General features: G+C 41.7%; 7 protein-coding genes across 7 annotated transcripts; 3 read left to right on the forward strand and 4 right to left on the reverse strand.

Annotated features, from left to right (window-relative positions):
- Nucleotides 1–2333: 2333 nt before the first annotated feature.
- On the forward strand, nucleotides 2334–5270 carry ccnb1ip1 (cyclin B1 interacting protein 1; the record flags this gene model as incomplete). The annotated part of the gene is made up of 4 exons (XM_080450873.1): nucleotides 2334–2636; nucleotides 2873–3019; nucleotides 4527–4695; nucleotides 5101–5270. 4 exons carry the CDS (start codon nucleotides 2334–2336, stop codon nucleotides 5268–5270), a joined length of 789 nt encoding a protein of 262 aa, XP_080306999.1.
- Nucleotides 5271–6507: 1237 nt separating this feature from the next.
- Nucleotides 6508–8172, reverse strand: LOC308101455 (DNA-directed RNA polymerase III subunit RPC3-like; the record flags this gene model as incomplete). The annotated part of the gene is made up of 1 exon (XM_080450874.1): nucleotides 6508–8172. The coding sequence occupies one exon, from the start codon at nucleotides 8170–8172 to the stop codon at nucleotides 6508–6510; it is 1665 nt and encodes a 554-aa protein (XP_080307000.1).
- Nucleotides 8173–9671: 1499 nt separating this feature from the next.
- ttc5 (tetratricopeptide repeat domain 5) lies at nucleotides 9672–16756 on the reverse strand. The gene is made up of 9 exons (XM_080451847.1): nucleotides 16647–16756; nucleotides 15609–15741; nucleotides 15229–15440; nucleotides 14143–14293; nucleotides 13960–14051; nucleotides 13656–13859; nucleotides 12620–12834; nucleotides 12145–12289; nucleotides 9672–11005 (listed from the first exon to the last, which is right to left on the reverse strand). Exons 1-9 carry the CDS (start codon nucleotides 16710–16712, stop codon nucleotides 10886–10888), a joined length of 1338 nt encoding a protein of 445 aa, XP_080307973.1. The 5' UTR covers nucleotides 16713–16756; the 3' UTR covers nucleotides 9672–10885.
- A 1387-nt stretch (nucleotides 16757–18143) lies between these two features.
- On the forward strand, nucleotides 18144–24591 carry mettl3 (methyltransferase like 3). Its single transcript, XM_080451834.1, has 11 exons — nucleotides 18144–18364; nucleotides 18917–19107; nucleotides 19393–19863; nucleotides 20043–20218; nucleotides 21524–21737; nucleotides 22045–22232; nucleotides 22634–22672; nucleotides 22795–22903; nucleotides 23948–24013; nucleotides 24109–24221; nucleotides 24318–24591. Exons 1-11 carry the CDS (start codon nucleotides 18268–18270, stop codon nucleotides 24427–24429), a joined length of 1776 nt encoding a protein of 591 aa, XP_080307960.1. The 5' UTR covers nucleotides 18144–18267; the 3' UTR covers nucleotides 24430–24591.
- Nucleotides 24592–25271: 680 nt separating this feature from the next.
- Nucleotides 25272–32710, reverse strand: LOC308102242 (uncharacterized protein C17orf114). The gene is made up of 3 exons (XM_080451860.1): nucleotides 32434–32710; nucleotides 26458–26555; nucleotides 25272–26087 (listed from the first exon to the last, which is right to left on the reverse strand). Exons 2-3 carry the CDS (start codon nucleotides 26540–26542, stop codon nucleotides 25915–25917), a joined length of 258 nt encoding a protein of 85 aa, XP_080307986.1. The 5' UTR covers nucleotides 26543–26555; nucleotides 32434–32710; the 3' UTR covers nucleotides 25272–25914.
- An 11588-nt stretch (nucleotides 32711–44298) lies between these two features.
- On the reverse strand, nucleotides 44299–53834 carry tm4sf5 (transmembrane 4 L six family member 5; the record flags this gene model as incomplete). Its single annotated transcript, XM_080451856.1, has 5 exons — nucleotides 44299–44699; nucleotides 47560–47752; nucleotides 49891–50033; nucleotides 51391–51471; nucleotides 53661–53834. 5 exons carry the CDS (start codon nucleotides 53832–53834, stop codon nucleotides 44682–44684), a joined length of 609 nt encoding a protein of 202 aa, XP_080307982.1. The 3' UTR covers nucleotides 44299–44681.
- A 5860-nt stretch (nucleotides 53835–59694) lies between these two features.
- LOC308101457 (cytidine deaminase) lies at nucleotides 59695–60862 on the forward strand (the record flags this gene model as incomplete). The annotated part of the gene is made up of 5 exons (XM_080450876.1): nucleotides 59695–59705; nucleotides 59901–60004; nucleotides 60085–60196; nucleotides 60277–60334; nucleotides 60681–60862. 5 exons carry the CDS (start codon nucleotides 59695–59697, stop codon nucleotides 60792–60794), a joined length of 399 nt encoding a protein of 132 aa, XP_080307002.1. The 3' UTR covers nucleotides 60795–60862.
- Nucleotides 60863–62764: the final 1902 nt, after the last annotated feature.

The following is a 62764-nucleotide window of genomic DNA, read 5'->3' on the forward strand; positions in this document are numbered from 1 at the left end:
ACCCGATTCAAGCTTAGGCCTATTAGAGAACGACACCTGGACATATGCTAGGTGTTGATCGGATTCCAGGAAGATTTAGAACACTGGTTTCCAAACACTGGGTCGGGACCCATTTTTATCCCTTATTTTGTTTCCTACATTTTGTTTTTGGGCGGTGAAACCGCCCCTATAAGTGAGATTTGGAAAAATGTACATTTTCCTGCGCTGTGATCTGGGCCCAGGAAATTTGTACAATTATCCTGCGCTGTGATTGGCCAATCACAGTCTATTCAGGACTGTGATTGGCCAGTGTCACATGACACATGTGCATAGCCCTATATAAGAAACCATAACTTGAAAAAAACCAAAAATTTGTTTTTTTCAAGTTATGGTTTCGTCCATCATAAAGAGTGTTTCAATAAATGTATTTATCATTTGTACATGATTGGTTGACTCCATTCAGTATTGTGATTAGCTAGCAAGACACCGCCCACTTCACACAGGGTGTGATTTTTAATTATTATTATTGAAAAACATTTTCTAAAAACATTCCCAAAAATGTATAAAAATGAAATGAATTAAAAACGAATTCAATTATTATTTCAGTAGAAATGATTCTTTTGGGTCTTGAGCTAAAAAGTTTGGGAACACATTTAGAACATTTCCCTTTTGAAAGAGTTTTAAGTGGCAATCTGTTAACTTTAATAGTTTAATAATATGCCATCATCTAGCCATTACAGGGTCCTGTTATTAATGAACCAGTCAGGTTAAAAACCAGACATAGGCTTTTTAATTAGGTCTATAGGCCCTACTACCCAGTGATGGAAGAAGTAGGCCTACTCACATGTTTTACTCAACAGTATAGTAAAAGTGTCAATACCCTATTGTAGAAATAGTCTGTTACAAGTCCTACAGTATTCAACATTAACTTGAGTAAAAGTACAAAAGTACACTTAAATATACTTAAAGTACTCATTGTGCAGAGGTCCCATTTCAGTTTTCAAATGTATAAAAAATTATTTTAAATAGCAAATCTACAAGCTCACAATGCATCCTTGTGAGCTTGTAGATCGGCTATTGCCAAAGTATCTGAAGAAGTGTTTTTTTTTACAAAGTAGCCTAAGTTACTAAAGTTTTCAAATAAGTAAGTAGCCTACAATATTTGCCTGTGAGAGTGGAGTAGAAGTAAAATTATTGAAAATTGGAAGTAGCCTACTCCAGTAAAGTAAAAAAAAAATCTACAAATTGTACTTAAAGTACGTTACTTGAGTAAATGTAGTTACTTTCCACCACTACCTAACACAGCGCGAGCTACAAAATAAAGACTAGGCTACATTGAGCTGTAAAGACCGTGCTAGCAGCAGCAACTGGTTAAGTAGTCTGTAAGTATTTACAAAAACATATCTGATAATTTTATGTCATGATGAAAGGGATAATAATAAGTTAGTAACTTATTATTATCCCAATTTAATGACCAAATATGCGTGTGACGCTGACGTTAAAGTTAGCTGCAGTGCTAACCTTAGCCAAATGATGGCAGCAAAACGTAGGTATAGCCTAAATATGTAAGCTTTTATCAACAACATACAACAAACAACAAGTTTTAATGCCATATAGTTTGATTTCTCACATTATTATTTATAGGGTAAGAATTCATTGAACTTTTGGTGTTTGAAACAAGGAAATACTTATGTTTGCTGTTTTGACTAGGCCTATACATTTAGTTATAAGCACATTATGATTGTTTCCCCCTGCCAGTGAAAAAGTACTAACATTTCTTACTTAAGTAAAAGTATCAATACTGTGATGTAGAAATACTCTGTTACAAGTAAAAGTCTGGAATTCAAAATGTACTTGAGTAAAAGTACAAAAGCATTGTCATCAAAATCTTTTTCAGATCTACAAGCTCACAATGCCTCGCCAGGCATTGTGAGCTTGTAGATCTGCTATTTTCAAATGGCCGAAATGTATATAGGGCTGAAGTGGGTAATGTATGTTTTGTAATAATAATCAAATTCAACAAAGTAACTAGTAACTAAAGTTTAAAAATTATTGCACTGGAGTAAAAGTATAATATTTGCCTCTGAGATGTAGTGGAGTAGAAGCAAAAGTACTGAAATACTCCCATTGGCACAGTTTTGAAATCTTGTCTGAAATGACCAAACCTGCCTACCAATGATGTTACTGATAGGCAGGTTTGTGAACTGTCCACAGCCCTCCTCTGACACAGAGCGAGTAGAGAGAAATGGTGCCATCTTATAATGAGCATGAGGACCAAAGTCATTTAACAACTACAATATAAGGCTTGACATTTATCAGGGCAGTTATTTACTGAAATGTTTCTTTGTGCAGATATGGCCATGGCTCTCTGCGATGACACACTACTCTGCAACTTCCCTAAGTGCCGGGCCAAGTTGTATGGCTTTGCCTGGGTGACAGCGTGCTCCCACGTTTTCTGTGACCAGCACGGATCCGGCGAGCTCAGCCGGTCCCCTGCCATCTGCCCGGCATGTTCCTCCACCCTCTCTGGGAAATTTGACATTGTCAGGACAGAGTTGTCACCCTCTGAAGAGTACAAGGCAATGGTGCTGGCAGGTCTGCGGCCAGAAATCGTTCTGGATATAAGTGCCCGGGCTCTGGCCTTCTGGAGCTATCAGGTCCAATTTGTATTTCCCTGTCTGTTGTGTAATTTGATGTATGTACTAATTCTTCAAGTAATGTTTTCAATTTGAAAGAGATGAATCGGAAATCACACTAAATTCAACAACAAAATAAGAATTAATCCATGTCCTGTACAGCATGTTTTGGTAGCTCTGGTGTAAAGTTATGCTAGTATTTCAGTGAGGTGTTCACTCCCTCAATGTCACACCTGGTTCCTTCCATGAGTATACAGGTCCACCAGGAGCGTATGTATCAAGAGTACAGTCTGTCACGGGCTGAAACTCAGGTGAAGCAAATGGAGAAGGTCTTGACCCAGCAGAACCAGACCAGAGAACTGGAGCTCAATGCCATTAGGGGGGAAGTCGCTTCATTGAAGAAGGTAGACAAATCGTTCTCAGGATCAGTAAATCCCAAGGGGGTTTATTTTAAATATTTGAAGTGAAATAAAACAACCTTTCAAAATCCTTTACAATAGGATAAAGGAATAGTGTTAAGTGGATTAACACCATTTCTTTATCACACACAATCTTGTAGAGATCCTATTGTAAAGAATTTTGACACGTAATCAAAAGCCACTTTTATCCCGCAATGGTGCCATAACGAAGAGCCGTCATTATGCCTACTTGGCTTTTTACACACCAAACAAATCCACCCCCTTGTGTGCTTCTATAAGGCATTCTAGCATTCTGAAATCAGAGACGTGCACAACATTGTCAGCATCTAGTGTTACACTATGCTGTTTGACAGCTGTTGGTAGATTCTATACATTTACAACTATATCTTACACACAAAACTTTATATAACATAATGTAACTCTCTCCCTTTCTCTCACTTCTCTCAATCTCTCTCCCTCTCTCACACACATGCAGCGCACACATAGTCTCGCGTAGCCAGACAACTATTCCACAATCTCCGAATGCTATATAGAGTCTGGAACTACACCTCCCGAAATCCTAGAGAGGAAGCTGGCACATCCGTTCACGAAAATATATTTTAAAATATCTTTACATTTTATTTTTTAATTTCCATTTCTGCTAAGCAGCAAGCTATGTATACTTAGATGATTTTGATTCATATTAGGATAAATTTGCGCGACTTTAAAGACGAAACGGAAGTGGGGAGTAGGCTTCACATCCGCTTTATATTTTGATCATGATCAGAGCTTCCGAGTCCCAGACTGTATGACCGGAAACATTTGCAAATTGTGGGAGGCAACAGTCTGGGCACGCGAGAGTAGCGCACACACAACTTGAGATGACAGCTGTCGGTAGAATTTAAAAATGTTCTACAGTAGCCTACAGATATATTTCACAAAAAAACTTTTATTTTCATTTATTTAGACATGGCCTAAATATTTGGGGCAGTGGTTCTCAAACATTTTCATTTCAAGGAATATGTATTTGGCCGTGGATAATATTTAGTGCCAGGGACCCTGATTTTGTTGTTAATTTTTTTCCCAAATCTTTCATTTCTTTTCGAGATTCTTGTGAAAATAGCAGATCTACAAGCTTACAAATTGTGAGCTTGTAGATTGGCTATTATCAAATAGCCAATGTATATAGGGTTAAAGGGGTTAAACTGCTATATTAACACATTTTGGTAAAAGCCGGTCAATTGTAGTACTTGGCTTGATTACATGTATTCTATTCTATGAAGTGCTTTTTAAGAATTTAAATTGGGTAGTGTTGGGGCCAGTTTCTACTTCGTGGCACAATGGGATTGCTCAAGGGAAACCTGGTATTTTTGTTGAGCGACAATTGTGCAACAAAGTAGAAGTCACGCCATTCTCACATGTTTGACACGTATTACAACATTCTCCTCTGTTGCCATTTGACAAATGCATTTCTTCTTGCTCTGCCTACTTGTGTTTCATCATAACCACTCAGATGATGGAGGAGTACAAGAGGAAGTACAGCGAGGTGTCGGAGAGACTGATGGAGAGAAACCGACAGTACCAGAAACTCCAGGGGCTCTATGACTCTTTGAGACTACGCAGCATGGTTGGGGTGGGGGAAAGAGGGCCACCACCACCTCCAAACGAGCAGTTCAACACTGGTGAGCAGGCAGGGTGCTTTCAAATCTGAGCTTGAACTCTCATACTGGTGTATAGTGTATGAGACTACATTGAGTTATATTTAACATTGGTCACCCATCTTTCCGTTGACAGAACAGATTAGTTATCCTTTCCCAGAAAAATTAATCAGAGGAACGGTATATATACATTTTTGGGATCTATCTACCTACTGAGATTAACATATGGACTGGCACCGACACATTATCAGCAGGAAGTGTGTAAAGAATATCGTAAATAGCACAAAGAATGCCCAAACAGAAGGAATTATCTTTAGAAGTGCCAAGTCACCAGGACAGAATATTGGGAGTAAAGAGCTGACTGTCAATGTACAGTAAGTGAATTCCCCTTGTTGACGGACACCTTTCTAATTCCCATGTCTCTCCCAGGGTTTGTCCAACAGGCGTCTCCCCAGGCAAGCCCCCAGTTCCTGCCCATAGGCCCCCGAGGTGAGAGCAGACTATTTTCTTGCCTGGACCCAGATGCAAACAAGACCTTCTTCCAGTTTAGTTCCCCTCCCAGACACAGAGGACGTCCCCCATTCCTGAAGAAGCAATGAGTGAGGCCGAGATGTCATTGGCTACTAGGCTTTGATAGTGAATATCACACAATATTATAAGTTCATAATATGCAACAGCTGTTTTTGTTTGTAGTGTTGAAACTGTCTAAATTGGGCATACATTTCATGTAAGTAAAAAAGAATAAAAATGTTTTGCAATTAATCGTGAATATTCTCATTCCATAAAGGATGGATAAACAAAAGTCATACTATTACTCAATAACATTTCAAGCAAATACGGTACTACATTTTACTGTGCTATATCTAACACCAACAAACCAAACACTTAATAAAAGGGCAACAGATAATTTTAAATGCTGGAATTCAAATATTGTGAAAAAATAGTACCTGTCAATAAATATGTTATATTAATTATGAAAATCAGTGTTTGAACAGTTAAATCCACCCTGTCCCCAATATTCAGTAATCATGCAGTTTAGTGGTTTTGTGATGTCAGGAGTGGAAGAATTCCATCTTGGTAAACTCATCCAAACTCTGTATGAACAAATACAATCAATAAACATTACTTTAATATTTAACCGTAGAAATGCCATAGCACTGCAAATACAGCTGGTTTTGAATGTTAGACATTTACAATGTAAATGTATAGACCAATATTACACATATTACAAGTACAGTAAATACAGTATGTACAACTAGAAACTTCCTCCACTTGTAATTTTCAGAACTTCTCATCTATCTATAAATTACAGAAATGAGTGTCTGTCTGTCCCAAGCTTAACTTGGGCACTGTCCGACTGATCGCCAAACTTGGCGTGTGTGTCACCAACGACCCGGGGATGGCGTATGGGAATTTGGTCAGACCAGTGATTGTCCAGAACAAAAAAAACACAAATGTCTGTGTATATGTCTGTCTGTGGAGGATGCACTGAATCTCTATGTGTGTGGGAGGCTTCGGCTTCCCCTTACGTTTTGCAGACCCAACCCATAGGCTTGATTGGCCGAGCTTTGCTGCTGCACCAATAGTGTTAGCATGCACAATAGAACTCCATTCTTTAACAGGGAAATGCACAAAATGTCTGTGTCTACTGTAGGCTACACACAAAATAATGACCCAATCAAAAAAACTAAAGAACAAGCCTTTCCAATGCTTCAGTGCTTCAATGCACTTTAACAGGTGTCATATTTAAGTACGGGAATAATAACATCAGTGTGCGGCTGTAGTTGTGTTGTTGTTGTGTTGTCTTCAGCAGGTAGACGGGCTGGGAGTTGAAGACTATGTTTTTCGTGTGATTTGATGTCGTCGCTCAGCTGTAGTTGTAGAGTTGACGTAGGACTCCAGTAGGAAAATGGTTTCATCTACCTGGATTTCTGTTGAATCCAACTTGTTAATGTGATGTCTCAGAGCTTCCAGCTGTTGTTCCTCTGGTACTGTGATCATTTCCTTCACCTCCTGCAACTGTTCATCGTTCGCCCCGCTAGCCTGCAGAGATGCCAGGATGGCCTCAATTCGCTGAGACTTCTCCAGCAGACGCTTGTTCTTTTTGGTTTCAAACAGCCGTCGATCTATGAGGTTGGCCACCGTCTTGTAACAGTGTTGCAGCAGCATCCTGGCAGTAGACAGCTGGTTGACAGTGTACAGGTAGAAGGTTCGAGAGGGGGCGTGGTCTGGCGTCTTGGGAATCTCCTGCAGTTGGACCAGGTTTTCAGACAGCAGCGTGTACAACATGTCTTTGGCCTCCTTCGCCGGAATCATCGCAAAGTCTTCCACCTGCTTCTGCTCCAGGTGACGTTTCCGTAGCAAAAGACGGAAGATTCGCACAGATTCTGTACCAAACCTCTCCTGTACAACTGACTCCAGTGTTGCTCTGGCCAGGTTGGCCAGTGCTCTGTGAAGGTTGACAACGTACATTCCTCCTCCACTGTCACCTGACTTCCCCACAAACTCCATTGGGTCGTCCACCAGCAGCGTGAGATACTGGTCCAGGATGGGTCTGCTGATGCTGCAGTTTGACGGCAGGGAACGGAAGATCTCATTGGCTGAGAGAGCCTGTGTGCCGGCGGCGGTGGGCGGGGTGGTGACCTCACTCATTCTCAACATGGTTCTGACAATTTCACTGCTGGTCTGGTCCAACTTGCTGGCCACAGAGCTGATGATAGCCTGATCTCTGAAGTGAAGATGGAAGCGCTCGAAGTTCACCTGCCAGTAGATTCCCTCATCTCCATGAGTCTCGGTCTCCACCCGGGCCTTCTTCCCGTTCCTCTGCTCATCTCCGTCATCGCTCGACCGCCGCCGTTTACCCCCACTGACAGTGGGCACCTTGTAGCAGTCGGGGAAGCTCTCTGGGGCGGCTGGAGCAGTGCTAGCTGGAGCAGCGGGAGCACCAACGGTGCCCGGGGTGCTGGAGGAGTCACTGGAGGCTGCAGGTTCCTTCTCTGACACCGGAGGGCAGCGCTGCAGGAAATGTGTCTCCACCAGTTTGGAGAAGGCCGTGGTCACCTCGCTGTATTCCATACTCTTCCCCTCCTCCATGTTGAGCGCGAGGCGGTCGGCCACCGTCTTCACGGTGCTGCTCATGGTCATGTGGCCTCTCTGCAGCAGCTCCTCTATGATCAGCTCCCCCGTGTCGCCGTACAGGGTCTTGGCCGTGTAGATGTAGCGGGGGTAGCGCAGTATTCGGAGGATGCGCTCTCCGATGGCATGGTACTCCACCGGACCCCCGGGACCCCTGCGGACCGTGCTGAAGCTGCACGTACCGTGCTGCAAAAGCACGCACAGAGACTTCTTCACCAGGTCAAGAGGGGTTCCGGTCGTCTCATGAACGATGTTCTGGAGGCTCTGTGCTCCGTTCCTCAGCAGGTGAGTGCCCACCTTCTCCACCACCTCCCCAAAGTGCTCCTGGAGGAGCAGGCCACACAGCCACACCTCCTGGGTCGTCATCTTTACGTAGTATCTAATTAATGAATGTTTAACAGCACGTGCGTCTCATCTGCACATAAAAAATCTTTTCAGGGTATTTTAATTGCTGATAAAAAAAAATTCAAACTCTGCATGCGCAGCGGCAACGACTCGAGGGAGTATGGTGTCCGCCGTCGAGTAGTTCGGATTTCCAAATATATATGGGCATATACTGATGACATCAGTTCTCTCCATATATGGGCATAAAAGGGACAAGGACTGACAGATATAGACGTTTCAATGCATGGACACAAAAGAGACACAGACAACGGGTAGTCTTACAACCCCCTGCCACCATGACTTATGTAGGTATAACGTATGTAGGTGTGAGGGCCATGTAGCGGCCCGAAATCTGCTACCTTAAAATGCCAGAAATAGTTGCTTGCAATCCATTTTACTGAAATGTAAACTAGTTAAAACAAGGTATCACAAAGCTACTGTCGTGAAACCTTTGTTACACTGAATGATGGAACCACTCACATAAACATATTTAACAGGCAATTCCTTGGCCAGCTGTAATAAGTAATTACCTTGATCTATAGATTATCCTTACTTTTCCATATCTTTTTTTATAAAATAATCACACTGTGTGGCACTGAATTACATTTTTTTTTTGTTATAGAGTAGGAAATGGTGAAATCATCAAATATTTCAGAGATTTAGTCAACTCAGCACATTCATAGAAGGACTTCAGTAGTCCTCTTTGTTATGACCGATAGTCATATGATTAACATCATGTAATAAGCTTTAAATTAGCTTTTTACCTGTGTTTTAATTTTAGACACATTTCTTATATGTTGTGAGCACTAGTACAATCATGCCATGGGTGTTCATTTATTTTTACGATGGATTTGAACATTTAAAAAATACTTTTGTCATTAAGATTTTTGCAAGGACAGTTGCACTGAATGACATTTTGACACTTTAGAGCTTAATAACAGAATCTAATTAAGGGCGTGGTCCCACCACTCTTTTATTTTACCTATGGGGCGGAATCTGCCAACGCTTTGTCAATGCAAATGCGTGGATTCATGGTCTTGCGCATTTTTCTGGAGAATCCACGCATTTGCATTGACAAAGCACTGGCAGATTCCGTCCCCTAGGTAAAATAAAAGTGCGGCGGGACCGTGACCTAAAGGAGTAGTTCCCCCCCCAAAAATACTTATTTTCTATCAATTACACACCCCATGAAGCCTTGAATTAATGTAGATTTTTTTACTTTTTGTCACATTCCTACATTTGCCAATAATTTGATGGCGGAATCTCCGGTGAGTCTCCCATTGACTGATGACCCTCAAACACAAAACTCAACACAAAAAGACAGGCACAATCAGTGCTAACCAACAAACAGTTTGGTTTCTTCATGCTTCTCACTTGGCTTTCATACCATCCACTCGTATACTAAAATCAAAAGACTGAGGAGAAAACTGAAACAATAGTCAGAGAATAGCACAGCCTGAACGTTTCTTGATCCAGAACTATTTATTATTCATGTCTTAAGTCTTAGTAGTACATTGTTTTTCTTGGAACGGCAGTAGAGTGGCCGTGTGGAGGTGGGATATGCCCATCTCTCAGTGATGAATTTGTTCAGCAGGGCAGCAACTAAATGTTTAAGAAGCGGATAGTTTGACCAACCTTTAACGTTAAACCAACATTTAAGATTATCATCAAGCATCAAAACACAAAACAAAAAGGCTTTATTGCCATAAAGCTCAAATATATAAGGATTAATTGAGGGTGTTGATGTGAAACAAGAAAATGTGTGGTTTTGACAACAAAATATTTAGTTAATAGTTACACATTTGTGATTTTTCTTTTTCTGCCCTGAAAATAGGACATAGGACACTTCCAATGGAATCCGATGTTTTGAGCTGTGCTTTCTTCAATTGACACAGAACTACCTTCATAGCCCCACATCCCCTAATTCCTTCATCCTCGGCTTTGTTTACATCAAATGCGCATCAAATCAATTTTCAATAAATACAACCCGAAATCGGTGTGGTCTTTACTAGTGACGTGTTCTTCTATAAATATGTTATTCTAATATACATGTAACAGCTGTTTTTGTTAGTTTTGAAGCTGAATGAATTGGGCATAATTTCTATGAAATAATTATACTATATATTATATTATATAAAATGTCATTCATTGAAGGATGGATAAAGGAGGGGTGGGGCTTTGTATTTAAGTATGCTTTTGACCAAGGTCATGGAATTACTCAAAAACATGTCAAGAAATAAGGTTCTACATTTTGCTGTGCTATATTTAACAACAAAACAAACACGTTTAACACGTGGATTGCAGATTTTGGAATGATGGAAGATGGAATGTTTCCTAATAGAAGTTTGACCAGTTGATATAGTATCAGGGTACTGTAACTTGTCCTGTAAAATGTACAGTATACTGCATGTCTAACAGTGAATACAAATCCGTTTTAGTTTTTTCATAATATTGGACTCAGTCTGACAAACCAGACAAACCAAAAAAAGAAATCTCCCTCCCTCACACAACAACAGAATACAAAAAGGGAAACGTATTTAAATATATACAGTTTTCGAAACAATTTAACTCAACAGCTGAAGTCTATTTACAAAATCCAACACAAGAAACAGGCACAAACAGTGCTAACCAACAAACGGTTTGGTTTCTTCATGCTTGTCATACACCTCTAATCGGTCGTTCTTCACGCCACTTATTATTCTCTGTGGGGTTTATAGCTGACTGAAACGGCAATCTGGCTCTGGACGTTCTGTCTCTTGCCATTGACTATGAGGAGCAGAGGAGAATCCACTCGTATACTCCTAAAATCAAAAGACTGAGGAGAAAAGGGAAAGAAATGTCAGACAACCTATTTACATTAGAAGTCTCAGAACATTGTTTTTCTTTGAACATCACTTATATTAGAGAAAACACATTTTCTGTATTTAACTAGCCTGACTATCAGCCTGAAGCTGCATGGAGCTTCAGTCTGACATTGACCCCAGGGTAGGCGATTACCAGGGGGAGGGGATTAGAACTGGTTTAGAATTTCCCTAAACCAATCACAAGGGATCCCCTGCCCCACCTCCGACTCTCATTGGGACGGTACTTTTTGTGCCGAATAAATCCTAGGTTCACAAATACGACACCAGACCAAGAGGAGGCAGTCCACTCAGAGAGTGGGCGGGGTCTATGGTCTGGAGCCAGGCTAGCATTTAACTGCATTTGACATTAGCTTAGTTTCGGTCCCCACTAGCTTAGTGTGCCTGTGTGGAGGTGGGCTATGGATCATCAAACTGTCTGTATAGACATTAAGTGGTGAAAAGTAGAACACACACTTTGAAGTAAACAGCAGATGCTGTATAGAAGAAGAAGAAAAACAATTAGTTGCACAGATAGTTAGATCATTAGATATAGTCTGTGGCGTCTGTTCAGAGCTAATCTTGCAAACCACTGCACTCATTTCTTCCACATTGAAGCCATGCTATTCCCATGTGGATCTTTCTTTTATTTAACCAGGTTTGTCCCAGTGAGATCAAGGACCCCTTTTTACAAGGGACTTGGCTAAGAATAGCACCAACACAAAGCAATGCAGATCAGTTCCCAAAGCATTTAAGACACCCAAACTAAATCATATTTAGATTGCACTGCACTTCCTCAGACAGCAGTCTGCTTGAAACTTTAACTTTCTTTGAGTATCTTAACCACTTAAGCTTAAATTTGCTTGACCGTATAACAAAAATTGCCCATCTACAAGTGCCATTTATCAGCTACTTTTGCTATAAAAATAAATTTGCTCCAAAACGGCAGGGTTAATAAAAGCACCATGGGAGCTGCTCTGCAGTGCAGTCGCTTGAAGGAGTTTCATACAGAAGTTTCAAGATTCAGTTACTGGCTGCTTCCTTTTCAAAAATATGTATGTATTGTAAGTACTGTACATCTATAATGAATAAGAGGTATTTTATAGCCACTGACCTTATCAATATGTGTTACGCTGTGTCGTTTGACCTGGGGTTCAGGAATGACTACCGTGTCTCCTATTACTACACCCCAGCTGTCAGCTGTGTTGTACACCATCACCACTATGCACGTCTCCTCACTGTCCACCATGCCAAATGTGCTGGAATCGGGAAGAGAAATGTCACTTTTAGCACACAATTAGTTGATAGACATATGTACAAGTTTACAACTTTTGTTGTTTACCTTTTGCTTGAGAAAAATAGATTTTCTCAACCATCCTTTACAAAGATTGAAGCAAATTCTAGCAATAATGGCAAACTTAAGCTTAATTAACCCCCCCAATATGTTTGTCGTTTTTCTCATATTATAACATACATAACCCAATTGTACTCATCCACATACAAACACACACATACACATTTGCACTTACAAACATGAGAGAAGTTTATAATGAAAATGACTATTTAATCTTTAAATTAGTTTAACTCACAAGGCCATCCGTCCCTCAGGGACTAGACTGAACACCACCTTGCCTAGGGTGGCTACTCCGGCGTTGTGGCCCGGTGTAAGAGAGGACAGGGTCTGTGGCTCCAGGCTCCCCACGCGACCTGTAGGGGACCGGAACTGAGGAGAGGAGCAGGGTCCCAGGGCCGAAGTGTTGAGGTTTGCGAGCATCGTTCGTAACCGCCGTGCCTTCACCTTCCCCTGGAGAAACGGATGGATGAAAACATTAAAGCTACCTGGGCATGATAGAAGTCTGAATATGGAACAGGAGGTAGTAACCAGGACTGACTTTTTTAAATAATGGCAGAATCTACTTTATCCAACTTCATACATGTGCAAAAAGTGTGATTTTTATCCCAGCTTATTGTCCGTATCATCAGCCCAAAAAGGGTGTCTACTGTCTTCTCTTTTACAATGCGCTAGACACCTGAGAGAAGGATCGCAGGTGTCCGTCTGTCACACAAAATGTGTCCCACCGGACAGCGTCCGACCGTTCGGAGACTTCAGACTCAAACTTGGCGTGTGTTTCATATGACTCATGTGACCAGATGTGCAGAGCCGATTGGCAATTCAGACGGACCAACGGTTTCCGAGAACTGAAAAATCAGGAATATCTGTTGGCCGAGGAAATTCTGAGTGTGTTCGGGAGATTGTATGCAACCCAAACCAAACTGATTGGCCAACCAACCCAAACCGCCGGCTTCACGGACAGGCGGAGCGTCACTCACGTCACATTTGTGCAGCTAAGCCAGTAAAAGTCCCTGATTGGCTATCCTGACCCGTCTGCTTATCTGATTGTCAGAGTATCGCATAATATTTGTGCCGCATAGCAGTATAAATGGAACAAACACGCTTCATTCCCAATATGTATGTACCCAAATAGGCCGGTGCCGTCCTAGTATTTATAAATATCTTTTTTCAGTTTAACTTTGGCTGTCTTTAGTTGGATGGCTTTTGCTAAAATTAAAACCACCTTTATCTGACATAAACATTGTGAGAATGAGCCTGTCCTCCTGTCTTACCTTGTTCTCTATGAGTTCTTTGACCTTCATCAGATACTCGAGCAGTTGCTTTTCTCTTTCTGGAGGCTCGTCCCAGCCAGGATCGAGGGCGGCAGCCCGGCTGTACCCACCCAGCGCCGACCCAAACATCTCTTCATATTGGAACAGATTGGCTCGGTTGAAATGTAGGTCTGAGAAAAACTTGGCGGTCTTGTCCACTTTCTCCTAAGAAGGCAAAGTGTAAATAAATGCATATTTTGCTTTGAAAAGGCATATCAAATGCATGCGTTATATACGCATAGATATTACATTCATGTGTACTCACGGACTGTGCATAAGCGTTTAGGGCTTGCTGGGACATCTGTGCATTCTGTCCACTGGAAAAAAATAGTGACAAGTAGGCATTCCCCAGGATGTCTGTAAGAAAAAGACAAAACAGTTGTAATGACAAAACATAATCTTATACAAATTGCTGAATTCCACATTGACCCTCTGGTCTCCTACTCACACCAGGAGTTCCCATCCATAACATCTAGCTGAACGGCCTGCCGGGCCATGTCCACGCTCTCCATCACACGTTTTCCCTGTTCATCACTGTCCCCTGCTGGCACCTGCCTCAGCAACATAGACAGGCTGCGCAGGGACACCTTGTTCTTACTCTGCAAAACAGGGAGACAAAGACCGGGAGGAAGATTAGATCATATGTGACATCTATCAGCAGAGAAAGACAAGAAAGAAGAGATATTAAGACCTTGAAATTGAGCTACATCAAATTTGATCACAGAGACAGTACCTTTCAGCTGATATACATGGAGTGAGCAGGGAGGGCTTTACTCTTAATAGACACTTAAATAATCCACACTTTTACAAACTCAATGGATGTCACAGGGATTATGGGTGTCAATATTATAATACCCATAGTGGTTTGTCTCACCACTATGCCACTAAATCCACCAGAAATGGACCATTATGTATGAGACCCTGCTTTAGGGCAGCAGTGTTGAATTGGACCATTAAGTAGAGGGACACGAAGGGTACCAGGTGGGTTCAGTCGTGTCAAGGAATAAGGGAAAATCTAGTTTACTCAAATGAAAGTTAGAAATCCTCCATGGCATCTATTGCAATGATTCCCAACCTTTTTAATTCAAGGACCCCCAGTTTGATATTAGGCCACGGACACCCATGTCATATGATTGTTATTTCTGGGACTCAAATCTACGCTGAAAATCCTCAGTGTTAATTTAACTCTGAGAGTGTACAGATGGAACCTCCGAGAGTGAGTGTCGAGTCGACCCATACCTCCTCAAGGATCCCATGTTGAGAGCCAGTGGTCTAATGGTCTATCCAAGTACACACACAACAATCTGCCGGCAGACTGATGCCTCAAATTGGGTGGACAAAATGTCCTGGTGTCCCCCCTATTCCAGCACGCCTGCTTGAGAGTGCATGGGACTGCCATGATCTCATTCCTTAAGAGCTTCATATAGTTTGTTGTGCGCGGTGTCGGAAAGAGCAGATTTACGAGCTTGTAGATCGGCTATCCTCAGTGTGCGACACCGGCGCTCAACTAAGTATAAGTCCGACTTTACCTTACCTTTTGCAGGGCTCCTGTAAAGCAGTTTTTGGCAGCGATCAGGTCTCCTCTTTTCCAGTACTGTTCTCCCAGGGTGTTCCAGCCTTCCACTAGGCCAGGCTCCAGTTTCACTGCCTTGGAAAGGCACTCCTCTGCGGTAGCACTATAGTCTGGAGATACGTTTAAACACCTCCCCTTTTGGAGCAGAAACTCTGCTTTGTTTTTAAAGGACTCTGGAGGAAAAGGGGGCAAACCACATGGAAGGAAATGGATCTGATCAGAAAAATGCATCAGGTGTGTTTGGCAATATTCTATAAGATGGCATGATCAGTTCTGAAAACACTGAAATTAAAAACATGCAAGGCTATATTTGTAGACATTTTTCTTTTTTCATTGCCCACCTTCGCCCTCCTCTAGCTTCTTTAGTGTCCTCTCCATCTCCTCTGCAACATCAGTCTTTTTCTTCCCAGCATCCTCAACACTGTGAGTCTCAAAATAATTATCTCTAAAATTATACAGCTCATCCACCAGCTCCTAAAACAGGAGGAAGGAGAAGGGTAGATGAAGGTATACTGATTGTGAGCAACCGAGATTCATTCATAAGCAGGTCAAAGGCAGGTATAGGCTCAATTAAATGCATTTATTGTCACCAAAATACACGGAAAAAAGAAAAGTATCATCATCATTGAGCAGTACTGTAGTGTACAACACTGAGACAAATACAAACTGATTAACCATCTTAACCTCCAGCTGTGCAGCAGCATGTTCCTGTCATAAAAATAGTGACTTGGCTGCACTGAGGTGGACGTTCACATGAATTATGCATTATTAAGACAAACTGACATTGAGATGACTCAGCAAAGATGCATAACAAAAAGCTAACTGGAAGGAACTCGTTAGCAAAGCATGCATCAGAACATAAAAGCCTCCCATACAGTTACACTGCCACTAAGAATCAGTGGTGTAAAGTAACTCAGTACATTTACTCAAGTAATGTACTTGAGTATTTTGGGGTATTTTGTACTTCTACTCCACTACATCTCAGAAAAGTACAATACGTTTGTACTTTTACTCAAGTACATTTTTGAATTCCAGACTTTTACTTATAACAGAGTATTTCTGCATTGCAGTATTGATACTTTTACTTGAGTAAAAAATGCGAGCACTTCTTCCACCACTGCTAAGGTTGTAGGCACATTTATAGAAACAGAAAACTATGTTGAACCAGATCGACACTAGTTACACAACAACATCTATTTCTGCATGATGGCAAAAGCCTGGTCGATTAATATGACATTAATGTGATATTGCATTGTTGTTGTTATAGCAACCATCACTCTGTCTGGACATGACTATAGCAAGCCATCCAAGTGGCGATGCATAAGAGAGAACAGAGTCAGTCATATATAAGTTCACTGCTTGTGTAATTGATATATTACCGTCAGAATGTGTAATTCATCTTTGTCTTTTTCAGGCTCCTCTGTCTTGTCGACCTGATCCGCCATCTTTCAGCGTTGATAAAGAGCAACACAACCAGTGTTGCCAGATTCTGCAATAGAAATAAGCAACCAGGTCTATGAACGCAAGCCCAAAAGAGGCGACTGCATTAGCCCTAGAATGTCTCTGTGATCTTACATACATTTTGGAATACATGAAATGTATGTAAGATCACAGACATTCTAGGGCTACGACTACATGGGCTACTACTACGGCTATTTGAAAATACCTCAGAGTCAGACCGACGCGTTGTGAGCTGAGCTTGTAGATCTGCTATTTAAAATTTAATAATTTATTTATTTAAAAAAAAATCTTGGGAAAAAAAATGTTATTCTGGAACATTTTTTAAACATTTTAACAACACAAATCTTGTAAAGGGGGGGGGGGGGGCTGGCACATACTATATTCAGATGGGGCGGGGGTGTTCAAATACATATTAATCTGGGGGTCTTTGACATGAAAATGGTTGAGAACCACTGGTTTAAACTACACTTTAGAAACAAGACCCAAAAAAACGCGCAACCCACAACATAACAATATTTACAAGCAGCTTTACAGAAAAACAAGCCCAAAGTCGCTTATAATAAGCGGACATGGCAACACTGAACACGACACCTGCTGGAAAGGAATGAACAACACATTTTCTTTTAATAATAAACCTGGTATGTTTCCAGGCTGTATTCAGACAAGCATTTCTTGCAAATAAAAATACAAATATCAACACAACTGTTAAATTATTACCTACAGTAATATAGTGGGGATGATGATGGATGGCTTGGAAACGGAAGTCGGAAGGAGTCCTTCGATAAAATATATCCCCATCTTGAGCAATGGTTCCTCTCAGTGGTGTAAAAGTAACTACAGTAAGTAGGCTACATTTCCTGTACGTAGCCTAAGTACAATTTTGAGGTTTTTTTTTTTTTACTTTACTGCAGTATTTCCAATTGTCAGTACTTTTACTTCTACTCCACTACATCTCAGAGGCAAATACTGTACCTTTTACTCCACTGCAAATATTTGATAACTTCAGTTACTAGTTACTTTGTAGATTTTGATTATTATTACAAAACATGCAATAACCACTTTAGCCTTATATATACTTCCCGATCTACATGCTACAAGCTCACACAACGCATCGTGATGCCTGATGCGACGTGTTGTGAGCTTGTAGATCTGCTATTTTCAAAAGATTTGTTGAACTTGTGAAATGGGACATCCATCCTGCATAATGAATACTTTCTACTTTTGCTACTTTAAGTACATTTTGATAACAATACCTTTGTACTTTTACTCAAGTACATTTTGAATATAGAACTTGTAATATATTTGTATTTCTAGTATATTTGTATTTCTACATTGCAGTATTGATACTTAGCCCGGAACTATTTTTAACAATCATATTGCTGGCCGGACGGTTTATGTGGGAGGGCCGCGGTATCTTTATTGTTTCTGGCACTGGGCGGGTTGTTGTTGTCGGGGCAACTTCTGCATCCAAGTACAAGTACTGTCCATCATATAAGACGTTCTGTTGGTGTTTATATTTGATGTTCATGCTCACTAGACATGTCGGACACATGGAGCAGCATCCAGAAGCACAAGAAGCAGCTGGATTCTCTGCGAGAGAGACTCCAGCGGCGACGGAAAGACCCCGCTGCCACAGGTAGGAGGAGGGAATGAAACCGATACAAGATGAACGATATGAGAAAAAATATATATCAAAGATTCACATTTTTCACAAAAATATCAACTATAATGCATAATCTGTTACTTATTTACCTTTAATTTATTTGTGTTCTTTCGTGTGATCTTATTAAATTGAGATATTAAAGGAGTAGTCCACGGTCCACCCCAAAAATTACTTATTTTCTATCAATTACACATCCCATGAAGCCTTGAATTCATGGAGATGTTTATGTTTTTGTCGCATTACTTAGCCAATAATTTGATGCCTCAAATTTGGTGTACAAAATGTCCTGGTGTCCCCCCTATTCCAGCACGCCTGTGGCAGAAATGCAGGTCAATTGAGTAATTGATAGAAAAATAAGTAATTGTTTGAGTGAACTACTCCTTTAACGCATGGAGGAGATGCATTGTTTATGTAATTGAGGAAGTTAAGGCGAAACAAGTTGGTAAGAATCGAGTTGATGAATATTGATTGGTCCATAAATACCGTGATGGCACTTTCAAGATGTCGTCTGTCTCTCTCTTTCAGAAGTGGGAAGCAGCGTAGAGGGTGCTGCTGCTGTAAGTGACAGTCCAGCACCACCTCTCCAGAGCACCTCAAAGGAGGAGACGGAACGCCCGCCAGATCCTGTTCTGGAGAAGAGGCTGCTGGGATATCTGTCAGACCTCAGTCTCCCACTGCCAACCGACTCTCTTGCCATTACAGAGGATCTTAATATCGTGAGTCCATTCATTTCTATCCATGCACAGATCTCATATACATTAGTAGTAACATATTTTTCCTCCACGCTGAGGAAGGCTTGATGCCGCGGCCGTGTATGCTGTCTGTGTGTCTATAAATTAAAAGTACCAGAAAGACTTCGGCGTGCTGGCAATTACTTTCTTACTGTGAATCTTCGCGAGCCGTGAACCTGGCAAACTGCATTTTATATATACAGACTGAGAGCGTTCGTTTTTGTTTTCTATCTGTAATTCTTTGCCACATTATTTGTTTGTTGCTTACAGTCTGAACCGGCTGTGACTCATGACTGCATACAGAGTCTGCTGCTCAAGTTTTCTGCTCAGGAATTGATAGAGGTGCGGCAGCCCATACTCGCCTCCTCCACAGCTTCTTCACCTTCCTCGTCCACCCTCGTCATATCGGTGGACCACACAAAACTATGGGCCATTTTCGGGACAGGAGCCGGAGCCCAAAGGACCGGGGTAAAGAGGAAAGCAGAGGACCAAACCCACAAAAGAGCCCCAGGCTCCTCCCCGGCTCTCCAGAGCTCTTCCTCCCCTCCACACACTTCCTCAATTTCTCTGGCACAGGCGTCTTCCTCACAGCTGTCCGGGTCTTCTGATTGGAAGACAGGGGGGCCAGCGGGTGGGGCCGATAAGAAAGGAAGAGCCAGTAAAATTCAATCGTCTCACCTGGACATGGAGATCGAAAGTCTCCTGAACCAACAGTCCACCAAGGAGCAGATGAGCAAGAAGGTAGGACGGAGACGGAGCGAATGAGGAATTAGAGGGACTACATGGCATGGTTTTATGTTGTATTCCCCCCATATTGTTGTTACCAACTCAAATGTCAGCTACTTGAATAGAAGCAGAACCGTTACAGTACTTAAGTATAAGGATATCATAATAATTGATGTATGGTTGTATGTGTGCAGATGAGTAGAGAGATCTTGGAGCTACTCAACACCAGCACCGCCAAGGAACAATCCATCGTGGAAAAGTTCCGCTCTCGTGGCCGGGCTCAGGTCCAAGAATTCTGCGATCACGGAACCAAAGAAGAATGTCTACGTTCTGGGGACACACCTCAGCCGTGCACTAAGTTACATTTCCGGTCAGTGTGACTCCCACTGTCTGTTGCATTTTATTTATTTCGTCCAACATCTGGACTCGTATATCTCAAGGAGCCCAGGGTTGCACATAATTGTGGGTCCGGGAATGTGCTAAATTGAATAAAATGTCTTGAGCATAAAAATGCTACACATTTCACAAGTATTTCAGAGCTCATGTTGTCGGTACAGCTCCGTAGTAGTTCTATTACAGTTTATTACATTTTTATTTTGTAATGCGTATTTTTGGGTGGTGAAACAGCCCCTATATGTGAGGTTTGGACATCGACACCCATTGCACCCCCCCAACCCTGCGCTGTGATTGGCCACCAGTGTACCCCCCTAACCCTGCACCGTGATTGGCCAATCACAGTCTATTCAAGACTGTGATTGGCTAGTGAAACATGACATATGTGCATAGCCCTATAAATAGGACTATGCACTTAAAAAAAACACATTTATGGGTTTTTTTAAGTTAGGGGTGTACAATGGTTGGTCCACAATATTACTTTTCTTTAAGTGAACTTCCATCACTGTGATGACCACTGTGACCACACCGCCCACTTCACACTGGGTGTGATTTTTGGGCGGTGAAACCGCCCCTATATGTGAGGTTTGGACATCGACACCCATTGCACCCCCCCAACCCTGCGCTGTGATTGGCCACCAGTGTACCCCCCTAACCCTGGACCGTGATTGGCCAATCACAGTCTATTCAGGACTGTGATTGGCTAGTGAAACATGACACATGTGCATAGCCCTATAAATAGGACTATGCACTTAAAAAAAACACATTTATGTTTTTTTTTAAGTTAGGTTATGGTTGGTCCACAATATTACTTTTCTTTAAGTGAACTTCCATCACTGTGATGACCACTGTGACCACAACGCCCACTTCACACTGGGTGTGATGATTTTTGTCTCCGCCGGAGGCGGAGAGTATGTTTTCGCTTCGTCCCGCTGTGTGTTCACCTCCCTCCTAGCCAAGCTAACATTGGTCAAGCTCCACGTGACACGTGTCAGTATGTTGACACCAATGCCTTTGATTGGCTAGAGGGACGCATGACGAAATAAAATCCTATAAATAGGTGTGTCACTTCAAAAAAAAAATATTTTTTGAAGTGAGGTAAGACAGGATCAATCAGTCTTGATTGGAACAGTACCTTACAGTACAAATCACCCGTCCGTGCGTGTGTGTGCATTTGATTAAAATAGCACGGGTCTGCTGGCGGAGACCTGTGCTTCGAGGAGCACATTTTCTAGTTTTTTCTCTTTTTGATTTATTTCAAACACTTTCTTTTCTTGCTCAGGCGAATCATCAATAAGCACACAGATGAGAGCCTTGGTGACTGCTCTTTCCTCAACACATGCTTCCACATGGACACCTGTAAGTACGTCCACTATGAGATTGACTGCCTGCCAGAGACAGACGTAGGCCTTCTGGGACCTCAGGCTGCGGGCACAGAGCTCGGCCTGCACCAAGGAGATGCTGACAGCAACGTGGGAAAGCTGTTTCCCTCACAGGTCAGCTATGAAAGACGGATAGAGAGAGTTGTAAAAAGATCACTGCTCTCGCACCAGCAGGTGCATCAACTTTATACCAAATGTCTCTTCAATGGATCACAATTGATTCTTGAGTCATATCGTATTACTTCAGAGAGATTGCGATGGGTAAGCTGATTATCTTAGCTAAAGTTTGACAAAGTTGAGAGTTCTGAAACCCAGAACGAATTACTTCATAGCCTTGACACTTCTTGAGCCTCTATTATTGGTAAAGTTTAAGATACAGTTTTTCTCTATAAATCATCAATTTGTGTGTTTTTGTGTCCAGTGGATCTGCTGTGACATCCGCTTCCTGGACGTGTCCATTCTGGGGAAGTTTGCCGTGGTGATGGCAGACCCTCCCTGGGACATCCACATGGAGCTGCCCTATGGCACACTTACCGACGATGAGATGAGGAAGCTCACCATTCCCATCCTCCAGGATGATGGATTCCTTTTTCTCTGGGTCACCGGAAGGTAGCTTTCAGGAAACAGTGTGACATAATAATATAAGTTTTCCGGGGAGCCTGGTGGTTCAGTCAGTTAGTGCACAGACCAGTGAGCGCGAGGATCTGGGTTTGAATCCGACCCCCATCTTGTGGTTTAGAATCAGACTCCCATCTTGTCTCGCGAATCTCTCTCTCCACTTTGATTTCTGTCTCTCCACACTAACCTATGTGAAATAAAACATAAAATGCCAAAGAATATATATATTTTTTCTTCTTTAATTTTTTTTTTGATAAATAAATAGTGTGATGAATACCTATTCAAATCTCAATAATAACATAACGGTTTCAGATCCAAAGAATAAGTCCCAACTTGTGTTATTCATCCAGTGAACACAGTGTAACATTGTAACCTTTTACCTTTTTTTACAGGGCTATGGAGCTGGGTAGAGAATGTCTCAGTCTATGGGGGTGAGTTCATTACATTTTCTGTTATCCCCCTGTAATCGTGGATTAATCAAATTTTATTAGGATAACATTGTTTGACTGATTGTTTGCACTGCTGCTTTCTCACGTCTTCTGTGGTCTATCAGCTATGATCGTGTGGATGAGATTATTTGGGTGAAGACCAACCAGCTCCAGAGGATCATCCGCACTGGGAGAACAGGACACTGGCTCAACCATGGGAAGGAGCACTGCTTGGTACGTCTGTCTGCATTTTGGGTGTCAGCTTAGAGATGATTGTCTAATGGTGCATCTTTATTTTTCTTCTTTACATCAGTACTATTGTCACTATGTGTGGATGGCTGGCACCATTCTCAGAGTAACTCGAATGCGAAACGGCCTCGATTAACAGTTTAGTACTTCTAAGCTTCTATTTTTATGATGTGGCGCTGCAAGAGGCTAGCCATCGGCCTATAATGTCTGTGTCTGTCTATCTGGAGGTAATCTATTTTCTCACAAACTACTGGAGCAACCTGTGCCAGAGGTTGTATGCAGTAAGCTGCTAGTAAGCCACAAAAGTAACGCCTCTAATTGTGTTTCACGTTTTATAATTTTTGTATATATTTTTGCCAGACCCAAGGGGTCGGCTTACATGAGGTTTTGTACCTGTTTCGTCCATACATGGGCATGGTCACTTTGTCCTCCGGCCCCAGCCAAAAAAAGTCTGTCACTTTGTCCTCCGGCCCCAGCCCAAAAGAAATTCTGTCCCCAAAAAAAGTCTTGTCCATACATGGGCATAGAAGGGACACACGTCGTGCAAAGCACGACGTGTGTCCCAGCCATAAAAGTCTTTCCCCCTTTCGTCCATACATGGGCATAGACACAGGCTGACACGTCATGTGAAGTCTGGGTCTGGCAGAACCAGGTCTCCTGGTCTTGTTTTTAAATATTTAACTTAAATTGTGGAAGGATGGAAGTCTATGGGACTGTGATCGCTCGGAAACCTTGCCCAAAATTTGAGTCATACGTCATAGATGCGTCATAGATGACTGATGTCACAGGCTGATCACATGAAGTCTGAGATCCACATTGGAGCCACGCCATTTCTATGTGGATCCCGAGACCAACATGATTTCCTAGTTTATTTTCTCTTTATCTGCAGTATCTGTCCGTTCATCATGCCTGAAGAGGGGGAGATGTTGATGATGAGCTTGGTCCTAAAAAAGAAAAGCTAGAAATAGAAGAGGACTGGGAGAATTTCAAGCTCAAAGAAAAAATAAGTGTGTGCTTGTGTCTTTTCAGGTGGGCGTAAAAGGTACCCCCCAGGGATTCAACAGGGGATTGGACTGTGATGTCATTGTAGCTGAGGTAAGGACTTTAGCCACAATCATGCTCATTGGCCCCGTACTGTTAACGTTTCTAGTTTTTGTCACAACAATCTCATTTTCCGTACACTCCCCCAGGTGCGCTCCACCAGCCACAAGCCAGATGAGATCTATGGGATGATAGAGAGACTCTCACCTGGCACCAGGAAGATTGAGCTGTTTGGTAGACCACACAATGTCCAGCCCAACTGGTATGAGTTCCTGTGTATTTCTGTTGGCCTTTTTTTTTATTTATTCATTCATCAATTGATTATTCATTCCTTTATCCCTCCCACCGTGTTTTCTAGGGTTACCCTTGGTAACCAGCTGGATGGCATTCACCTGTTGGATCCTGACGTTGTGGCACGCTTCAAGAGGAGCTACCCAGACGGCGTCATCTCCAAACCCAAGAACATGTAATGATGTCATCACCAACTGCCCCCATTTTGGGAACTCTGTTGCCCATGGCAACCAAGGAGATCAAACTTTGGACAGCCTACTTGTCCCTTTGTTCATTTTTGTAGTAAGGACGATCAATGAGGTTTTGTTTTAATAAACATACTTGATAGGATTCATTGTATCACAATAGTTAGAGTGATTAAAATCATTGTGAATGGCTAATGCTCTTCCCAGCTGTGTTTTACAGTTGAAAACAAAGGAAACATTTTAGCACATTATTTACCCTTCATTTTGCGTTGAAGAAACTTCAGATCCGTAAACAATAAAACCATGGAGACATTTTAGTGTACAACTTTTGTGTTATTTTTTGGTTAGTATAGACATTGGTCTTTAACATAGATTTGAGTAGTTTAAGGGCTTGTATACAAAGATTTAAGTTTCTAATTCCATCTGCCCCTTTTCACAGTTATGTAATCTCTTCTTACATTCATGTGGTTCACCTTACTCATCAAAATCCAGACATGCTGCCATATTATCCTATATGTCATTGAAATCTGCTGTAATGGTTTGTAAAAAAGTAAATAATTTGTTTTTATATCAAATGTGTTAAGAAGAAATGCGGAATCAGAAAATTTAAATAAAAATCTGAGGTGAAGGTAAAAAGAGAAGTGGCCGATGTAAATCTATTTCAGCTGTGCCGTTAATATCTCTTAATATGCCTCCACTGATGGCAAAGTAATGAAAGGCAAAAGCGGTGGCTTCACATTCTTATACGTGACCTGCAAATGTTGCAGCCCATGTGCTCATATAGGCCTCCTGTTTGTAAGTGACTTATTTATGAATGCCTTTTATTGAAAATGTGAAAATGTCAAATTTATGCTTGCAAGATATTTTCTCGAAGAAAATGAAAATACATTATTTTCATTGAGCCTTTTATATTTGGTAGTGTCTATTGGGTAACTACTGTATGTACGGTATGTATGTAAGATAATAGTGTTTGTTGCAGTATAGTGTTTATTTACATGGGCAATAATCAAATGATTTGCAGCAACTTAACTGCTTACACAGATACATTCAAACGACAACAGTAGAAAAAAAGGAAATGTCCAAAAGGAAAAGTATGCACCAAAAATAATGCACTTGTTGGTAATGACGCTGTAAACAAAGTTTCCCATTCAACATCCCAACAGTGACCTCCAGTGGAAGCCACAGGTACGTCAGAGCAATGAGAACGGTCTGTTCTCAGCCTCTCCAGGGGTTAGCGTTGAACACCACAGCAGGGGAGCTTTTTTCCCTTTGATACAGAGATTTAACCATCTCAAAAGTCTCAGTCTTTCCCCTGCCAGTTCCGTTTTTAGGGTGACCAATGATAATGAGCAACAGTTTGCTTCAGCGCAGAGTCAACATTTGCGAGTTAGTAGAGGAGTGGCGATCGCGCTTCGATGCATTAGTAGGCTACAGCGCTGTCCCTCCGGTCTGGACCCTGCGTTCCCAGGGTGTCCCTCCTCAGTAGGTGGCGTCCACTGCATTGATGTTGCTGTCCAGCTGGTGTCTGAAGGACAGCCTGGCCTTGGTGGAGAAATAGATCTGGGAGCCCCGGCTCAGGCTCGCTGGTCCCTCGCCGTCACTGGCCCAGGACGCCGTGGACGATAGACGTGGCTTCATCTCCTCTATGGGCACTGCAGGATGGAGGAGTGGAGGGCGAGAAGGAATGTAGACTATGTTGATTGACCATAATGACATTATGTTGATTACATTGAAAAAAAACTACCTCCCAATGTTTAGAGAGGAAAAAACAGATGCCGGATGAGGCTGAGATGTGAATTGGCAGATTAAATAGTCGCAAGTCACATTTATTTATATAGCACATTTCATAAGACATTTCATTGTTTTAGCCCCATGTGGACAAAAAACAAACACACATTTTAGTTTAGTAGTTGTGTTTGTCTCCACACAGAAACAGGTGATCAGTGCCTAATATTCCCCACACATCTGGTTCTTCTGTCTCCATGTAATGGCTTTCTTTTTAAAACCTGTAGTTTCCCTCACCTGCCGCTGGGGGGCACTGTCTGCCCTTGCACCGCTCTTTACAGCGCCTGTAGAATGGGAAGCACTGGAGCACCTTCACACCCATGACAGCGGAGTTTCTGGAAGGAGAAAATGGGATAGGAATCTATTAGATGGCACAGAACAGAAATAAATATGTGATATTTATCTATCTAGGTGCATGGGCTGTTAAAATGGCCCACAATGTGAATGTCAATTGCAAGAAGGTGTCATTTTCTAGCAAAGTCAAACTCCAATAATAAGACTAAGACAAATATTTAGTCATGCACTCAGAACTAATGATACAGAATTATAATTCGGTAGCCTAAATGTGTCATTTTGTCTGTATGTCGTGTGCCTGTGCCCCAGACGCTCAGAGTGTCTGCCTGTGTGTGGTCACTCTTCCAACAGCTCCCGTCTGGCCTGCCTTATCAAAGTGACAGGACTGAGTGTCTATGCCCACTGACAGCTCCTTATCTTTAATCTTGACACAGCGTAATGGAATTACGAACCACGAACCAGTCACTCAGTGACAAGGGACAACTCAGTTCAATGACACGACAGGGCTTATCAAGCCTGACCACATCAACATGGCTCTGAGTCTGCAGCCATGCAGGCCCAGTCAGTAAAGCCTCATTTATACCTCACCGTACGGCTTTGCGGCTTTAAAGGATCTTACTATCAAAGCACTGTTCATTAATTGAGTTTGGCGTTGTTGCCATTTCAAGAACTTGCTTGATCCCAGAGTAAAATCTTGTCCGTCTTTGAACTTATAGGTTAAACATGCACAGCCATGCAATCTGGTTTAAGGGCATATGCAGTACCTGTTCTCATTTTTATGAATCTGTGTCAATCTGACAGCACACACCCATCTGTCTTTTATGTAGGTGTAGGTTAACACCTGTTTATTCTCCTGTGGAACCAGTTCATTTGCCAACCTGTCACACAAACTTGTTGTTTTTCAACGATAATCCCTCTCTACCTGTGGCCCTCTGCATGATAAGATAAGGTCACTGTAGGTTAACGCTGTGTTTGCTTAGAGTTAAAAGTATATGTTCAATCACGTTAGGAAATGGGTCAACTGAAATAGAGTAGTTTGGGTTAATGACTCTTGACAGTTTTTGTGGCATTTGGACTGAGACAAAAGTATAATCAGTGGGCTTTTTTACTTCCCTTCTGCAAATTAGCGGTACATTAACCTATAAGCCCCACACAAACTGGCTAAGAACAACTGCTCTCATACGCCAGTCCACTATATATTCCACTGACCCAATGTCAGCAGTCACAGAAATAGCCTCCTGAAACATGCAGTCCTGCTAACCCCGGGGGTAACAATGCAACACGTGCTATGAAACCCCAGTCTCACACGTGCTTCCCTCACGAGAAGCCTAAATTAGTTTTTGGGTCATTTTAAAAATGGAGAGGTGACACAGTGCTGAATAGTAGGTCAGCAGGAGCAGGGTTCCAATTCCAGTGTCATGCACGATTTTCCACGGCATATTAACCAAATTGTTATCATCGTTTGAAAAGCTATTACAGATGCCATTCCATGTTTTTTTAAATCTTTTTTTAACAAAGGCCCAATCTGGTATTTTTTTTTTATATTTAAGGTTCAAAGTAAGAGTTTCACCCACTCCACCTGTAAGTCTGTGATATGACAGCAAAGTTTAGTTGATTTCAGTTGATATAAATCAATTATATACATACATCTGGGGCAACCCATTTGTAACCCCATTTAGTACCCTACACTGTAATATATGCACTAGGCTAGGGGGATGTATCCACTGAGCTCAGAGTATGTTATGTCAAGTAGCATTGTGATTGCGACATGCAGGCCTGCAGTCAGGAGCTAACATGCTCTGACCGAGTTCTTAGTCACTGTTTGTTACTGGGAGGCTTCTGCTCTGCGGTTGCAGTCTCCCCAACCCACTTGAGTTGATTGTCTGTGCAGCAATTCTGTGCAGACATGACAGGCACGCACGCACGCACGCACGCACGCACACACACACACACACACACACACACACACACACACACACACACACACAACACACACTGTTTTAGCATACTGAGGTCAAGCCAATATCTAAACTTGTATCGAGATACCTCGTTCTCTCTGTATTAGGAGGCAAATCTCTATCAATCTCAATCATTCTCTCCCTCTATGACTGATAGAATATATAAATATACTCTCTCTCTCTCTCTCTGTCTCATCTGTCTCTCGTTCTACCTAGTCCCATTCCCTCCTTCACTCGGGTCTCAGGTGTGGCTGTGAAACTCTATCCCATGTACAGACACAGTGAGTCCATTATGCTGAGGTCACCGTAAAAGTTCAAACAATCCATTGCAGATGAAAGCCCACAGTACTGTAACTGTACGCACGCACGCACGCACGCACGCACGCACGCACGCACGCACGCACGCACGCACGCACGCACGCACGCACGCACGCACGCACGCACGCACGCACGCACGCACGCACGCACACACACACACCAACCTTAACCACATGAAGCCTAGCGTCGCTATTCTGGGGCGAACGTTTGGCGAAAATAGCTGACCTACAAGCGCACAACTCGTAGCTACGTGACACATTATGAGCTCGTAGATGATCTGCTATTTTTACCAGATTTGGTGTGTAGAGGGAAAAAGGTGCGGACCAAGTACAGAACCCTGGGGGACCCCAGTCAACTCGGTATAGGGTTAAACAAAGCAAGTGACCAAGGCAGAAAAAGACAGATGAGACATAAAGAGATCAAACTCCTTTACAATTGGCACCCCTGGCGCCCCCTGAAGGCCACGACCCCCACTTTGAAAACCAGTGGGATGACAAACTTGCAGCTTGTGTACAGAATCAGAGAGCCCATGGTTTTTATAAAGTACTTTCCATTTCCGCGCCGATTAGCAGTCCTTTGTGTATTAATAGCTACGAAACACAGACTCTCACTCACATTTTTGCCCTGACTCACAAAAACACAATACTGCCAAGCACTAATGGATGTGCCAGCATGCACGTACGTGTGTTCACACTCACACACACACACACACACACACACACACACACACACACACACACACAGTATGAAAGCCCTGGTCAGTGGTGTGGAATTTTGGGCCCAGGTCATTATTAGCTGTGGAGGTCTGGCAGCACATGGCATTCTGAGAGCCCAGAGAGAAAAACAACTCAGAGAGCGTACACACACACAAGCGCGCGCACACACGCACATGTGTACACATGCATGTGTGCGAGCGGGCACTCACACACATACACACCAGGCACGCACGCACGCGCGCGCACACACACACACACACACACACACACACACACACACACACACACACACACACACACACACACACACACACACACACACACACACACACACACACACACACACACACACACACACACACACACACACACACACACACACACACACACACACACACACACACACACACACACAGGCTGCAGCACACTCAGTGCCCACATTTACCAGTTACCATATTAAGGAGGATATAGAAAAGAGACAGTGGTAATGGTGTGTTTGTGTGTGTGTGTGTGTGTGTGTGTGTGTGTGTGTGTGTGTGTGTGTGTGTGTGTGTGTGTGTGTGTGTGTGTGTGTGTGTGTGTGTGTGTGTGTGTGTGGTCGGGGATGGGGTGGGGGCTCACTTGGCAGAATTTGGGTCATGACCTTTTATAAGTGCAGGCCCCTACCCAGTAGCAAAGGCTGGGGAGAGAGAAAGCTTACGTGAGGAACGTGCTGCCTGCAGCCCTGAACAATAATGAGGTTTTACTCATTCTCTTTTCACAGTCTGACGGAGACTAGGGATTGTGCAATTCTCAAAACTAACTTTTGTAAAGTGAAGCCAAGGAGCTTTTTTGTGCTAAAAAAATTAATCACATGTCACAGTTCCGGGGTTCTGTTTTTGCATGTGTGTGATGCCTACTTAGACTTGCTGAAAATAGCAGATTTCCAAGGAAATAATGCAACGCAGTATGAATTAAGCTTTAGTGTGTGCGTGCATGCATGCGCACGTGTGCTTGTTTAGAGGATTGGTTCAATTTAATAGAGACCTACACTACCTTACGTTCCAGGTGAAGTTGTGCAACACTTTCTATATCTCGTCATTTTGCACACGATCCAAAGTTTACTCTCAATAGCTGCTGGTCTCAGTTGTTTTACTGTGTATACAATATCACATCAGGCAGTATTATAGGAGCCTGAATCTGATAAGAATCTCCCAACACCCTCTTTAGATTGTTTCCACTGAAACAAACCATTCCAGGTCCCCAGGGCACTATGAATGGTCTTGGGTTCGGTGTGTATAGTATGAAACCTATTGTGCCACAGTCAATCAGTACTAGGCCCTGTACAGTTCTGATACGATCTATGACGCACACAGCGTGCTTGTGTGTGCGTCCAACATTGCAACTTTCTTTTACTCATATTCATATCAATGCATTTGCATCAAGAATTTGAAGGAACAATGTTCCTTCATGTTACAATAGATCACTATCAGTAAGTTGGCAAAAAAAGAAAAGATACAATACTATATACCCTCAGCAGTGCTAGCAAAGAGCAAGTAGGGGAAGGGAGTGCACAGTAAGCATACTAAAAAGTGTCCTTCTTGTTTCCGAGCAATTAGTCTACTACTGAGCAAATCTACACTTAATTTGTGACAACATGATGCTTTAGGAAATTAGGATTGCATTTATAGTATGTTTACTATGCTTTTAGAGGCTATATTGCGCCTGCACATGGGGAAGGTTGAATGAAAAGCTTTTCCAGACAGGCTAATCTGCACTTTCAGTTATAGCCCACTACACTACACTACACTACACATCAACACATCCTATCTCTCCACCCTATCTCTCTCACTCTCACATATGCAAGCATTGTAAACAATAAAGGCTTGCTTATTGCTTGTTTACACCACAGTACAAGATACTATGCTGAGAGGAGGTGCACCACTTGCCTACTATTCAACCTGAAAGTTTAACCATGCATGCACATATTGCACTGTGATTGAAAAGATTCGATCAATACTCTAGAAAGCCGTTGGTTGGTGGTATCTGCAGTCTGCAGGGTTTAATCAACATGTATCACCTGTTGATGGCGTACGTACAGAAACACAGAACAATATAAAAGGGATTAGGTGTGTTGAATAAATTTGACAAACAGCCAAAATCTAATCTACAGTGCGCCTCAGCACCCCTCCCTCCCTCCCACCGCTTGGCTTGACACACCCCTCTACACCAAATAAACAACCACACTAAGCTACACACCATTTCTGACTGAAGTTTGTTTAGTTTAGATAATTGACATTTTCAAATATATTAGGAGGCAATTGGCCTTCAATAGCTGCAGTTAATTTGCATTTTGTTCTCAGCACTAGGCTTCTTTTAATAATCTACAGTGGTGGAAAAAAGTACTCAAATGTTTTACTTAAGAAAAAGTATCAATAGTGCAATGTAGATATAGCCTACTCTGTTACCTGTAAAAGTCCTGTATTCAAAATGTACTTGAGTAAAAGTACAAAAGTATTGGCAACAAAACACACTTTAAGTACCAAAGAAAAGTAGTCATTGTGCAGAATGTCCTGTTTCACAAGTTCAAAATGTATAACAATCTTAATTGCAGATCGATCTACAAGCTCATTGTGAGCTTGTAGATCGGCTATTTTCAAATAGCCGGAATATAGACCTTAAGTGGTTAATGTATGTCTAGTAATACAAATCTAAATCTAAAAAGTGTCTATAGTAACTCAAGTTTTCAAATAATTGTAGTGGAGTAAAAGTACAATATTTTCCTCAGAGATGTGGAGTAGAAGTAAAAGAATTGAAAATTGGAAATACTACACTAAAGTGAAAATACCTCAACATTGTACTTAAGTACAGAACTTGAAGGTACTTAGTTACTTTCCACCACTGATAATCTACTATAGTTTAGTGAATTAAGAGGAATTAGTACATACCTGGGGTGGGTATACAAAATTGGACAATGATGAGAGTCAGAAAATAACAGCAACTAGGCTATAGGCAATGCCACTGTCTTGATGATGTGCAGCAGCGCTATTATAGAGACAGATTTGCCCAAATTCTAAGCAATCCCCGTCGCCTCACTCGTTACAACGTATCGAAAATGTATCGAAGTTGGATTTTGTGGCTGATCCGTCCGTCCTGGTGCGCCCTGAGTCCTGGATGGTACAATGGAAAGGTTTTTCAGTGGCGCGCGGAGCGACAGAACTTTAAATAGCTAATCCCCCCTTACGTGCACGGCCACCAGACACGCCTGCACTTTCTCTCCCTCCCTCTTCTCTTCTCCCTCCACTAGACGTCGTTCATTCTCCTCCTCCCCCTGTCTGATTCTCTCCCCCCTCCTCCTCCTCCTCCCTTTCAGCCCGTGGATGGATGGATAGATGGATGGATCAAGGATGGATGCAGTGGTGGAAAAAGTAGGCTACTCACATTTTTTTTTACTTAACTTAGAGTATCAATACTGCAATGTAGACATACTCTGTTACAAGTATGAGTCCGGAATTCAGAATGTACTTGAGTAAAAGTACTAAGTATTGGTATCAAAATGTGCTTAAACTAAAGTACCAAAAGTTGAAAGTACTCATCATGCAGAATGTCTCGTTTCACAGGTTACAAATGTATAAAATGCATGAAAATCTTTTGAAAATAGCAGATCTACGAGCTCACAACGCGTCATGATGCGACCCTTTGTGAGCTCGTAGAGCCAAAGTTTAAATAGGGTTGAAGTGGTCAATGTATGTTTTGTAATAATAATCCAAATCTAAAAAGTAACTAGTAACTAAAGTTTTTGTAGTGGAGTAAAAGTACAATATTTGCCTCGGAGATAGAGGAGTAGAAGTAAAAGTATTGAAAATTGGAAATACTTCAGTAAAGTAAAAGTACCTCAAAATTGTACGTGTAAGTACAGTACTTGAGTACATGTAGGCTACTTTCCACCACTGGATGGATGGCTGGCTGGATGGATGGATTGATTCTTATGAATATTTGATTAATAAGGCTGGAACTATTTTTTGTGTGTTTTGCATACTGTTGCAAACCTCATTTCACTACCTCGACAAGGTCTTCAGAGAAACAGAAACATCCCCATCTGCTGTGCCTTTATCTAATATATGACCCACTCCACCACAGGTTAGTAATACTTGCCTGCTGCCAGCTTGGTTTATTTTCTCGTGCCCTGTCCCCACATCATGGAATGTTTACCAATTTACCTGGGAGACCAAACATCTAATTGCTCAGCCAACTTGCCTGACTTGACAACACCAAGTTGCCTAGCCAACACCATGGGGTCAACATTAATGTGTAGCACAAGTACATCTACACAGATGTGCTAGTTGTATTGCATTAACAATACAGATTGAATAACGTTTTATTCATTAAAATAATTGCATGCTTTAAATCACCATGGCTAATTTGGCCTCCCATGTGATGCCAGTACATCAGGAACCCCAGGATTTGTCTCTTGAGGAGATGGCATATTATAGAGATGCCCTATATCAGTTTACCCCTTTCATAGTCCTAGATCAACATGCATTCTGTTTTAAGGTGGATGCCCCCTTTCACTGGTGGAGTTGTATAAACATATTCTGCCAGAGCGAGTGAAGGAATGACTCATTGACTGTTAAAACTGGATCTTGTCTTTGTCATCCGGCCATCTAAACAGTAGCAGTAATATGTGCTAACCTTTTATAAACAGGTGTCAGCCTAATCTTTTAAATGCTAGACTAAATACTTTCTGATAACCTTTAATGATGTAACACATACTAGAGATGTGACATGATGGCAGTAGTGCACATTGCACACACACTGTACAGTGTGTGTGTGTGTGCGTGTGTGTGTGTGTGCGCGTGCGTGCGTGTGTGCGTGCCTGCGTGCATGTGACTGACCCATTAGATGGTTTATTGCTGTTCTTTGCCCATGTTCTTGTTGCCCAGGCTTAAGGCTTATTCAGGGCGTCACTCTTGGCATTGCCATGAGGGATTTGGCCTGGTGGAAATATACCCAGTTCTGGGAGAGAGATCGACTAGAATGCTGGACAGCAGTAGCCCAGGCAACAGTCTGGCTAACAGCAGGCCCACTTCTAAAGCCGCTCTCCCACACTGAATAACAGCAAAAGAGGTCTTTGCTTTAGGTCAGTGATTTTCCACATTAAATACCGATATCTAGTAAGACCTGCATGTTCACGATTCAAGAACCAATAGGGTTTATTAGCCACTCACTCATACAGGTACAAGCACCGAAATGTTGGTGTGGCATTGCTGGCAACAACAGCAAAACATTATACACTGATAATGATAGAGATAATACTGGATTGTAAGCAATTAAAAGAACAAGAAAAATAATAATAAATATATAAGAAAACAAAACAAAGCAAGAAGGTTAAAACATACAGGCAAGACACACACTCTAACACCTGTTCAAAAAAACGTAGCAGCAATAGGAATCATTTAGCATCAAATTTATAGAAGGTAACCTACTATACATCTGTACATCACGTACATTTATCGCTGTTTTTATATCAACTGTGGTTAGACATGCAGGTTCTAATTAATGTGGACAGCATCAGCTTACAAACACCTCGCCACATTACACATTTTGAGATAAGCTTTTGATATAGGACTATATACTACTGGAAACACACTTTATTATTATGTTTATGGCTTGTTGATGTATCTTGACAATTATATACGTAGATTTATCCGAAGTACCATGTCTCAAGCAGGCTAATTTGTAGCATGTTACTACAAATTGAAAAGTTATCTTCACCTGTTGCACATTTTACAGCACACTGAAATGTGAAGTGTTCTCAAATTTCTCTCAGCCATTCACTATCACACTGTCACTTACGCATGTGTGCGCACACACACAGCTGTGGATGTGGGTGAAGGTCTTCCGCTGGTTAAGTGGGACACTGTCTGAGATTAAATCAACTCTTTTGTGGATCATTAACAGAACAGTGTCAGTCTTTAGTTACCTGGCCTATAGTCTCGCGTTACCAGACTGTTGCCTGCCACAATTTTCAAATGTTTCCGGCATACAGTCTGGGACTCGGAAGCTCTGATCATGATTAGAATATAAACCGGATGTGGAGCCTCCTCTCCATTTCCGTTTCGTCTTTACAGTCGCGCAAATTTATCCTAATATAAATACAAATCATCTAACATAGCTTGCTGCTTAGCAGAAATGGAAATTAAAAAGTAAAGTGTAAAGATATTTTAAAAGATATTTTCGTGAACGTGCCAGTTTCCTCTCTCGGATTTTGGGAGTTGTAGTTTCCAGACTCTATATAGCATTCAGAGATTGTGGAATAGTTGTCTGGCTACGCGAGACTACCTGGTCTTTAAATAGACAGTTTAATATGCAAATATTGTATTCTGTCAAACTGGAAGAAACAATTGAATCAACCATGACCCAGTCATGTAGTCTATTGCTTTTATGTTCATGAAATAGATTGTCGTTTACTTGTTTACTAGGTAAGAGTATGTACATCCTCTCTTAATTTGGTCCAGATTCTATATTTGCAGAGAAGCTCATTGTTAAATAGCCTGTCAGAGCTTTGTCCCCTCTGTGTCCTCAGACACTCTTGTTCCTGTCCTTGTAAGGTGAAGAGCGTTCCAGCCGGTCTGCTGGGGGCCATAACATGATCAAGAGGCGACCCAGTAGCCGGCTGAGAGTTTATGATGTAAGTCAGATATCAATAACTGAGCCACTCCCTCCCTTCAAACCTGAAGAAGAGGGTTTCCTCGTTCTGCATGTCCATTGGCTCAGGGTGCCATTATGACACCCACCATCCTTTCAGGGGAGCCAATTGGGTGGCTTGCGGAACAGAAAGCTGGCATTAATACGCACTTCATCCCATTCCAATCTTTGCCCCTCTGATTATTTGGCGCCTCAGTGCTACTGCCACCAGCCAAGAGACGAGAATAGCAACATTATAAATGGTTGGCATGGAGCATACAGGGGAGAGAATGATGGGGGGAGTAGTTATGGCATCACCTCTTATTACACAGGCTCATTATATAACAACACTTTAAAGGCTGCATACACATGGACCCCTAAGGGTCCGTTTTTATACTCTCAGTGAAATTTGCACTTTTGATTTTACTGTGTACTCCAACTAATATGGAAAGTCTTTATCACATGTTGTCTCACCAAATGGCAGTTTTATAATCAAAAACCATCACACCACTATAAAAGACACATGAGGGCATAAAGCCTAGAGGTAAAACTAGTGTAGCTAAAAATGCTTTGTTAAAAAGGTAGAGTCTTTAGTCCTCTCTTAAAAGAATCAGCCGACTGTGGTGCTCTCAGGTGGGCAGGGAGGGCATTTCACAGTCGGGGGGCGGCCGAGCAGAAGGCCTGGTCCCCCATGGTACGAAGGTTGGTCATGGGGGTTATGAGGAGGTTAGTGTTTGAAGAGCGGAGGTTGCGAGCCGAGGGTTGTGGGGGAGACTAATTCCTTGAGGTAGGAAGGAGCGTTGCCGTCGATGCACAGATGAGTTAACAGGGATATCTTGTTTTTGGTCCTGGAAGAGACGGGAAGCCAGTGCAGTGAACGGCTTCATCAGGATCCTAGCAGCGCTGTTCTGGATGTACTGGAGATTTTGAAGGCTCTTGCTAAAGATGCCCATGAGAAGTGTGTTACAGTAGTGCAACCTGAGGGAGACGAAGGCGTTTTTCGGAATCTACCAGAGTGAGTATGGGGGTGGAGTTTTGCAATATTTCTGAGGTGGAAGAAGGAGGTTTTGCACAGATGTCCATTTTTACCCCCAGGTTAGTGACAGCCGGTGAGAGGGGAAGGCTGTGTCCAGGGAAGGTGATGCTGGTTATTGGGGATGATTAATCTGGTATGGGGTGCCTACTAGAATCACTTCAGTTTTGGAACTGTTAAGCTGTAAAAAGTTGTTATGCACCCAAAAGCCCCTAATAGACACACAAAGCCTATATAGACATGCAATACGGAGGGATGGTGGAGTGGGCTGCCACATAGAGGTGCCCGGGAGCACGTGTTCGGTGCCTTGCTCAAGCGCACCTCGGCAGTACCCAGGAGGTGAACGTGCACCTCTCCAGCTACCACACATTGTGGTCCGTGCTGGATTTGAACCTGTTCATAAGCAATGTCCCTATAGACTGAGCTACCGTTGGCCCATTTACACATACATTACACTCAAAGGACCACAATGGAAATAAATAAGCTCTCAAGCCTTTTTGTGTTTTATCCTTTTGACACATGTTCATGTATAAGCATGTTTGTCTATAAAAATGTAAATCAATCAATAATAGACAATCAGCATTACAGTGGTGGCGAGTGGCGTACACTTCTTTTGTCACTCTCCAATGAGTAACACATTCCCCCTCTTCTCTTCTCTTTCATGCATTCCTTCTGTTGCCCTCCTCCTCCTCACACAGAAGTCTAGCTGTTCCCACACCCAGGCCACAGTCTTGTTGATGTTGGCATGTATCTGATGTGATGTGATTTGTCAGACTGGGACTGACTGCCTCAAGTCACCCCTGGCCCGTTCCAGTGACATCCTAGTCTGAGGACATGCCACTCTTCTCTCCTTTCCCCCCTCTGCTCTGTCTATAGCTTCTCTCTCTCTCTCTCTCTCTCTCTCTCTCTCTCTCTCTCTCTCTCTCTCTCTCTCTCTCTCTCTCTCTCTCTCTCTCTCTCCCTCTGTCATTAGACACCATTCTAATGCCCATTCCTTCACCTCTCTCTTTTGAAGTGTATATGGGGAATATGATAAGCTTCAGAAATGCAAGGACTTGGGGCGACCTCATGGCTCAATGTTTAGAGTGCATTCCACATGGGTGCAGAATGCCCTCATCAACTTGTCCCTGGTTCAACTCTCGGCTGGCTGGACTGTTTGCTGTGTGTCTTTCCCCTGTTCTCTGTCCGCATTTCCTGTCTCTCTCTTCACTGTATCTATCTTGCGGACATGCCACACCAACATTTCGCTACTTGTACCTGTATGAGTGATTGACAAATAAAACGGAATGTTTATTTTTTTCTCATACCAATCAGCGGATGATTCTAGACGCAGTAAACACCACAGAACCCTGTACTTGGTCATAGACTGTGGCCCTCCCCATGAATCATTTTTTTCTATTTTTAGAAATTAGGCGTAACCAGGTCTTTTTCACTCTACTCCTTAACCAGAGGATAAAGACATGCACACACACACACACACACACACACACACACACACACACACACACACACACACACACACACACACATTCACACACACACACACACACACACACACACACACACACACACACACACACACACACACACACACACACACACACACACACACACACACACACACACACACACACACACACTGTGGGGGGCCCATCACTAAACTCCCCAGAGGTTCACCACTGCGAGTGTCTCTGGGTCAGCCTGTGTGCACGTTACCACTGGGTAGCGGTGTGAAGAAAGATGACTCGATGGCCACTTGTAATGCTCGGTCAGAATGAAGCTTTGGCCCAATTGTGGGTCTTGAGGTTCTAATACATCTCTGGCGCCATTTAATACTGGGCCAGGGCCCACAGGTGTACAGTAGGCTAGCATTGAGATTGGTACCTTGCCAGACACAGCTCGTTTCCGTTGCTCAGTGTGACTCAACTTGAGACCACACTGAGGAGGATATTGCTCTGATGGAGCAGTGGTTCCCAAATGGTGTGCCGAGGCACACTGGGGCTCCGTGAGAACAGATCGTGCCTTGGTGTTTTGTGACAAACAGACATTAGTTTAGTTTAGTTTAGTTTAATCACACAAAACCATAGTAAAAGGAAGAGAATTAAGATAGATCAGTACATTAGAATGATGAAATACAACAACAAAATCTAAATCAAAACATGATTTGCCGGCAAGGCCAAAAAACAAACAAAGTGGTGGCCTACACCAATACACTAAGTTAAGAATTATTTCATAATTTACTATATCATTTTCCAATATATTTTAACCACTTTCTTCCTAGGATTCATATCTTGGTCATTATATGAGAAAATGTTAAATTAATTAATTAATTCATTTATTTCACACATTTTCAAGCTCACCACATGACACATTATGATGTGTTGTGAGCTAGTAAATCTGCTATTTTGCCATTGTAATAGAGTGATAGTAAAAGAAAATAAAGGCATCTTGCCCCCATCTCCCACCAGTTACACTGAAACATGATGCATGCATCTGCATTACATGTTGACACTGTTCTTTCTATTATGTCAGTTTGTTTTTCTCTGCCCACCCTGTGGCTTGGCATGGGTCATGCGTCGTTGCGGTTGACATAATTATTGGGTGGCGAAGTCCGTCGGGATTCGTCTGAGTTCAACATTTGTTTTTTGGCTACGCGAGTCACAGTGTGATTGTTGTTTTTTTAAATGCTGCTGTGGTTGTTGATGCACTGAATGTAGAGTCTTCCCAATTCCTGAGAGGGAAAGAGAGGAGTGAAAGAAGAGCAGAGTAAATCATTTAGAGCAGGGGTTTTCAACTGATTGTGAACCAGGGACCACCACCCTGACTTGTTCAACTTGTTGTGTCTGGTGGGGATGTGGGCTAAGTTTAGTGTTTTTGGTAACACTTGCTATTTTTCCCATGTCTATAATGCATTATAATCAGCTTATAACAGTGTATGATTATAGTTATGAGAACTGAAATATGCATAACCCTTTATTTGTTTCTCAACCAATTGTCCATGGACATATGTTTTTAAATAATGACTGAAATATTATGCTAGTGAACAAAGCGTTTTTGAGTGATTGAGTGTTTTTGAGAATGTCTCTTACTTTGTCCAGCCTTCTATATTAAACTCATGTTAACTGATATACTGATTTGTAACTTATGCATGAGTGAGCAGACACACCCACCACATGGGCACATTTCCTAATAATGATAACTAAGGCAATTCGGTACACTTCCCCTTCTCCTCCTTTTCTGTGGAAGTTCTTGACCTCCTAGTAACTGCTGTCAACATCGACGCGTCATCTTAGGTCACCAGGTCATTGAGTGAACTGTTTCTCATGTCCATGTCTATCTCTTCTTGGCTATAGCGGAGTCTCATGTCTCATGTCATTTTCTGGCTCGAACCTGGCCCTGTGCATATTCTTCAGGTATGCCAGCATGAAAATACTACTGTCACAGAGATAAGTATTTATATTAGGTAAAATACATTTAGCTTTTACTGTAAGCTCTGGGAATTCTACCTGACAGCTCATCCAGAACTTCACAAGGTCCACGGACCACCAGTTGAAAACCCCTGATTTAGAGGGTGCCAACTGCTTAATTGCCGCTCCACCGCTGGCAGCCCGCCGGCAGCCCGCCGGCAGTCACTGCCGGCAGCTGCCGCTCCTCCACCGGCAGTTCCGCGGCAGCTTCCGCTGCCGTAAAATGCACTCGCTCCTTCTGCTTTCTTCCCTACATTTCTCATCCCCATCTGGGACACCATTGTGAGAAGAAACAGTTGCTCACACTGCTCAAAAAGTACTATTTTTGTTGTCCGCTGTCATTCGTCACTATTATAATCAGAACTGTCTCAATGTATATCTTGAATTAAAGGACAACTTCACCCATTTTCAACCTATCTTCATATAATTGGTCCTCACTAATACTCATGATAAAATGGCACAATTTTTTACTACTCGGTCTGTGTCTCATAGGAGGGCTGTGGACAGTCCAGAAACCCGTCTACCAGTGACATCATCGTTGGGCAGGATTTATTTTTTCAACAAGATTTCACATTTTTTATTTAGATTTGTATTGAGACCTGAGGCCGATTCTAAAAACGCCTTCTAAAACCTAACCTAAGTTTTCTGAAAACGTTCAAATTCTTACTAAAAAAATGAATACAAAATGATGTTGCTATATGTATAGCAACAACTAATGAGACACAGAGGTGGCTCCCGGATTCAAAGGTATAACAACGTATAGGTGGCAGCAGGTCTAAATGGGTTAACATGAGAACAATGGCTTCTATTATTGCATTGCAACTTTCCAGGAATAGAAAGCCTGCCGTTTCTATTAACTTGGACTCCCCATCAATGATCTCACTGGTAGACGGGACTCTGAACTGTCCACAGCCCTCCTCTGAGACACAGACTGAGTAGAAAAAAATGGTGCAATTTTATAATGAGCATTAGTGAGGACCAATTATATGAAGATAGGTTGAAAATGGGTGAGGTCGTCCTTTAATCATTAAACCCATTATACTAACCGGGGTACTCCAGTGGTCCGTACCTGGTCCCCTAATTTTTTCCCTCTACACCAAATCTTTTCACATTGTGACGCATTGTGAGCTAGATCTGCAATTTCCGATAAATGTTCTGGACTGTTTGGGAATGTTTGGGATGCTACTAGGGTTCATCTGGTTAATACAGTCATCCAATACCAGCCTGAACCAGTTCTGTTCTAGTTCTTTTCTAGATGGCCTGTGTTCCGTTCCGTTCCGTCTTCTCTTCGCTCTGTTGTTGCCATCTGGGGCGGGACGCAGTGAGGGGTTCTGAATAATGGCCTAACCACAGGGTCTAAATTAGTGCACCAGGCGGATAAAACAGAAGATTTGGCTTCACACTTCAACAGCTATTGCCCTCTATTTGTCTGTTCTCTGCCCCCCCCTCTCCTCCCAACACCCCCACCCATCCATTTCCCTCTCAATGTTTATTTTCTCTTTCCCACCACCCCTTGTTTTTTTCAATGCCTGCCTCTTCTTCTTGCTTGCTTTCCTTTCTATCACATTCTCCTCCTCTTCTCCATTTTGGCGCTGTTTGTCCGTAACACTTTATTGACCTGTTATTTCAGCCTATATGTGACTTGCATGAAAACCAGATGAGTGGGCCCCTTTCCGTTTGGCCTGCTTTGTTCCCCTGGACTCCCAGTCAACTCTCCTCAATCACTCCCCAGCTCCTTCCTTCCTCGCTTTCTTCCCTATGTTATGTAAGAGGGTTACTTGTGAACAGATCAACAATCTGTTTGCTAAAGCCTCATTTAATGCTCCGTTGTGTGTATTTAAATATCAATTAGGCTTTAATCAGATTAGGCGGCCGTCCCTGTTCTGGACATTTAGTTATAGGAGGAGATTTTCTAAATGATCAACATTTTCATCACACACCGTCGTGTGATGTCTAAATAGGGCTTAAGTGGTTAAGTCACAACAACAAGCCTCTCCACAGCTAACTACTTTATAAAGCAACTGCTCCAGTGACTTAAATCAAATAATTCTTGCAATCAGTTATTGATTCTTGCCAAACCAAACACTGTAAAAACGGCATCCTGCTCATTGGGAAGGGTCTGACACCTCAATCATAGGCACACATTGTACAATGTGTGTAATAATTTCTATGGGATTTATTTGATATCAAGTAGCATGAGAGTAAAGTAAAGGCCGTAGGGGTGGACCCTTGAGCAAGACACTTTACCCAAATTGGTGCCTTGAATGTGTGTGTGTGAATGGGTGAATGTAGTCCACTTTGTAAAGTGAGGACCCCCTAGAAAACGAGATGCTGCATCTCAAGGCTTATCCTCCAGGGGGAAAAAAAAACACGTTGGAGTAAGGCGCTATATAAATGAACCATTTACCATTATAGCAATTGTGCTAGTTCTTGGTAGTTATGCAATTATTTGGTGAAAGATTTCTTTCTATTTTTTACAAATTTGCTAGTACATAACCAGGCCATTCTTGTAAATAAGAATTTGTTCTTAAGTGACCAAAATAAAGGAGATAGAGAGACCATTCTCACACGGGATGGGTTGAAGAGTTCCACAGTCAGCTGTTTCAACTGTGGTCACTCACACTGGCTAATATGTACATGTACAACGTTTAGAATCCACAGTAGGGTGGTATGGGCACTGAGAGACGAGACGAGACAAGACATCTACAGTGATGGTTTTGTATGGTGCACTATTCCCTTGTGACTTTCCCTCAGAAACACATTGGTTGCCGGCCTCTCAAGACACAGACAGCGTCTATATTTACCTGGCTGCAGCTCCATGAAGTGTATTTATCTTGGAAGTTAGGTAACAATTACGACGAAGCGGCTCCATAGCAACAAAAGATTATGGGCTTAACCTGGCCCTTTTCTAATAGGCGCCCATCACAGATACCGCGCCGTTAGTGCAGCTGCAGTCCTTACAGGATCCACAGGGGGCTCTGACCTCTGATCCGGTCCTGACGCACAACAATCCTGTTAGATCTGGCTGTCTGTGTCTAAAGGAACTGCTGAGAGCTTTAAACTCAACATGAGATCAGTAATTGACAGAGAACAGCGGAGAGATTCTGCTTAGCTTCACTCAAGTCATTCATGTGGATAATTGGGGTTACTGAGTGAATGATATGGTTAGGACACAGTAATGGGATTTCCACCTTGTTTTTGCAAGTTGTATATTATTCATTATTACTTTATTATTAACTTTATATTTTATTACACTATAAATATTATAACTATGAGTTTATTTTACACTTTGTTTGGGACCAACAACCGAAAATGACACATTTAATTTGTAATGGATTTATTTGTCAGGGGGGGGCCCACAAATATTAAAGCATCAAATATACATACAAACTGGTCAAATAAGTTATTGCTGATAGTCACACAGAAGTAAAATAAGCTGAATACCTTTTAAAACATTAATACCCCTTCCTATCAAAGCCAGTGCCACGTGAGGACAATTCAGATGTATTCAGTCAGATATATTAAATTATTTCCTACGATTTTCCAAATGTTCCATCACATGCCATATGTGTATAAAATGTGCCCATTTGGAAGCCTGGCTCGAGACCATAGACTCCGCCCAAGCTTCTAGCTCAGTCTGATATTCAGGCTACCCATTTGGTACTTTCATAAGGAGAAAACAAGCTATAAGAATATTATTTAATACAAAAATAATAATCAGATCTAGTAATTCAACAAAACACTTTCAGGCAGGCAGTTGAGGCAAAACATTACCAGTGCTAAGACTACAGTAGGATGCATATTTCAACAGAAGTCCAAGAGAAGAGTTCAGATTATGGCACATACATGACACACCTGATTTGGACATCATGTTAAAGAGTATCAAAGGAAAAACACACTGCATAGAAATACATCTTTAAAAAAAATAAAAAATTAAGTACAGTTGCCGTGGCCTTTCTGATGAAAGGTTCCAGCCTGCCGATCAGATCATGAGTGTTCTCTCCACCTTTCACAGGCCTCCCTCCTCCTGCAAAAAGAAATCATGTTTTCATTAGCTGCTTCTGACAGGAAGACACTATCTGTCCATCAGGAGGACTACCTTATTGTTAGTCTCTCAAGCCAGACTGTTCCACAATCTTCGAATACTATGAGAGTTTGTAAGTATGCCCCCTAAAAGTTCCGCACAGGAAGCTATCATTTGTCATTTCCGTTCACAAAAATATACTGTTAAGTTTTGGAATTTCCATTTCTGCTAAGCAGCAAGGTACTAGACACTAGACAGGCATCGTCTATTTGATTTACAGTACGAATTATCTACGCAACTGCGAAACGGACGTACAGACTGTTAGGCAAAAGCGTTTGAATATTGTGTGAGCCAACAGTATTGAGAGACTTCCCCATTGTTAACGGGCGCTGTGTTATCAGGGAGGTGCTTTGATGTGCATTATCATTTCCGGTGGATTTTGTGGGGTGTGTACATATGTGCACTTTGTGATGTAACTCTAAACTAGCAATTTGCAATTGTGTCCCTACGTTTATAATAGATTGTGCGCATGTATACGTATGTACACACAGGCACACGTGTATATTCATTCACGTGTTGGATTTTACATGTGCATATGGGAGTGTACAAAGGAAGACCAACAGAATATGTTCCAGACCTATGTATGATCAACCATGGGCTAAATCCTAGCTTAAACTTCAACCATCACATTGATTTTCCTACTTATTTACCCTGTGCAATATTCTGCTGAGTTAGACCTTAAGTCAGCCTTTCTGCTACGTTGCCCACCTAGTATTTACTTTCCCTGTAATGAGTAATGTCTCAATTTTGTATAACAGTAGGCTACAAGTTATAGTTACAGTAGTGCCTTCCTGTCTACTGTCAAATTTTCTCGAAAGAAAGAGAAATATTTCTCATTTCCATTTATGTTATTTCTAGTCTGGCCAGTCATATATGGATTTACTGAGACAGGTTGTTTCAAATGGAATTCCTTTGTCTCCTATAGACCAGTTCCTCGTTGCTGAAGTCACAGTCTAGAATTCTGATGAGACCAGAAACATAATGATGGAACTACAGGACAGCATACTTTAAGTTGGGGATGGAGTTCCTTTGACAGTAGCGGCTTTTTCCTGTGTTGCATACTTTGCTTTAACCAATACATTTATATTGACTAAGTTCAAGCCGATCGCGCACACGCATGCACGCATGCACGCATGCACGCACGCACGCACGCACGCACACACGCACGCACGCACACACACACTCAAACATATACGTATACTAGTTTCCACAGATCCCAGTAATACCATCAACACACTTAAAAACAGAACTACTGATGCTACTGCATCAAGCTTAATTGGGAATATCCATTGTATTAAGGCCCAGTTTCAGCTTAATTTAACAAGTTTGTAACATCAATGTTAATGGCTTTCCTTTTTTAATTTGGATTCAAATTGGACATGGCAGCATTGAAAATTCTACATGATATTGTGAAAAATAGACTAAGCTTCACATCCAATTCATGGACCAACAGCCAGGGAATGTTTGGTCCCAAAGAGAATGGATTCAGTTTTCCCAAGGTGTAGTGACAGTTTGTTATCGGTAAGCCAAGTACGGATTTTTGAGAGTTCGGAGCTGAGCGCCTCCTCAACTTGCAACTTGTCCTCTCCCGAGATCAGGAGTGCCGAGTCATCAGCGAACAGGAACAATTTGCAGTTACAGGCAGCACTCATGTCGTTAATGTATAGAAGAAACAGTAACGGCCCTAGAATGCTGCCCTGAGGAACCCCACAGCTCACCGGGAGGGATGAGGACATGGTTCCGTTGATGTCAACCACTTGTTCTCTTCCCTCCAGGTAAGATCTCATCCAGTTTAGTGATGTGCAGTCAAAACCAATCGCCCTCAGCTTATCAAGTAAAATTGAATGGTTTACAGTGTCGAACGCTTTTTGGAGGTCCAACATGACCATGCCGCAGTATTTGCCCGCGTCTACCTCACGTTTGATGTAGTCGGTCAGATACAGTAGGCATGTGTCAGTGGAATGGGAGGTTCTGAAGCCCGATTGGAATTCAAACAACAGTTTATGCTCGCTGAGGTAGCTGTTGATTTGTTCTTGAATTAATCGCTCTACAACCTTTGAGATGGAACAAAGGATGGAAACAGGCCTATATTGCCAGGTTCTAATTTGCTTCCTTTTTTATGCAGAGGGATTACTTTTGCCAACTTGAAATCCTGTGGGACGTGACACTGGCTGATGGATAGGTTTGTGATTTGGGCTACTATGGGGGCAATAGCAGTAGCTGCGTCTCTGAGGAATCTGGTGGGGATATTGTCAAGGCCGGTGGCCTTGTTTGGCTGGAGGGCGAGTAGTTTTTTCTGCACATCATATATACATATAGGCAAATTCCTGGCAATACAAATAATTCTGATATGGACATGATATGGTGTGTGTGTGTGTGTGTGTGTGTGTGTGTGTGTGTGTGTGTGTGTGTGTGTGTGTGTGTGTGTGTGTGTGTGTGTGTGTGTGTGTGTGTGTGTGTGTGTGTGTGTCTGTGTGTGTGTGTGTGTGTGTGTGTGTGTGCACGCGCAGTGGTGTAAAATGTAAAAAAAAAATTATTAAGTAAAAGGTAATCCAAATTTAATTGAGTACAAAAGAATTGGCATCAAAATATACTTAAAGTACCAAAAGTAAAAGTACTCATTATGCAGAATGTCCCGTTTCACAAGGTATCGTGCGTGTGTGTGTGTGTGGGGGTGTGTGTGTGTGCGTGTGTGCGCGCGTGTGTGCGTGTGTGCGCACGCGCGCGTGTGTGTGTGTGTGTGTGTGTGTGTGTGTGTGTGTGTGTGAGAGAGACCCTTCTCTCACACCCTTCTTCTGCCTACCTCCTTGCTTTCGCGGCAGTCCCCACAGATACATCCCAGGCAGCCGTTAACCACCTGTATGCCACACAGGACCGTCTGCAGTGCGCCCATGCACAGCAGGATGGCAAATAGACCAATGTGCCACGGCACTATGTTCTCAGGGAATATGCAGTACGCTTTCCACAGAGACTCGTCAGCCAGGTAGCTGCCGTTTCTGCAGGGATACAGACATGAACACAGGTAGTCAGAAAGTTTAAAGTAAAAAATAAACCAAAATATGGACGATTGAATGTGAGCGAAGCTGGTCTTGGGGTATAGGAAGATAAAATGTGTTAACATGACTTGACTTGACTTGTGGTTTGGTGGTCAGAGAGCTGAAATTAGCTGAAATGGAACATCATGTGCCCTATTTAAACCTTGAAGAAAATATTATGTAGAGTCAGAAAATAAAGACAAAATAGGTTATTGCATTGGAGGAAGGGCTGGCTCAAGCTGAATATTGTTTGTTGGGTAAACTGTCAGACTTGCCCCTGTATGCTGCGGTTTCTCTATACAGAACATATGCTCTGCCCAAGCACGTAAAATACCTTGAAGTTGCCAACAGCCTCATACTGAATCTACGGCATTAGTCAACATGAGCTCTCAGAAACTGCATGGACTTTTCACACCTTATGAAAAATAAAATGGATAAACAAGAGGGTGTGTGTGGGTGTGTGTGGGTATGTGGGGGGCACTTACTGTGTCATGCTGGGACACAGAAGCTCGTTTCTTATGCTGAAGTAACGTAATGCAGGCTAATAGTCCATTAATACACTTGGAGCAAGTAATTCATCAGATATTATGGCACCAGTGCCATGTAGTGTAAAGTATCTATTATATAATATTTATTTTCTATTTATTATTTTATTTTCAAGATTTATTTTTTCTTTTTGTCATTTTGCCATAAACAATGAACTACACTAAACAGTCCCTGTCACTGCCAACACCCACTGTTGGCCTGGGCAGGTTACACACAGAGTCACCAGCAGTGGCAGAAGAGCGTAATCAGTGGTGGAAAAAGTAATCAAATGTTTTTAGTAAAAGTATCAATACTGCATGCAATGTATAAGTTATAATGTATATAATGTAGAAGTACTTTGAAAGTAAAAGTCTGGAATAAAAAATGTACTTGAGTAAAAGTACCAAAGTATTGGTATCAAAATGTACTTAAAGTACCAAAAGTAAAAGTACAAACATGTTTGAAAATAGCAGATCTACAACTCACAACACATTGCGATACGACGCATTGTGAGCTTGTAGATCAGCTATTTTCAAATAGCCTACACTGTAGGTATAAAATAAGACTAAAGTGGTTAATGTATGTTTTATAATGTAATCATTTATACCTGCAAAGTAACTAGTTACTCAAGTTTTCAAATAATTGTAGTGGAGTAAAAGTACAATATTTGCCTCCGAGTAGTGGAGCAGAAGTAAAAGTATAGACAATTGGAAATTCTCCAGTAAAGTAAAAGTACCTCAAAATTGTACTTAAGTACAGTACTTGAGTAAATGTACGCAGGGGAACACAACGCCCCCCCAGTAACTCTCCCAGCATAGCCGCTGACAGCTTCACGCACCCCGACCAACCAGTAGGGGCAAAGAACATAATCTCCTGCCAAGATCAACTGTGAACACCGCCAATTGTGTTCACTGAAACACATTTAATTATATAATATATCAATTATTATTATTGAGATATTATGTAAATAATAATAATAGTAATTTGATCATCGGTATAAGAAGGCTCTGTATATTATTTGCTTGAAAGTCTAAACTAAAACCACAAAATAACAACTAAGCACTGGCCTTGTCTGCCCCCTACTGGATGTTGTTTGTGTTACTTTGATCAATACTCATGTATATTAATCTTTTACAGTCATTCCCATAGAGCAAAGGAGCTTACACATATGTACCTTGCGTGTAAAAACAAATCCAACAATCCAGTAAACACCAATGCACCCAATGCATCTGTGTGTATGGATCTGTGTATGAGCACATATTTGTTCCCCGAGATTTTTCCACATTAAAAAAAGCAGCTCTACAAGCTCACAGCGCATTGCGACACATTGTGAGCTTGTAGATTGGCTAGTTTTGAATGGCAGAAGTATGAGTTAGGGTTAAAGTGGTTAAACAAATGTTTGACTCACTTATTGTAAGTCGCTTTGGATAAAAGCGTCTGCTAAATGACTGTAATGTAATGTAATGTAATGACTCATTTTGTTGCTGGACGGCATTTTGATAACTGTTGTAATGTACACTACACTGGGATGTGCATGTTAAGTGGCTAATTACATGAGTAATGATGACACTCACGTGGGGAGGCCTTCGAAGGGGTACTCCCATTTGCCTTCAGGGGTCTCACACTTGGGCCCTTTAGCCAGAGCTGCTGAAGCCACACTGGTGCAATAGATGGCTCCAATCAGGCCAAAGCCAGACGAAAAGACTGAGTTCAGCATCTGTTAGTGTAGTGGACAGAAAGAGGCAGCAACAGTCATCAGTTATGTCCATATTGTGTTTCAGCACATTCCAACCTTCTGTGACTACCAGACTAGTATAAAACAAAAGTTTTAAAAAGTTACGATATTTCAAAAAGTATAACACATGTATGTCTAATATGTTGCACTAGAAATGTGGTGCTGATCAGTCCAGTGGTTTGCAAGATTAGCTGCGGACACACACACACACACACACACACACACACACACACACACACACACACACACACACACACACACACACACACACACACACACACACACACACACACACACACACACACACACACACACACACACACACACACACACACACACACACACACACACACACACACACTTTTTTTGTAAAACTCTTAGTTGCACCAGCGTTGCACTTTTGTTCTTGTATTGTCTGATAAAGATTTCCATTTCCATTTGGCCTAGGTAAATAGACCATCACTACACAAGTCTCACTGCCCAGAAGAAGCTACTGTAGTTGTCAATGCGGGGGCAATACCATCCCGATTTGTCCTTTATATTGTGGCTTCACCAGTGAGCACCACATTTACCACTTTGTTCACAAACTGCTGGCTATAGTTAATTAAAGATTGGACAGGGAGGCAACGCCATTAGATTTGTTTCGTAAATGAGGCTAAACTGAGAAGAACAGGTTTTAATGGGCTTATAATGGCAATTCTAATTGGAACAGATAAACAATGATGCTGATTCGACAGCGTTGTAAAAGAAACATAACAGCGATTTGGATACTATTCTTGTGATTCTTATTGGATGGCCAATTATAATTAGTAACCCAATCCAATCAGAATCACTGCTATTAACCTGTCCAATCAGAATCCAATCATGTACAGAAAAAAGGCACTGGTGGGATTTGATTCAGAATCCAGTAGAGTCACATGTGGTTTGTCAAGCAAGTATGTCAAGCACTATGCCACCAATGGGCACACTATCTTAGGTATTATATTGCCCTAATACTTTTTTTTTTTTTTTTTATATCACTGGTTCTTGAACTTCTTTAATTTCAAGGAGCCCCAGGTGGTATATATTAGGGCCATGGGCGCCCATAACTCTGAGAGTGTACAAATGGAACCAAATGGACCCATAAGGGTTTCCATTTGTACACTCTCAGAGTTACAGACCTGTAAGGGTCCATTTGGTTCATAAGTTTCATAACTATAAATCATTTAGCTGGCACCCCTGGAACCCCCTCAAGGACCCCTGGGGGGTCCCTGGACCACACTTTGAGAACCATTGTTTTATATGACGCGGAAATGCTTTTTTATATGACGCGGAAACGCTTTCACATGGCTTTACTTACCCGACATCGGTTTCCACAGCAACCTGCTCCACAGCAACCTTTGCCCCCTGCCCTGATAGCTGAACAGCTGGGACACAGCATCTGTCAAATCAAACAGAAGGTGTAATTTATTAAGCAAGCTACGTAAAGCGACTTTATTGAGCACATCTCAAACAAACTGCGGCCAGTAGGCCAGATATAGAACTCCTCCTTAAAATGGAGGCCCACTGGATCATGACTTAACTTGACTCCTACATACTTAGTTGACTGAAGTAGTCCCCCAGGGGTCTATACTGGGCCCTCTCCTTTTCCCCCTCAGTCTATCTCTTCGCCAAAAATAGCAAATCTACAATCTACAAGCTCAGAAGTCAGCTTGTAGTTATACTACTTTGATTGAATGTTCACCTCAGAATACGCTAGGGTTTATGCATGTGATTAAGAAACTTGAACCATTTGTTGGAATCTATTGGCCCTAACATAACCACCAAAGCCCCCCCTTCCCAGTGCTGGCTTAATGCAAGGACTTTAAAGGGATATATCACTTTCAAAAAAACTTTTGGTCATTTTATCGTCTACTCAGGCTTTTGTGAGCCCCCCAGACCGTTTTTAAGTTGCTTGATTCAGTATTTAGATATTTGATATTCATTTTATCAGACACGCCCCCTTCCTATACAAACCCATTATAACTTCAAACAAAATTTTTAACATGTTAGATTCATCAAAAACACCCGTCCTTGGTTCGGGTGACTCACCCTGCCCTCCTAATATGCGAGGGGGCCGTGTTTTTTCGATAACTTTTTTCATTTATTTTTAATATTTTTTTTGGAAAATGAAAACAAATAAATACAATAAAAAAATATATAAAATAAATGAAAAAAGTAATAAAAAAAAACACGGCCCCCTCGCATATTAGGAGGGCAGGGTGAGTCACCAGAACCAAGGACGGGTGTTTTTGATGAATCTAACAGGTTAAAAATTGAGTTTGAAGTTATAATGGGTTTGTATAGGAAGGGGGCGTGTCTGATAAAATGATTATCAAATATCTAAATACTAAATCAAGCAACTTAAAAACGTTCTGGGGGGCTCACAAAAGCCTGAGTAGACGATAAAATTACCCAAAGTTTTTTTGAAAGTGAAATATCCCTTTAAGTGCTGCAACACTGGGCACCAACCTTGGGGAGCACCAAACGGCAGGGGAAAAGTGAAAGAAGACTCTACTATCGTGGAAAGACCCCCCCCCCCCCCCCCGCGCCCCCCCTGGGTCCCTCCCCCTTGGTAATTCTGGGAATAAAAAAGGTGGACTGTTTCTGTTGTTGGGTGGGTCACAGACATTTAAGTGTGTAAGTGTATTCTTAAACATGCCTAATGCAGAAATAACTGCAGTCTGATGACTTACTCTGCCCCAACGGAGGAAGTGCAAAAGTCACTGCTGTGTACTATACTAATATTTGTGAATCCTGAATCAATTGTTAGTTTCTCGTTCCAAAGGTTAATGACACATAAATGAGTGTGCAGAGTCATGGAACCAGAGTTACTCAGTATACAGGGCTCTGGTCAGTATCACAGTCTCGATTATGATGCAGTAGTGATAAAGACACACCCTTATAGGCATCAAAGGTCTCCATTTACAACACACATCATTATGATTATGCATTATCTAAGTTCCTTGTTGCTACAGAATTTACAAACCGGTTGGGCCGAATGGAAGATCACCTTAATAGTGAGACGTTTCAAGAACTAAGTGGTCACATAGTGGATACTATTGATCAGTGGTTCATACATTGTTTTCTCACTCAACAGTAAACAAACCAACTGCACGTTTCTAAAGTGTCAATCTAAGGACTTTTTAAACATTTTAAATATGAAAACGTTTTTTTTATTTTTTAAATAACACCATTACTGCATCAAAAGTAATCAACACACTATAATATAAAAAAATATTAAAAATTGAGGCGTTGTGAGCTTGTAGATCAGCTATTTTCACAATATTTATCTGTAGAACCGAGTCAAACAAAGTTTTATGCCTCGACTCAGGGGTCCCCAGTTCAAATATGATTATTTTGGAGGATTGCGGCCTGAAAAGTTGCTATAATATATCACAGAGACACCTATTGCTGAGAAATGAGCAGAACAATTGGGAAGTGTGTGTGCCTATCCAATGTGAGTATGTGTATTGTGAATTTCAGAAATATTTCAAAATAAAGGCCATGACATGTATGTGTCGAATCATTGATTGATTTAATTGTGATTTATTATTATTCATATATAACATGACATAATTCAATACTCACAAAGAGTCCTCCTCCAATGAGTCCCCCCATAAGCCAGACCTCCAAGGAGATCTGACTGTTCTCCAGGCTCTCCAAATTAGGGAAGAAAAGTAGCAGGTTGGCGATCATACAGATGAACGCTGAAGGCAGCAAGATCAGACCCACCAAGCGGGCACACTTTCCTGTACAGCACATCCTTCTATCTGTCTCACTTCGTTGCTATCAACTTCTGTCTCTCTGTGCTTTCTTCTTTGCCTTCACGCAGTCAAAAGGGACCGCAACAAGTCCCCTGAAAAAAGACAAAAACTACAACCACAGCCACCAAAAAACAAAAAGCTAAGTAACTCAAGACTGAAGAGAGGCTCGGGAAGTGAGTGACGCCTCACCAGGGATAGCTCACACACTCATCAGGGTCACAGGGTGGAAGGCAAACACTACACACGCAACAGGACTGAGAACAAAGGCCAAGTGATGGTTTAGCCGCCTGCGAGATCACGTGATCTACAAATCTACAAAACCACAGAAACTGTTGGTGTAACTTATAGAGAATAAATATATATTCTTTCTTTATTCAAAACATATTTTTGTCTTTGCAAATGTTGCAAGGTGTATTGCTCTAAAAACTAATTAATGCAGGGCAATAAGAGCAGTGCAGAAGGGATGGGGGGATGGGAGGGTAGGTCTCTAGACTGCCCTTTGATACCTGTCCATGATGATATCATACACATTAGTTCCATTTATGGTCTGTTGCTCTAACATTAGCTTAGCGTCCCGGGTGGACTTAAAATAAACACCTGTGTTTGTCAACCGAAAGGACATAGACAGAGTGGTGTGGAGTCTAAATGACAGAGCAGTACTGTATTTAGAGTGGGAAATCCAAGACTTAAAAACCAGAATGTTCTACAAAAGCATTGACCTTGTCTATTTGAAAGAGGAAATTGGATCATACAGTATTGGACTATCTTTTTATGGCCATTTGTTCAGTGTTCCTAATGGTGGTGGGTTAATGAGTATCAAACTGCTGACATGACCTGCTGAATGTTATCAGCATTCTTTGTCGCTGTGCAATTAGAAATTCCAATTGCAATAGGTTTTCTGTGTTAAGGGTATCTTTGATGCAATGTGACTAGAATGTGTTCCCCTAGATATGTTCAATGTTTTAGTTTTGCTATGTTTTGACAAAATAAATAGGCTAGATTAAAATCAAAGGTTAAATCAAACCCATGGATAGGAAGGCACTTCATATGACCACATTTGCCTGTTTCAACAATATTGTGAAGGTGGAACCCCAGACAACTGTTTAGTCCCTACCAGTCCAGCACATGAGATCGATGCCCCAGAGACCTATCCATGTTGTCAGGACCAAAACAGATTGAGAGCTATCATCATCTAATGTAAACATATTATGAGCATGCAGAAGCATGCAGAAGCTGCATTCATTTTAAATCCTGCCATGTCCTTCAATATCAAATCAATCATCAATCATGGGTTTTGATCTAGTTTCTTTTGCCATTGTTTCATTGGCAAACCTTAAAGTAATACTAGGTAACGTTTTCAACAAAACTAAAGTTAAATTGTATATCTTTTGCGAGTGGCAAAAGTTTCACAACACCCACTCCGTGAATTTCACCCCCGGAAGCCTTTTATTTATATATTTTCTATTGAACGTGTACGGGGGGGACTTTCCCGGGAAAATGACGTTCCTGGCCAACGTCATGACGTCGTGGCCGACGTCCTCAGGAACTACCGCAACGGTTTCCTGTTTGGCCAGGAACTACCGCGCTATTAACAAAAAGGAACCTCACGCTGATTTTAAGATAATGTAGGATTGGAAGATCGAAAAAGAACAGAAAAAGAAAGCACAGCTCATGGTAACTAATGCTCCACTGGCTAAGAGAAACGATCCGTAGATAGTATAAAACAATTAAAAGATCGCTTTTTGAAACGCTTCCGGCTTCCGGTGAAAACGAATGGAATTCTGGGTAATCGAGGACTAGGGAAATTGTATGCAGTGACGGTAGTGACCAGCAGAGGTTGCTAAAAATCGTTATTTGTGATTCTGCATTGTACAACTTTAAGACACACCTACACATTAAATCACAGTAATGTTCCAAGACTTTCTCATCAACACAGACCTAGTGACCTAGTTTAGTTGGTACACACAACAAAAGAAAAGTGCCAACTGGAACCGAAACAGGTTCTTCAGAGTGATGTCATAGAAGAACCATTTTTGGTTCCAGAATAAACCTTTCAGTTCAATTCTGTATGGTTGATCATATTTGAATGGTTCTATAAAGAACCCATAACCACTTACTGTAAACCACTTGAAATACTTAATCGAACGCAGACTGGTGTCCCCCAGGGATTCTTGACCCCGTCCTTTTTCCCCTCTACACCAAATGCGACGTGGCACGTGTGAGCTTGTAGATCGGCTGTTTTTGAGGAATGTCCACCTTTTACCACATGCCCAGAATAGGGGCGCTAGGTTTAAGTGGTTAAAGGTGTCTCAAAGAACCATCATCTTTGAAAAGCCATTTCTGGTTCATCAAATAACTTTGATCCCCCCACAAAAAGAGGTTCTAGAACCATAGGAACATGAAGAACATTCACTTAATAAAATGGATCTTCAGTAGGTGATAGTTCTTTGTGGAACCATATAGCCTTTAAAAGAGCATTATGTTTCTATGTGTAGTAGTCAATGATCTCCTCCTGTCCTCAATAACACTGTCCTCTGCAAAGCAAACCATCTGTATAATAAAAATATAATGTTGACTTTTTGGAAATAGAAAAGTTTTTTCTTATCTTTTCATAGTTATGGGCAGAAGGAAACCTGAAAAGAAAACTAGAAAAAGTGCTCCTCGGAGCACAGGTCTCCGCCAGGTCAGGTAGGTTATTGTGGTCTCCTGGTTGCGCTACAATAGGCCAATGTGAAAAGGGTGGCATTTCTTCTTAGGCCTTGCACGGCAATCGGCCACTGCATTTATGATTTGAGGCATTTTGTTCAAAACATTTGTTTTGCTATAGTAGACCTCCTGGTGGCGCTATAACAGGCCAATGTTAAAAGGGTGGCATTTGTTCCTCAACGTAGTGCAAATGTGCGTGCAAAGTTTCACCGCAATCGGACGCTGCGTTCATGATTTGCAACATTTTGTTCAAAACGGGCCACTCCTGCAAACTGTCAATGTCAATCTTGTGTGCACAGTTTCACTGCGATCAAGCCAACGGAGCCAGAGATTAGCTGGTCACAGAGGGACGGACAGACAGATGGACAGACAGACAGACGGACGGACGGACAGGGTGCAAAACATACTCTCTCGCCATGCCTTACGGCTTGGCGGAGACAATGATGTAGGTGGCCATTTTTGTATTTTTAAAACATAACGGTAAAACACAGTATATTGTCTTTGGTATGGGTATAGTTAATCTTTAATGTAGAAAATAAACCTGAGTTTATCCTACAATGAATAATGTGATTTTGGTTGTTAAATTCTCCCATTCAAACTTACCATTATAAATGAATTATTCAAGTTGTCTGCAATTCAAAGATCTATAATACTAAGTGCAAGCTACTTTTGGAAGTAATACGTACAGTATATCTGACATATACAGTATATAATGTATATACAGTATCCATGCTGATATTTATTTTACCTCTATTTTACCAGGAAGTCCCATTGAGCTCAGAAATCTCTTTTACAAGAGAGACCTGGCCATGGTAGCAGCCATATAAAAACACAAATCACAACACATTAAAATGCAACATATGCAGATGATATGCAACATACAATTCCTCTTCCTAATGTTTTTCCTAATTTTAAGTTCAATAGACAGCCTTGTAATACAGGACTGCCTATATTGCCTATACGATACATGATACTAGTAAACTAGTTGTGACACTGCAAGGTTCAAGAAGGTAACTAAGGTAATCATCAATCACCTTATGTAGTATGTGTTCAGGTCCTGTCAAGTGTGCACTTTTTTAAAGCATTTTGCATTCCCATGTACAGTATACAGCGGTGCACATACAAGAAAGGTAGCATGCGGAGGCTTAAAGTGGCCTACAATGATACCCTGAGGATTCTACTTAAAGTCCCTAGATGGCATAGCGCCAGTCACCTGTTTGTAACATGTGGAATCCATACATGTGAGGCTCTCTTACGACACTATGTATGGATTCATGTCTCATGTGTGTGCCGGATGTAGGATATGAGGATGAGGATATAGTCAATCCTGGGAAGAGCTGTCTCTGGTACTCGTCCAGGCTGCGTAAACACTGGAGAGTCAGACTCTACTTTCTCCCCCTGAGTGTCTGGAATAAAGTTTGAATTGAATTGAATTATGAGCATGCAGCAGCATGCAGAAGTTGTAAAGTTATTCTTATACGCTTCCTTTAAGCTGCATAAATCCTGCCACGCCCTCCAACATCAAATCAATCATCATTAATCTGTTTTGACTGCAGTTTATTTTGCCATTGGCAAACCTTAAAACACACCTACACATTGAATCACAGTAATGTTCCAAGACTGTCTCATCAACACAGACCTAGTGAACTAGTTTAGTTTGTAGAACTTGATCTCCTCTGTCCTCAAGTAACACTGTCCTCTGCAAAGCCAACCATCCTAAATGCGTAAAATCTGTCTGTCTGTAAAGCTCACATATCTGGAGCAGGATACCTGAGAAGGAAATGGTGTAAGCCATTTTTGTATTTTGGAAACATAAATGCTAAATATATTTTGTCTAACCAGCTCAGTGGCTTTGTGGTTAGAGTGCCCGCCCTGAGATTGAGAGGTCGGGTTCAATCCCCGACCGGGTCATTCCAAAGACTATCAAAATGGGACCCAATGCCTCTGTGCTTGGCACTCAGCATCAAGGGGTGAATTGGGGATAGGTTCCTGTGATATACTAGCGTCGTGTCCAGTGGGTGTACTTGTACACCAAGCCGCCTCACACTACAGAAACAGGAGATAGGCTCCTGCCACATGGCTCGGGACTCAGGAGCCACTGGTTCCCAAGACTACTTAATGGGACAACTGGGTGAGTGGGGTAGTGTACAGATCATCCAAGGACACCACAGCAGCTGTAACAGTCTGCAGAGGAGGAGAAGGCAGCACCATATTCTCCACTTACCAGCAGGTCTGCCTTAATCAGCAGGTTACTGGAAACCTTCTGGAGGCCACATGCAGGAACTTCAGGAAGAGTGGATGAGATTAGTTGATCTTTATATGTTTATCCTGCAACGAATAATGGGGTTTTGGTTGTTATATTTTCATGCATTTCAATTCAAATTTACCATGATATGAATAATTATTCAAGTTGTCTGCAATTCAAAGAATTCTCAATGGTGCAAAGTCACTAATCGCAAGTAGCCTACTTTGGTTCTTGTAATTGAGTGGCTTGCATATGCACTTTTTTCAGGTCGTACTTGCTTTATTTTCGTAAGGAGAGTGTAGTGAGTGTAGAGGGGGGAAGACATGCAACAACACATGGCTGTGAAAACTGTCTAGCAAATTAGATCAACACATTAGACCTTTCTGAAGTCTCCCAGGTGTTTTCTAACCACTCCTGAAGAAAGACAGTATTCATGTTCTTTGTGCCAAAAATATATTCTGCCTATTTATTTATTTTTTCATAAATACTTATTTTCTAGAATGAACAATGATATAACTTAAAGTAATGTGGGTAAACGTTACACGTATCTGACTTGGCTATTGATCACTGATTGTATCCATTGAACGATTATGCAATTTTGCTTAAACTAACAAAGTACGCTTTGTTTAACCAGCCAATGGCAAAGAATGTAAACAGACAGCTATGATGACCCCGCTGTCACAGGCCTCTTTGCTTTCAGCTGAACGACCTGAATCCTATGCAACTACTGCTCACCACAGCTAGGACGATCAAAAAACTGTCCAATATTAAAAATATATTAAAATTGCAGCAGTCATTCATTTATGTTCACACCGTAGACACAAGGAGTTAAAGGAAACAGGAAGAGAAGAATACCAGTTACCACGTTACCAGTCAACCAATACAGCAGAGTAGTTCTTCATTTGACATGGCAGGCAAGTATGGTTCCCTGTTTTTTATGTCAAATTTTAAATGGCTTCTTATGATGAAACTTAAAATAATGAAACTTCTATTTCAAACATATTCAGTATGAAGACAATGATGTGTAGACTATGATCACATTTCAGAAATGGATCAATGTTTCATTTTTGTTTTATTCTTTCCTTTTTTACCCCATGTCTTGTTTCTAACCAGACCAAGCAAAAATTCAAGAGCTGATTTCGAGGTGCTTGCAAGCGAGAAACATGGCATATTGCCCATTGCCGCAATATTGACAGCAGATGGTGCTATAATCACAGGTAATATCATACATGGCGAACCTAACATATTACCGGTAATTTAATAAATAACTCAGTTAAGTGCTTGTTGTGTGTTCCAGGTTGTAATGTTGAGAACGCCTCCTACGGTCTGACAGTGTGTGCTGAGCGAACAGCCATACAGAGAGCAGTGGTGGAGGGCCACACAAAATTCTCTGCCATTGCTGTAACATGGTAAGACTAACACTATTACATTACACAAATGACCTACATTTCTATATACAGTACATGTTAACCCCCTCTCTCCTCACTAGTGACATCAAAGACCGTTTTGTGGGGCCATGTGGAGCATGCAGACAGGTTCTTATGGAGGTGAGACACTTGTTGAGACACACTTGTGACATTATGGACAAAATAAGTTCCTATACACTGATTCCAAAGCGGAAGTTTTATGTCACACAATCTTTGTACCCTTACCACCAGACCTTATTTTTTACAAACTAACATTTACAAATCCAACAACACCTCAAGTGCACAAACATTTTTGCCCCATTAGCATAATTCCCCATTAAACACTGATTTAGGATATCGGCAGTTATGAAGACACAGAAAGACATAACTCAAAATTCCTCAATGATTAGAAAATATGATGACTACATATTAATGAGGTCATACATTATCTCTTCATTAATATTTTCTTATCAATTTCTCTTGACAGTTTGGACCAGATTGGATTGTCTACTTGACAAAGCCGGATGGATCTTACAAAGAAACCAGCCTCAAAGAATTGTTGCCTATGGGTTTTTCTCCAGCCGACCTTGCAAAGGACTGACAATGTTAAACAGTACTCCTTTTGTTGCATGTCAGCATCTTGATGACAATACTGTATTGACAACTGTTTAATTTGAACGTGTTATGGTTGTTAGTAAATATTTGTAGCCAGTCTTATCATCTTATTGCTTACAGCTTCAACTGAAAACATCGTAATAATGTCCAGTATGTCGGACATTGGTATTCCTAAACAGAAAACACAATGCTGCCTCCATTACAGATACAGTATATTAACTAACAATTGCAGAGTCCATGTATGTTTTAATAATTTCTTGCATAAAATCGATCTGGGGTTGTTCATTAATTAACGCATATGCAATCAACTTCTGGTTCAGATCTCCTACACAGAAGTAGGTGGTGAGTAGGCAACACGTGTCGTGGCTCCATGAGTAAATCTTAGATCAAAATGAGAAATGTATTGTTGTGCAACATTCTTCAACAAAAAAAAAATCCTTTTCCAGATATTTTCTGTCTGAAAATGATCAGCATGGGTGTAGGGTTCTCATGGGCAGGCACTCTTTGTTTAGAGATCCTAGATCTAAAAATCCTATTTGCAGTAATATAGGCAAAGTGATGTATACCGACCATAATCAAATTGACAATCAATCTCACAAATATTAGCTTCACTTCCTGACGTTAATAACGAGGCCTAGGTAGTAGGTAGGCTAAGCATTAAGCACTGAAGCACAAAAGTCGAGCAATGATTGGGCCTATATGCTTACTCATGTAATATTCAACGTTCAACTCATAATAAAGAGTTGTGATGATCCATACAAAATGTATAATGATCGGGGCAGGAGAAGAAGTTGTGTGTCAGGGGTTATGGTTTCAGGACCCTGGCCAGCTCCCCAGCCACAACCCACAAGCAGGGTGGTTTACTAAATACACTCAGGTGAGACCACTCAGATAATACTCACAAGTAAGACGTGCGAACGCTGGAAGCGAACGCAGCTCGAAAATATTGTGTATTTACGGACTTGTAATCCGTGTTATTTCACTGTGATGGGGAGAGAACATTGACTGTGTGTGTGTGTGTGTGTGTGTGTCTAAATTCCTGCACTCTGGCGCCCTCTGGCCCTCTACTAGGCAGTGCATGCACACAGACACACACACACACACACACACACTCACAACCCAAGCACGGTTACATAGTATACTATGTAACCGTGTATACTAACTTGGTCGGAGGCACGGCTTCGCCGTGCCTGCTTCCGTGTTCGCAAAGACAATTCATTCATGCATTCATCATTACACTTGAAAACTGGCTTTCTTCTTGCCACCAGTTTAGCCTTTTTCCAATAGCTACATGAATCTGCTCCTTTACATGGTCTGGGCAAGAAGAAGGTTCACCACATGTAAAAGTGTGCATTCCCCACCCTAAGTAACAGGTCACTGACAGCTAGCCAGTCCATCTCTGCAACTGAGACCGTGTCTGTGCTAGAGGGGGTCCAACAGAGTACCCTGTTGAATCATCCGCTCTATGAATCGCTATAGTATTCAGACCGTTGTTATCTATGAAAAAGTGAATTTAACTATAATTTGTGTGTAAATGTAAATAATTAACATAGTTGTATTCAGCTTTAGCAGTGTTAAAATTTCCCTTGCTGTTCCATTCTAGTAACAGTTATTCAAATAGCCAAATTAGATGACTGGGAATCACTTGGTGGAAAACCCAAGTAGTAAGGACAGGAGTGTGCATAGGTTGCATGTGGCATGCATCTTTCCATTAAAATAATGATTGAGTTTCTCCATGACAGTTAATGAGGGGTGATTAAAAACTATGTATTTTCCTACAGACCTCACACAAAAATACAAGGATTTTCCAAAACCCTGAAGATGGAATTACTTTTCAAGTGAATGCACAGGGTGCAGCCGTGTGGACAGAAAGGGAACTGCATTACAAATCATCTGTGCTCAGTAACACATGCACAGAATCTGTGTATTTGTGAATGTAAAGATCATGTGTAATGT

Source organism: Gymnoscopelus braueri (assembly GCF_963280865.1).
Source record: "Gymnoscopelus braueri genome assembly, chromosome: 15".
NCBI classification, from domain to species: Eukaryota; Metazoa; Chordata; class Actinopteri; order Myctophiformes; family Myctophidae; genus Gymnoscopelus; species Gymnoscopelus braueri.

Bases quoted from the DNA above. Each gene is read 5' to 3' on its own strand.
- mettl3 (XM_080451834.1), top strand. From the start codon at position 18,268: ATGTCGGACACATGGAGCAGCATCCAGAAGCACAAGAAGCAGCTGGAT. The intron at 22,904-23,947 runs GTACGTCTGTCT...GTGTCTTTTCAG, and splicing joins ATGGGAAGGAGCACTGCTTG to GTGGGCGTAAAAGGTACCCC. The intron at 24,014-24,108 runs GTAAGGACTTTA...ACACTCCCCCAG, and splicing joins GTGATGTCATTGTAGCTGAG to GTGCGCTCCACCAGCCACAA.
- ttc5 (XM_080451847.1), bottom strand. From the start codon at position 16,712: ATGGCGGATCAGGTCGACAAGACAGAGGAGCCTGAAAAAGACAAAGAT. The intron at 14,294-15,228 runs GTAAGGTAAAGT...CCTGTTTTGCAG, and splicing joins TTACAGGAGCCCTGCAAAAG to AGTAAGAACAAGGTGTCCCT. The intron at 14,052-14,142 runs GTGAGTAGGAGA...TTTTTCTTACAG, and splicing joins TATGGATGGGAACTCCTGGT to ACATCCTGGGGAATGCCTAC.
- LOC308102242 (XM_080451860.1), bottom strand. From the start codon at position 26,542: ATGGGTGTGAAGGTGCTCCAGTGCTTCCCATTCTACAGGCGCTGTAAA. The intron at 26,088-26,457 runs GTGAGGGAAACT...TCCATCCTGCAG, and splicing joins ACAGTGCCCCCCAGCGGCAG to TGCCCATAGAGGAGATGAAG.